General features: G+C 39.4%; 2 protein-coding genes across 2 annotated transcripts in view; one reads left to right on the forward strand and one right to left on the reverse strand.

The window, feature by feature from the left end:
- The window catches only part of LOC111544986 (glycine N-acyltransferase-like protein 1), a 24,078-nt gene extending 22,944 nt beyond the window's left edge, over positions 1 to 1,134 (reverse strand). Inside the window, exon 1 of the mRNA XM_023215863.2 lies at positions 1,124 to 1,134. The gene's annotated coding sequence lies outside the window, so the exon portion shown is untranslated. The remainder of the gene's footprint in view (positions 1 to 1,123) is intronic.
- Positions 1,135 to 19,502: 18,368 nt separating this feature from the next.
- Positions 19,503 to 43,188, forward strand: GLYAT (glycine-N-acyltransferase). Its single transcript, XM_023215855.3, has 6 exons — positions 19,503 to 19,637; positions 27,766 to 27,861; positions 37,424 to 37,531; positions 39,986 to 40,112; positions 42,097 to 42,268; positions 42,690 to 43,188. Exons 2-6 carry the CDS (start codon positions 27,781 to 27,783, stop codon positions 43,090 to 43,092), a joined length of 891 nt encoding a protein of 296 aa, XP_023071623.2. The 5' UTR covers positions 19,503 to 19,637; positions 27,766 to 27,780; the 3' UTR covers positions 43,093 to 43,188.
- The last annotated feature ends 28,901 nt before the right edge of the window (positions 43,189 to 72,089 follow it).

Consider the following 72,089-nt stretch of genomic DNA (forward strand, 5'->3'; position numbering starts at 1 on the left):
TACAATCTCATGATAAAACCTGAATGAAAGAAATTGCTTCTTATGGATGAGCAAAGAAAGTGTATTCTTAAAATAGAAACTACTCCTGGTGAAGATTCTGTGAACATTGCTGAAATGATAACAAAGGATTTCTAATGTTACGTAAACCTATTTGATAAAGCAGTAGCAAGGGTTAAAAGCACTGATTCCAATTTTGAATGAAGTTTTACTGTGGGTAAAATGCTACCAAACAGCATTACATACTACAGACAAATCTTTTCTGAAAGTGTAGCTGGACGAGCCACAGACAAAACTCCTCAGACACCGAGTTAAAGAAGGAAGGGGTTTATTCGACCGGGAACATTGGCAAGACTCCTGTCTCAAGAGCCGAGCTCCCCAAGTGAGCAATTCCTGTCCCTTTTAAGGGCTCACAACTCTAAGGGGGTCTGCATGAGAGGGTTGTGATCGATTGAGCAAGCAGGGGGTACGTGACTGGGGGCTGCATGCACCGGTAATCAGATCGGAACAGAACAGGACAGGGATTTTCACAGTGCTTTTCCATACAATGTCTGGAATCTATAGATAACATAACCAGTTAGGTTAGGGGTCAATCTTTAACTACCAGGCCCAGGGCACAGTGCCGGGCTGTCTGCCGGTGGATTTCATTTCTGCCTTTTAGTTTTTACTTCTTCTTTATTTGGAGGCAGAAATTGGGCACAAGACAATATGAGGGGTGGTCTCCTCCCTTAAAAGAAAGAGTTAATCAATATAGCAAACTTATTTGTTGTCTTATTTTAAGACATTGCCTTAGCTACCTTAACCTTTAGCAAGTCCCACCCTGGTCAGCAGTCATCAACATTGAAATAAAACCTTGCACCAGCAAAAAAAATGATTACAACTCTTTGAAAGCTCAGATTATCCTTAGCATTTTTTAGCAATAAAGTATTTTAAAATTAAGATAGATACTTTTTAAAGACATAATGCAGTTGGACACCTAAGAGACAACAGTATGGTGTGAACATAACTTTTATATGCACTGGGAAACCATAAGCTTCATATGACTTGCTTTACTGAAATATTCACTTTATTGCAGTGGTCTGGAACTAAACCTTCCAAATCTCTGAGGCAGGCCTGTATGTTAAACAGATATCTGCACTTTTGTGTATGTTATAGAATTATTCACAATAGCCAAGACATAGAGTCAACCTAAGTGTCTATCAACAGATTAATGAACATTAAAAATGTGGTATATATGCACAATAGATTACTATTCAGCTTTTAAAAAGAAGGAAATTCGGTCATTTGAAACCACATAGATGAACTTGGAGTACATTATGTTAAGTAAAATAAACTGGGCACAGAAAGATGAATACCACATTATGTAACTTACATGTGAAATCTGAAAAAGTTAAATTCATAGAAGCAGGGAGTATAATGGTGGTTACCAGACATTGGAGGAGGTGGTAGGGATTGGGGAGATGGTCACAGGATATAAAATTTCAGTTAGATAGTAGGAGCAGTCCAATAAATCTATTGTACAGCATGGTGACTATATTTTAAAATACTATTTTATGAGAATAGTTATAAGAATACATTTTAAGTGTTTTCACCAAAACCTTAAAAGTATATAAGATAGTGCATATATTAATTAGCTCTACTGTGCCATTTTACAATGTATACATACTTTAAAACATATTATACTCAATAAATATATACAATTTTCATTTGTAAATAAATCACTGGTGAACTGTTACAGATGGGGTTTTAGGATGGATGTCCTTTTTGTTGATGTTGATGCTATTCCTTTTTGTGTGTTTTCCTTCTAACAGTCAGGTCCCTCAGCTGCAGGTCTGTTGGAGTTTGCTGGAGGTCTACTCTGTACCCCGTTTGCCTGGGTATCACCAGCGGAGGCTGGAGAACAGCAAATATTACAGAACAACAAATATTGCTGCCTGATCCTTCCTCAGGAAGCTTTGTCCCAGAGGGACACTTGCCTGTATGAGGTGTCTGTCAGCCCCGACTGAGAGGTGTCTCACAGTTAGGCTACATGGGGGTCAGGGACCCACTTGAGGAGGCCATCTGTCCATTCTCAGAGCTCAAATGCCATGCTGGGAGAACCACTACTCTCTTCAGAGCTGTCAGACAGGGACATATAAGTCTGCAGAAGTTCCTGTTGCCTTCTGTTCAGCTATGCCCTGCCTACGGAGATGGTGTCGATAGAGGCCGTAGGCCTTGCTGAGCTGTGGTGAGCTCTGCCCAGTTTGAGCTTCTTGGCCACTTTATCCACTCAAGACTCAGCAATGGTGGATGCCCCTCTCCCCATGAGGCTTCAGCCCCGCTAGTTGATCTCAGACTGCTGTGTTAGCAGTGAACAAGGCTCCGTGGGTGTGGGACCTGCTAAGCCAGGCACAGGAGAGAATCTGACAGTTGCTAAGACTGTGGGAAAAGTGCAGTATTTGGGCAGGAGTGTCCCATTTTTCTGGGTAGACTCTATCATGGCTTCCCTTGGCTAGGAAAGAGAAATCCCCTGACCCCTTGTGCTTCCAGGGTGAGACGATGCCCTGCCCAGCTTCAGTTCACCTGCTGTGGGCTGCACCCACTGTCCAACCAGCCCCAGTGAGATAAACCAGGTACCTCAGTTGGAAATGCCAAAATCACCCATCTTGTGCATCAATCACACTGGGAGCTGCAGACTGGAGATGTTCCTATTTGGCCATCTTAAAACAGACCTTGATGGAGTTGTTATTAATAGCTCCACTTTATGACAGAAGAAATGGTGGCAGGGAGATACTAAATGACCTGTTCAAGATCACACAGCTAGTCAGATTATGAACCCAGGCAGTCTGGCTCCAGAGACAGACTTACCTGTGTTCCTATTTGCCTTTCAAGACAATTTAAAGGAATACAAATATCCATCACAGTACATGTGATATTTTGGGCTTTTCTTTTCCCCTTCTATCAACAGTGATCAAGAGATGTTTAAACGCTCATCTCTGAAAACCACCCATGCTTCCTTGGTGAATAAATTCTGGCATTTTGGTGGCAATGGGAGGAACCAGAGATTCATTGAGTGCTGTATTCATAACCTCCCATTCTGCTGTCTGCTGGGGCCTGAAAGGACACCTGTGTTCTGGTTCATAATGGACTATACTGCAGAGCTGTGGATAGCAGCCATCATGCCTGAGTCCTGGGGTCAGGGCCTCATGTCCTATCTCATCTGGTCCCAGTTCCAGATTCTGGACAAACTTGGCTTCCCTCTATATTACCATGCAGACAGAGCCAACAAATGTGTACAGGGTGTAAGTCATGCTCTGCATCATATTCTCATGCCCTGTGACTGGAACCAATGGAATTGTGTTTTTTTTTTTTTTTTTTTTTTCTTGAGACGGAGTCTCGCTCTGTCGCCCGGGCTAGAGTGCAGTGGCTGGATCTCAGCTCACTGCAAGCTCCGCCTCCTGGGTTCACGCCATTCTCCTGCCTCAGCCTCCCGAGTAGCTGGGACTACAGGCGCCCGCCACCTCGCCCGGCTAGTTTTTGTATTTTTTTTTAGTAGAGACGGGGTTTCACCGTGTTAGCCAGGATGGTCTCGATTTCCTGACCTCGTGATCCGCCCGTCTCGGCCTCCCAAAGTGCTGGGATTACAGGCTTGAGCTGGAATTGTGTTTCTATGTGAAGCTAGCCCTGAACATAAGACAGTGTGGGATGTGCATGTGGGTGGAGGACTGTATCGTGGACAGAGAGAAAGAATGGATTGTAATAAACAGGAAAGGAGTGGATGATATTTGGGCTCTGGGGAATCAGTGTGAATGATCAATAGGTCTGCCTTGGTGCCTGCACTTGAATTGCCCTTCTGATCTAGCAGACCTGGTATGGCCAGATCTTCCCGTAGTGGTCTCTGATTTTGTTCAATTTCCTATACCTCTAGATCTCAGTGACACTTTTTATTCAGCTGCACGCTGCCCTCTCTTGGAACTCGTGTCTTACATGTGGATTGTTGCCAATGGGTAGATTTTGCCAGTTTTGATGAGATATGGTATTATCTTTTGGGTAGTATAATTTTTCCCTGTTTTTCTATGACCTCTTTATTTAGTAGCCAAAGTGTGTCCTTTGTCTTTCAGAGGTATTTTGAAGTGATTATTTTATGGGTAGCCCTTTGATCTGCTTGATAATCACATTAACATGTATGACAAATACATGACATCAGGTGTATATGACACCTGAGGAGGTTATTAAGAGAAACACTAACTGTTGGTAGGATTTTTTCTCACCACCACCCCATGAAAGTGAGAGTGGTATTATCTTTCTAAAGTTGGGTGAATTTTCACCCCCATGATCACCTTACTATAAAGAAGTATTACGTTTGATTGTGGAAGTTAAGATAGAGTGTCCATCAGAGCGCATGGAGATGGGATAGTGGAAGATAGAGAAATACATACATATATATATATAGTGACAAATATTCAATTAGGTGAATATAGCATACTTATACAACCTTTTCTTAATGATTTTTCTTTTTTGCATTTTTCATCGATGTATCATTCTTGTATATATTTTGGGGGCACATGTGATATTTGATAAATGTATACAATGTGAAATCATCAAATGACAATAATTTGGATATCCCTCACTTCAAACATTCATCTTTGTGTTGGGAACATTACAATGCCTCTCTTCTAGCTATTTTGAATTATGCAATAAAATATTGTTAAATATAATAATGTTTCTTTTCTTTCTTTTTATTCATTCCTCTGTTATTTCTGTTTTAAAAATTTATTTTCTTGAGGAAAATTCTAGGGACTGGAAATAGTGACATTGAAATAAGCCATGATTATTCTGCTTATTGACATGAAATTTTTATGTCCTTTCTCCATGCTGGCAACATCAAACAGATGCACCAAATTCTCAACAATTTGCTTGTTTCAACAACAGGAATAAATATTACTGATTGCCAAGCACTGTTCTGGGCATTTTGGACACATACTGAACAAAATATAGATCATTTGCAGGGCTTACATTCTAGTGATCACCTATTAATATAAAAATAAAACATAACAGTAATATGATATAAATACTGAAAGGGTAGGGCAGCATATTATAGTGATTAGTATGGAGCTAAACTTCCTGGATGAAGATCCCAGATCTTCCTTTTATCAACTATAAAGTTGGGCAAATTATTTAACATCATTGTACTCATAGCTTCTTTATGTATAAAATGAAGTATTATTTATTGAGAGGATCAAATGAATGAGAAAATATAAGTAAAAACTTAGAACAATGCCTGGCATATGTTAAACATTCCAAAAATGTTACTTAAAATGTTTGTTATGAAACATCAGGACAGGTGCAATATGAAGTGAAGATTATTACATAGTGTAGCTGTGAGAGGAACAGTCAACAAATTCAAACTAAGCTATAAGATTTCCAGATTATAATTTACGAATCAGATTCAAAATAGTCTTGTACCAATTTAGCATCTACCAGCTGTATATGTTCTGTGATCCTGGAGTCAGAAAACCTAAATTTTAACAACATGTCCAGTGTTCTGTGTCCTCTCTTAGCATACATCTTTGTCTGTGGGGCAAATGGCCAACCATGAGCCTGTAAATGCGTAGACAGCTGGTGCAATAGGGAGTACTCATTTGCTTGGGCATTTAGTTGCTCATTTCTGTGTCCATAACTCTAGTGATGCCTGGCAATGAACCAGCTTTTTAAAACTTTTTGCTAGAACAAAAAGATTGATATGAAGTCCTTTCCAAGATAAATATTTATCAGGCAGCCTACCAGAAGGTGTAGGATATTTCATTGGGTGAATTACCTTGCCCTGTGGTGAATTATCTTGTGGGGACTTGCGATGCATGAACATATGATTAGGAACCTTTCTATCACCCTAAGAAGGTTTGCCAATGAGACTGCATTAGTCATAGTGGCTCAACAGAGAGTGATAGATTCTTTGGCTTGAGCAGTACTAGATAATTGAATTGCTCTAGATTATACACTGGCTGAACAAGGAAGTGTTTGTATTATGGCTAATACATCATGTTGTGTTTACATTAATACTTCTGCAGAAGTTGAGACCCATCTAGATAAAATTAGACAAGAAGCTGCTTGGTTCCAGGAAGTGTCCCAAAACAAACCTGGATAGAGAGTCTTAAACTAGGAATTATAATTATATGTCTGTTGGGATTTCTTTTCCTTCAGGTCTGTAGCTGCTGTCTATCTTGTACTTTTTAATCAATTTCCTCTGCTAGTGAAATTATTATATGATCTATTAGTTCATTCTCACACTGCTATGCAGATTGTACACAAGACTGGGTAATTTATAAACAAAGGAGGTTTAACTGACTCACAGTTCCACATGGCTGAGGAGGCTTCAGAAAACTTACAATCATAGCAGAAGGGGAAGCAGTAATGTCGTACACGGCAGCAGGCAAGACAGAGAGAGAAGTGAGAACGCAAGAAAAAAACTGTCACTTCTAAAATCATCAGATCTCATAAGAATTCACTATCATAAAAACAGTGTGGGGGAATATCATTAAAAACTGATAAAAAGTGTGTAAGACATTCTCAAAGAGGTGGCAAGCGGTTTTTTACAAAATCTAGAAGCTTTAAAGGTAGCTCAGAGAAGGAAAGATTAAAGAAAGGAAGCTGGAAATGGCTCATGGAGGGGAATAGAATCAGCAAATGGCAAAGGTCACACAGGTATTAACTAGTAAGTACTCATTCCCTAAGCTGGGATTGAACGTAGGCTGCCATTGCAAAATGGCAGAGGCTAAAACAAAGTACTATCATGTCATTACAGGTCATGCTCCCAAGAAAGTAAAACAAGATGGAGGCTTGCAGCAAAATTTGTTGTTGACCAGTTTGCCAGGCTAACTTGAACAGTGGGCTTATAGGGTCCTAGGCCCACACCTGATCCTAAGATACCCATCTTTCTGACAGAACTATACAGAAGGACATGCAAAGCACATCAGATTGGCTACAGCTTAAGACAAACCTCATAAATCCAGTTTTATTAATCAAAACTTTACAGAGAATATAAGCAGTGATTCTTACCGTTCCTTTCACTGGTTTGCACAGAAAGAGGCAGGCCAAAATTCCAACTGGTAAAAAAACTTTTACCCTTGCGCTGGCATGTCAGGCTTCCAGGTCCCTTCCTCTGAGTTTAATTCTAACCCAACCAGTTTAAGATTTGGGAAATTAACTTTTCCCAGTTTGGGAGATGCATTCAAGGGGACTGTCCTGTAGTACAGTAACATGATGACACATCTGGGAAGAGAGGACCAAGGGGGAAAAAGGAAAAAAAAAAGACATGTTTTTCAAAAGAGCCCTAGGATTCAGGATGCATTTGAAAGGGGTGCAGACAGAAGATAAATGGCTACTCATCTACAAAGAGGGGAGCCATGTGTCCCTAATTCCTTTCTGTTCCTAGCAAATACCTGGGGTGTGTGAGGGAGAGAAGGAAAATGCGTCCTCTTTCCTTCTTTGATCCTTATATACTAAGTCCCCATGAGCTTGACAGGATGCCACTCATGGGTGCCAATGTGACTTTCCCTTTTTTTTTTTTGAGACGGAGTCTCGCTGTGTCCCCCAGGCTGGAGTGCAGTGGTGCGATCTCGGCTCACTGCAAGCTCCGCCTCCTCCCGCCTCAGCCTCCGAGTAGCTGGGACTACAGGCGCCTGCCACCACGCCCGGCTAATTTTTTGTATTTTTAGTAGAGACGGGGTTTCACCGTGTTAGCCAGGATGGTTTCGATCTCCTGACCTCGTGATCTGCCTGCCTCGGCCTCCCAAAGTGCTGGGATTACAGGCTTGAGCCACCACGCCCGGCCTCAATGTGACTTTCATCCATGTTAACAGGGAACGTAGGAGGTGGGATTATCGGCTCTTACCCATGCACTGCATTTCCCCTTGCTGTCTATAGCCTTTGAGTCCTTAGACTTCATTTATGCCATGGATACTAGCATGACCTCTATCCATGAAACAGGAAACTTGGCTTAATTGGCAGAGATTAGTCATGCTTACCTGCAATGTGCCTCCTCAAACAAGGGAAAGAAAAGCGTGTCTTGTGAATTGGGGTCTCACCTAGTAAAAAACCTTCCAAGGAAAAAAAAAAACAAAACAAAACCACTGGCATAGAGAAGCCCCCTGTACTCTCAGGGCTCTGTTACTAGGTTGGTGCAAAAGCAATCATGGTCCCCACCATTTTAAGTAATGGCAAAAACTGCAACTACCTTCACACCACCACATTAACTCTTGCCCTAGGGAGAAAAAAAAACCTTTATTAAAAGGCTGTTAACTGTTAACTGCTGGCAGGGTAGAGAATGGAGGAAAAAATCTTAAATGCAGGGTTGTGTTAACTGCTGATAGGTTGGAGAAAAGATAAGATGCCTGGGGGAAGAAACCTATTATTCTTATGCAAATGGATTTCTCCACAGGGAGAGAAACTTTTAACTGCTTTCAATTAAAAGTTCAACTGAGCTGGACCCCTCAGCCAGGGAGGAGAAGACTCCTGTGGGTGTGTGGCAGGGAATAATGGCCAGCTGGTTGCTCAGGGCTTCTGGCCCCTGAGACCACTCTGGGGCCCTGGCAGCAGCTGTGGCTCAGTCCTGCCCTGCATAGCAGCTGGATGTCACATGCACATTCAGCAGACATGGCCATGTGCCCCAGCCAGAAGGGAAGTGGGGCAGGAAGCTGCTATTTACCAGTCCTTCCCATGTGCATCTGCAGCCATTGGGGTTGGGGTGGAACGCTCCCAATATTGTACAAGAAAATATAGGTGCCATTAAAGTCCTGAAAAAAAAGAGAAGGAAAATGCTTAGAAAAGACTAGGTTGCACTGAGGCTGACATTCCTGAACCCTGAGAGCCACAGGTTGGGGTGGGGGCAGTTTCTCCTGCCCTCAGAAAAAGTCTGATGACAAGAAAGCTCAGAAAACAAAGTGAAAGAGATTTTTGGGTCTGCATTTTTTTCACCCTTCTGATGTGTTCCTGTACTGGCCACAAAAATGTTGCAGGATTTTTGTTCATTAGTTCAGCTAAAATCAGGTTCCTGTCTCATGACTAGGAAAAAATAGGCATGTGGACACCTTGAAAGGTGAGGAGGGTGGAATTAATGAAGTGAAAGAAAAGCTCTCAGCAAAGTGAGGGGTCCTGCATGCAGGTTTCCACCTTGCAAATTGAATCCCAGGCTATCACACACCAGCTGAAGGAGCCAGGCTCCTCCTCTGCATAAGGTGTGAATTTCTGATGGCTTCACCCCATTCCCCCACTGCATATGGACCTCCTGTTCTTTGTGAGAATGTTCAGGCAAGACCCTGTGCGGGTTCCCTTATCTGCACAAAAACATCTCGTGTAAATACTTTTGGGGCAGGTTGGAGATTCTCTGTGCAACCCTGCTTATCTGCCTAGGCATTTGTCTGCCTCCTGCCTCTATCACTATGTTGGAGATCACGGAGTTTCTTTAAAACTGCTCTTTTGAATTCTTGGTCAAAGAGTTCACAAATCACTGTTTTTCTTATAGTCAGTCACTGGATTTTTGCTCTGCCCTTTTGGGAAAGTCATGATTCCTTGTTTGCTGTTGTTTATTGTAGCTGTAAGTCTATGTCTTCGCATTGAATGATTAGTAATTTATTAGTTTTTCTCTGTCTAGTTTGGTTTGGTTTTTCTTGAATATATTTGTTTAGAGAATCTCCGCTACTAGGTCTCTGCCTCCTTTTCAACTCTACATAGTGCCTTAAGTCCAGGTTTACCTCAGCCTTAGAATTAATAACTGGCCCAAGCACTGCCTGTCCCAAATAGAAGACCTTCCAAAGGGATTATCTGGCAGTATGGGAAGGCTGGCTACGCTTTTGCTCTCAGGAGACTTGTGGAACAAAGCTCCTACAGCCACTCTGATTTGGCATCTTCTTTGGCTGAGTTACAGATCAGAGTTTCCAGGGCCAGACAACCCCTGTTCATCTCTGCCTGTCCTCATGGATATTTCTCCCTTCAGGAAGTTATGGTGCCACTTGTCGGTTAAAGCCAAGGACATGTCTACTGCCAGGGAATCCAAGAAGGTAAGGAAGCTGGTTTACTATCTCTGTTTTAATCTTTCCAGTGTTGAAACCATGAGTTGGTAGGAGATTTTCTGCATGCCTGGCAGAATGGTGGGGAGGGGCATTGTAGATGTGCAAGTCTGATTCTCCTAACATCTTCTCAAAGTTTTTCTACTTCTCTGTTGCCCCAGGAACGGTCTCATCCTCATACTTGAGCTCTGGGTTGTTGCTAGTGTAGTTCCTGGTGCTGTATATTTGTGTGTGTGTGTGTGTGTAGGGTAGAGAAGTCAGCTTACCTCTACATTGCAATTTTGGAACTAGGAGTTCTCAGAAGTTCTCCATTTTCTTATTAATCTTCTGTCTGGATGTTCTATTTATTATTGATAGTGGGATACTGAAATCCCCCATTGTTATTGTTTTGCTATTTATTTCTCCCTTTAGTTCTGTCAGTGTTTACTTCACATATTTGGGTGCTATGACATTGGGTACCCACGGGGTTGGGGACACAGGCATCTTATTCTGCTATCTTGCTAACTCTGACTGTTATTAAGATTTTCTTTTTATCTTTGGTTTTTAGAAATAATTAAACATGCTAATTAAAGCATATTTCTAGGTTTGTGTTTATTCTGATTAAGATTTGTTGATATCTTGGGATCTGTATGTTGATGATATTAATTAAATAATTTCATGTGTTGCTAGGGGTCTATTATTATTTTATCTAGAATTCTTGAATATTAGAGCAGGAATTAAACTATCAGACATTTGTAAATTTCCTTGACCTAAACTACTACCTTTAGCTCTACGGCGCTTCATTACTCTCTTTCACAAAGTCACATAGTATCAACCTATTAGTTAGTCACCAGAAACCAATTTATCTAGAAATATCTTTAACCATACTTAATTCCCATGACATAAACTGATGTAAGATAACTAGTCCAATAAACTCAGCCCCAACATCAACAGGTATGAGATGGATTTTCTTGTTAACCATTTATTTAGCCCTGACATCACCTGAAACCAGGTGGAAAATGCATTAGAAAAAGACTGCCCTTGAGCTTTGATGGAAGTGGCCTTATCAGGGTAATTTTTTCTGTAAGCATGGCTGTTAAACTGCAATTAAATAATCCCTAAATACGTGTTTCTCAACTAAAACGACATTATCCTCAATGAAAAATAACTGGAAAGTTACATCAACTAGAAATCTTAATATAAGGTTCTCCACAGAATCTCTGAAAGAGGATAGTTCATAGAAATTTACTGTAGACCCAAGATTTCCAACAACACAAAGACACCTTCATTGAAACTGACAGATTTTACCCAGAACCAGATTATCCCAGTTGTGCAGAACCACTGATTGTCACACTGTCCTTTGCATACTTTGTTGTTTTTTTTTTAATTTTTTGAGTCTTTTAAACTTTTTACTGATTTGAAGTCATACAATTTTCATTTTTTGTAAAATGTTACACATACTAATATTAATAACCTCAATACGACCAGACTATAATTTAGATATTCCAAACTATTGCAAATACAGCCAATTTAGAAAATTATTCAATAGGACAACAATGGGGAAAAAAAAATAATGGCCATACTTGCCACTGATGTTTCTAAAATAAATTTTGATTAAGAATATTCTAATCAAAAATTGCCCTAATATAACCATAGATAAGCATCTAGGGTATTTTGCTACAACTCTATTTATGCAAATTACATGACTCGACCTCATTATATGAATCACTTCAACCTCAAGAGAAATTTTTCTTTTTATCAGTTTTTAATGATATTTTCTTTTAGATATACTGTAAGTCAAATAATGAAGAAACTCACACATATGAACCATTAATAATTTTTAACAAAATAAACAGAAGTGCAACATATTAAGCATAGAAAACCCTGAGAATGAAATAATGGCTGTTATGGACTGAATATTTGTTTTTCTTAAAATTTATATGTTGTAATTCTAAACCCCAATAAGTTGGTATAAGGAGGTGGGACTTTTAGGAGGTAATTAGGTAATGAAGGTGGAGTCCTTGTGAATGGAATTAGTGGACTTATTAAAGAGACCCCAGAGCTCGCTCTCTCTCATTCTTTCTGCCAAGGGAGAACACATCAAGAGGATGGCAGTCTATGAACCAGGAAGCACGCCCTTCCCAGACACTCAATATTCTGGCCTTTTGATTTTCAGCTTTTCAGTTTCCAGAACTGTGAGAAACAGATGTTTGCTGTCTAAGCCACCCAGTTTATAGTATTTTTGTCATAGCAGCCTGAACAGACTATGACAATAGTATATTACACTAACCTTACCAACAATGCACCTTTTGTAACCAATATAAGTACATGAAACGTCCTTGTGCTAGAAAATGAGATACAAATATTCCTGGGATATAACAGAGTGTTTGTCATATCAAAACCCAGAGAAAATGATCTTGCAGCTCCACCAAAGTTGATTACTCTCTTGTGAAGCATCTGAGATCTTCTTTACGATCATGGGACTCTGGCTCTTCTGTGCCAATCATGGATAATGACTACTTGTCCTCTGAGCATCTCAGACCATTCTGAGTATTTGGCTGTTCAATATCCTTAGTAGATTTTTTTCTCCTTACAAAGAACCAGAAGTGAAAAACCTTTAGGTATGCAGTATACCTGGCAGAATGGATTCATGATAAAGAATGATCCTACACATAGAAAGCATCCATGTAGGATGGTCATGCTATTTTATCCTTTAATTTAGTTGACAAAATAAATAACTGAGACCAAAACCCATCTTACCCATCAGAATAATCAGTGTAAATTATATAGTCCAACCAGTTACGAGTAATTGAACCAATATTTTCCAATCGTTGCTAATCCTTCATGTCATACCTGGATTAATGGCACAAGTAAGATGGAAGAATGCATATCTCAATTAAGAAAATACAGCCTTAATACTGTTTCCTCCTAGGATTTAAAAGCTGGAAAAAAGCATTGTTTTCACCCTAATGATAAGACAAGGCTGGACAAACTACAAAAACCACACATATTCTGAAACTCTTTAGGGATATGTAGGTACAGGGTAACCAAGTTTCTAAATTTAAAAAAAAAAAAAAAGGCAGGATTTTCTGAGGTAAGAAAAGATACATGTACTTTCTCAACTGTGGTAGAGTACAAGAATAAGGTGGCTTCCATGCAATTTAACTTAAAAAATTAGTTAAAATTTTATTCAATTGCTGAAGGCCAAATCTTAGCTACCATGACAATACAGAACTTCTGGGAGCCTCAGACACAAGAGCAATTCCACCTACTCATGTGTTTTTGCATGGACCGTGCCCAGGTGCCAACGTTAAATATTAGAGACAAGCAGAAAACCAGAAAGTGTCTCCCTTGGTTCTGGAGGGAATGTCATGAGGAAAAGACATAAAGTCCAACTCCTGCCTGGATTCTCTTCACCTATAAGGTAAAACCCTTAATCTGCTGGTGAATGGGCCACAAACCCTGCCACCTTCAAGGCACAAGTAAACACCCAGTATTGCTAGAGATGGGTAAAATAAATAAAGGTTTTCTGCCTCTATAGGGGCAGGAAATTGTCCTCAGCTCAGGATCCTATTCTAACTTTAGTAAGTGTATGCTACCACTGGGGGTATGGTAGTGTCTTAGACCATTTGCATTGCTATTAAGGAGTGCTGGAGGCTGGATAATTTAGGAATAAAAGATATTTATTTGTCTCATGGTTATGCAGTCTGTACAAGAAGTATGGTGCCAGCACCTTTTTTCTGGTGAGGGCATCAGTCTACTTCCACATATGGCATAAGGTGAAAGGGAACTGGTGTGTGCAGAGATCACATGGGAGTGAGGAAGCAAGAGAGAGATGGGGGAAGTGCCAGGCTCTTTTCAACAATCAGTTCTGTGAGAACTAATAGAGTGAGAACTCACCTGTTACCACAAAAATGGCACCAAGCCATTCATGAAGGATCAGCTCCACGATCAAACACCTCCCACCAGGCCCCACCTCCAACACTGGGGATCAGATTTCAATGTCAGATTTGGAAGGAACAAACAAAGCATATCTAATCCATAGTATTCCTCCTTTGGCCTCCCAAGTCAAATGTCCTTTTCGCATTGCAAAATATAATCATTCCATCCCAATAGTTTCCAAAAGTCCTAACTTGTTCCAGAACCAACTCTAAAGTCTAAAGATCTAAAAGTCTTATCTGAGATTCAAGGCAAGCTATTTCCATTTGTGAACTTTTGAAACAAAAAACAAATTATTTAGTTCAAGAGGCAATGGTTATACAAGCATTGTGTAAATGGGTAAATAGCACACTATTATGTGATATCTGCCATAGAGACAAGGCTGAGATTGGTTTTCATGGGGATGAGAAATAGGGATGCTTAGAAAGACCCACCTCAAGTGTATAGGGCCTGTTTAACCAGGACAAGAGAGAATTTTCCCTTCTTTCACACCACCAGCCTGAAAAGCACTAAGTAATGTGCTTCTCTTTTAGGTACTAAGTTGTAGTCACTACCTTTAACAAGTCTTCAAGAAATAATGTATTTTGGGATTGTTGTTATTTTCACAGTTTAGAACTCTTTCTCTCCAGTGTAACAGGGGTACAACTTTTGAACATTTTGAAGTAAGTCTGGTGGGGTTTTCTCATCTCTTGAAAGTTCCATGTTGATTACCGGCCCATACAACAGAAGTTCTTCTTTTACACCCCAAAATCAGCTCCTGAGAAGGTGGAGGTGATTTACTTCAATTCCTTTGATCAGTTATCAAGTTATGCATTAGTATTTGGCTATGTGGCTATATGTTTATTTTTTGTTGTTGTTTTATTTTTTTGGAGACACAGTCTCACTCTGTCGTCCAGGCTGGAGTGCAGTGGCATGATCTCAGCTCACTGCAAGCTCCACCTCCCAGGTTCACGCCATTCTCCTGCCTCAGCCTCCCGAGTAGCTGGGACTATAGGCGCCTGCCACCACGCCCGGCAAATTTTTTTTTTTTTTTGTATTTTTAGTAGAGATGGGGTTTCACGTGTTAGCCAGGATGGTCTCGATCTCCTGACCTCGTGATCCGCCCACCTTGGCCTCCCAAAGTGCCGGGATTACAGGCGTGAGCCACCGCGCCTGGCCTATTTTTTATTTTTACAGACAGGGTCTTGCTATGTTGCCCAGCCTGGTCTCAAACTCCCAGGCTCAAGCAATCCTTCTGCCTACTATACTGAGTAGCTGGGACTAACAGGCATGCCCCACTGTACTGTGCCTGGTTCATTTGACTATATTTTAATATAGTATTATCAGGTATAATTTCTGAGTGACAGATGTTCCAGATGGAGGCAAACTTTATCCAACACTGTGACGCAAGAATGTGTGCACTAATATATAGAATAAACTAGTCTAAAAAGTCCAAAATTGATTTTTGACATGTAATGAATTAAGGAAGTTATTAAGAGTCTTTTTGCAAGGGGCAGTGGGGCAGTGTACATATATTTCTGCAATAGAAATTTTTCTCTCCATTGTGTCGTGAGTCTTATGAAAACTGACTTGACCTAGAACCTTAGGGAAAAAATATTTACTAAATATTTCATGCATGCATGTGTATATGCATAATGCACTGCATTAGATAATTCTTTATTAAGTAAAGCATTTCTATGTGCTTACCATGTATTGGGAAGTTGTCTAAGCAATTATAATTATACATATCTAAATTAAGAAAAGACAATCTTAGTTTTGATTCTACTTAGGATTTACAAAGCTGGAAAAAGCATTGCTCCCACACTAGTGATGAGAAAAATCTGAATAAACTACAAAATCATTCATGTTCTGAAATTCATTAGGGATCTGAGGGCATGGATAATCAAGTATCCTGAACTCCAATTAAGTATAGGCCCTGCTTAGATAAGAAAGGACACAGGAGGAACACTTAATTTTTCTTCAAGACCCTACGAAGATTCCTAAGGGGAATTATTTAATTCCCTTTATTGATATAGAAACGGAGGCAAGAAAAGGTGAAATCATTTGATCAAGGTCACACAATAGGTAAGTCGTACAGTCAAGATGTCAGCCTGTTAGTTTGGAGCAGTCATCCTTGCTGCAAGCCACTCTGCTATGCTACTTCTGTCATCATTGCTAGCACTTCAATTCAGATCCCAGAGGAAAACCACTTAGAATACTAAGACTGGAGGGGGCGGAGCAAGATGGCCGAATAGGAACGGCTCCAGTCTCCAGCTCCCGGTGCCAGCGACGCAGAAGGCAGGTGATTTCTGCATTTTCAACTGAGGTACTGGATTCATCTCACTAGGGAGTGCCGGACAATCGGTGCTGGTCAGCTGCTGGAGCCCGACCAGCGAGAGCTGAAGCAGGGTGAGGCATCGCCTCACCTGGGAAGCACAAGGGGGAAGGGAATCCCTTTTCCTAGCCAGGGGAACTGACACACAACACCTGGAAAATCGGGTAAGTCCCACCCCAATACTGCACTTTACCAAGGGTCTTAGCAAACGGGCACACCAGGAGATTATACACCACACCTGGCCGGGAGGGTCCCATGCCCACGGAGCCTCCCTCATTGCTAACACAGCAGTCTGCGATCTAACAAGGCAGCAGCGAGGCTGAGGAAGGGGCGCCCATCATTGCTGAGGCTTAACTAGGTAAACAAAGCTGCTGGGAAGCTCAAATTGGGTGGAGCTCACAGCAGCTCAAGGAGGCCTGCATGTCTCTGTAGACTCCACCACTGGGGACAGGGCACAGCTAAACAACAACAAAAAAGCAGCAGAAACCTCTGCAGACACAAACGATTCTGTCTGACAGCTTTGAAGAGAGCAGTGGATCTCCCAGCAGGGAGGTTGAGATCTGAGAACGGACAGACTGCCTGCTCAAGTGGGTCCCTGACCCCTGAGTAGCCTAAATGGGAGACATCCCCCACTAGGGGCAGACCAACACCCCACACCTCAGGGGTATAGTACACCCCTGAGAGGAAGCTTCCAAAGCAAGAATCAGACAGGTACACTCGCTGTTCAGCAATATTCTATCTTCTGCAGCCTCTGCTGCTGATACCCAGGCAAACAGGGTCTGGAATGGACCTCAAGCAATCTCCAACAGACCTACAGCTGAGGGTCCTGACTGTTAGAAGGAAAACTAACAAACAGGAAGGACACCCACACCAAAACCCCATCAGTACATCACCATCATCAAAGACCAGAGGCAGATAAACCACAAAGATGGGGAAAAAGCAGGGCAGAAAAGCAGGAAATTCAAAAAATAAGAGCACATCTCCCCCTGCAAAGGAACGCAGCTCATTGCCAGCAAATGATCATAGCTGGATGGAGAATGACTTTGACGAGATGAGAGAAGAAGGCTTCAGTCCATCAAACTTCTCAGAGCTAAAGGAGGAATTACGTACCCAGCGCAAGGAAACTAAAAATCTTGAAAAAAGAGTGGAAGAATTGATAACTAGAATAATTAATGCAGAGAAGGCCATAAACGAACTGACAGAGATGAAAACCATGACACGAGAAATACATGACAAATGTACAAGCTTCAGTAACCAACTCGATCAACTGGAAGAAAGAGTATCAGCAACTGAGGATCAAATGAATGAAATGAAGCAAGAAGAGAAATGTAAAGAAAAAAGAAGAAAAAGAAATGAACAAAGCCTGCAAGAAGTATGGGATTATGTAAAAAGACCAAATCTACGTCTGATTGGGGTGCCTGAAAGTGAGGGGGAAAATGGAACCAAGTTGGAAAACACTCTTCAGGGTATCATCCAGGAGAACTTCCCCAACCTAGTAGGGCAGGCCAACATTCAAATTCAGGAAATACAGAGAACGCCACAAAGATACTCTTCAAGAAGAGCAACTCCAAGACACATAATTGCCAGATTCACCAAAGTTGAAATGAAGGAAAAAATCTTAAGGGCAGCCAGAGAGAAAGGTCAGGTTACCCACAAAGGGAAGCCCATCAGACTAACAGCAGATCTCTCGGCAGAAACTCTACAAGCCAGAAGAGAGTGGGGGCCAATATTCAACATTCTTAAAGAATTTTAAACCCAGAATTTCATATCCAGCTAAACAAAGTTTCATAAGTGAAGGAGAAATAAAATCCTTTACAGATAAGCAAATGATTAGAGATTTTGTCACCATCAGACCTGCCTTACAAGAGACCCTGAAGGAAGTACTAAACATGGAAAGGAACAACTGGTACCAGCCATTGCAAAAACATGCCAAAATGTAAAGACCATCGATGCTAGGAAGAAACTGCATCAACTAATGAGCAAAATAACCAGTTAATATCATAATGGCAGGATCAAGTTCACACATAACAATATTAACCTTAAATGTAAATGGACTAAATGAGAGACACCACTGAATCCTGGTCTGTTGCCTGACTGCACGAGTGTAGGAGCTAAAGGAGACAGAATAGGAGGGGTCTGGTTTCTGGGCTTGGGATAAAGGAGTGTTTTGTTGCAGTTAGATATATCCTTTGTGAGACATGAACCCTACTGGAGTCAAGAGATCCACTGGGTTAATAAATGATAGAACAATCTCAGTGGCCTTGAAGAAAGAGCAATGGAAGACTATAATGACTTCAACCCCAGGAGAAAAGATGGAGAATTAATGTTCTAAGAGTGGCAGGGCTCCTTGACAGTACAGAGAAAAATATGTGCAAACTTGCTCTGTGCTGATCCATTGAGTGAAGGAACACACACGATTTTCGTCCCTCTATCTCAACCTAGCCTCTTGTGTCCCTGCTCCTCTGATTAGCGTGTATGTTCCTCCCTCTACAATAAAGATATTGACTAACCTGGGAATGAGGTGATGAGAACAAGGACCTAGAGAGTGTCAAACTCCCCATGTTGGCTGTTTTACACAGTGGAGTCGAGACTCAAATTATCTTTGCTATGAATCCTCCCTTCTTTTCTGAGCAAGTGGAAAGTAGAGTAGTGAGGACTTCAGAGTGAAAAAGCTCTGGGCTTAACATCTAACCAGTTCAACCATGCTGAGCTCAATGGTCCTTCTCTGTAAGACTAAGAAGTGCCCACATTGAATCATTGTCAGAATGTTTTCTGCAGCTTCAAAACGGGCATGGGAGGGGACACAGCTTGTCTTTCAAAAGGAAGATTCTAACAGCTTTTGTCACTTCATGCAAGTAATTTGCTGTTTTATTGCATTCTGCAAATCAGACCTCATTCATATCTTTCCCACTGCCTTGCTTCTATTACAGATACTTGAATGGGAAAGAGGTGAGGGTAGTGCCTACATAATCTGACCCTCCTTCCAGTATCTGGCCTGTTGGTTTCACACAGCTTTGGTTTTCATAGTAATTCCATGACCTGTGAGGACAAAAAGCATTGTATGTTTTAAAAAAAGCTCAGGGGCATACAGCCAGCTTCTCAACCATGCAGAGCCAATTCCTTCAACACGGGCCTTTGAGGTGCAGGGCTGAATTCCACTAGAATTGACACCAGATCATTTTTGCCAGCCTAGTACAAGGTTCACATTACAAACCAAAGCTCAGAAATTTCTGGAGGAGGTGTATCAAAACTTACTCTGCGAGACTCTGCTGAACCGACTGCATCAGGGAAAATTTCATCTCCCAGAAGGGTGCGTGCGGCTCATCATTTCTTCCTGGAAACATCTGCAGAGACTTGCTTTTCAGGTAAGGACTCATTACTAAGTATCAGATACATAGGATGAACAAGTCTAGAGAGCTAATGTACAGCATGAGAACTATAGTTAATAGAATTGCATTGTATATGGGATTCAGGCTACATGAGTGGGGTTATAGCTGCTCTTGCCACAAAAACAACAACAAAAATAAGTAACTATGTGAGGTAATAGATATATCAATTTGCTTCACAATGGTAATGTTTTCACTACCTATATGTTCTCATAACATCATATTATATACTTTAAATATCCACCATAAATTTTTAATGTAATTATTGCTTTGTGACACCTCTTTCACTTAAGTGAGTCAAATTAAAGTGCGCATATTGTGTTATGTTCAGAATACGCAGACAACTATGCTCAAGGAAAAGGAGTAACCTCCATTTAAGAAACACATATCTGACACGTATTTTGTAAACGGCAGTTTGCTAGCTACCATGAAAATCCTTAGAAGTTTGTGCTCTGAACTAATAAACGAATAGAGAAAGATTTGAGAGCTTCTTGGAAGCAGGTGAATGAATAGAATACTGAGTGTGTGGAGACACTGGAAACATGACTATATTTAATCCTGGTCACATTATAAGGGAGGCAGTTTTTTCCTTACACTACTGATGAGAAGGTTGCTGCCCTGAAAGTGAGAGAGGAAATAAGTAGATCAATAAGACAATAACACAGACAAGATTTACTGTTTATTTAAATTATACAGAAAACAAATTTTACTTTAAAGATTTAATCTACAATCGTACTACCATTTACTTATTTATTCCTATTTGCCTTTGTTCTCTCTTAAATTTGAACTTTATGTGTTGCATGTGAACTGTTTTGTGTCCTATATTTTCTCATTTTATTTGAACACTCTCCCATGTGTCTGTAAGTATTACATATTATGTCTGTATGCATTATGTTAATGCCTTAGGGTTGCATCGCTCTGTTGGATCATTTTATGCTATCTTCCCCTATTGAGGCAGATAGAGATTTTGTTCAGGACTTGCTTATGTTCGTGTGACTTTATAAAATTCTGTTTAGAGTTTTTGTTTTGTTTTGTATTTAGAGACCCTCTGTTACCCAGACTGGAGTGCAGTAGTATGAACATAACTCATTGTAACATTGAAATTGCTGTGGGCTCAACTGAGTCCAGGGTTGGATTCCACTGGAACTGACATCAGAATTTTTTGCCAACTTAGTACAAGGTCTGCATTACAAGCTACAACTCAGAAATTTCTGGAAGAGTTGTACCAAAACTCACCCTGTGAGACTGCGGTCAGATTATGTAGGCAATACTCTCTTACTCTCCTTCCCATTCAAGTACCTGCAGTAAAAGCAAGGTAGTGGGAAAGATCTGAATGAGGTCTGATTTGCAGAACACATTTTTTTTCCTACTTACACAAAACAGCAAATTACTTGCATGGAGTGGTGAAAGCTGTTAGAATCTTCCCACCTTAGCCTCCTGAGTAGCTAAGGGCTACAGGTGTGTGCCACCATACCCAACTAATTTTTATTTTTGTAGAGGTTGTGGTCTTGCTGTGTTGACCAGGCTGGTCTCAAACTTTTGCCCTCAATTAATCCTCCCTCCTTGGCCTCTGAAAGTGCTGGAATTACAGGTAGAAGCCACCATGCTCAGCCTAGAGTTGTTTTCTTCTTTTAAATTGTTTTCTTTGGATGAATTTCCACTTCTGTAATAACTGGACCAGGATCAAAGATTCTGGAGTTTACGCCCAGTGCTGCCAGCTGCCGTGGTTGTGTCAGATTTCCTGGAAGAACCTCAGCCTCAGTAGCTTTCAGTTTGCCCCAACCAAGCATGAGAGCCACACTTGGTTGTTAGTTTGTAAGTACATCCTTAGAGGGTGGTTCCAAACTTTACTCTTCAGAAAATACTGTAATATCACACCCACAGACGTGACATTAAACTCTATTTTAACTCTACTTTATAACTTCCTTATGAGTTGCCTCTAGAGAAAAGACAAGATTAGCCTTTAGGAATGTTATGCTTTTACCATCCTAAGACCCTTAGATAAGAGATATGGTCTGGAGTTTTCTTCAAGATATAATGTAGTACAAAATAGCTGGAAATTTTTCTCATGTCCAGGATATATTATGCATTTAACATATATATGTTTACTGAATGAATACATTAATGTCTCTATACTTTTGGAAAGTGTAGTGATTAGACAGACAAATTAATACAAGCATTTCATGTATTCAATCATTTGTTACTTATATATTGAGGGCCTACTATGTGCCAAATACTGTGATAAGAATTACTCATAAAAGAATAAGTAATATGAGCTTCTTGCCTCAGAAGAATTCAACATCTAGAAAACAAAATGAAATTTGACTTTAAAACATCATATTGAACAGCATAAATATATATGGTATTTGTCAATTGAAAGAAGAAAACTTTAACCCAAATAACAAGTTATAGAATTGAAATATGCATAAACACTTATGAGAGTACAGAAAAGGGAGTGACTTATTCAGCCAGACATAGGAGACAGTGAAAAGAGCACTAGGGATAATAGGCTGTACAGGTAAACCTGAAGGGGTAAGTGGAAGCTTAATTCAGAAGGCAGAGCTGAAGTAGGAAATTTCAAACTGAGAATAAACGTAGAAAGACCAGAGGAGCTAAGCAGACACTGTGTTGAAGAAATGCACTGTGGTCCTACGTGGTGGACAGTAGCAACAGAAGAGGCTAGAAGGGTAGACTAGAGTCAGACGGTAAAGGGAGAATCTATGGGCTAAGGTATTAAGGTAGTTTCTTTTTATATATGTTCAGATGGGTAATTAGCCAGACCCTAGGGACTTTTCTTTTCTTTCTTTTTCTTTTCTTCTCTCCTTCCTTCCTTCCTTTCTTTTTTCTTTTTCTTTCCTTCTTTTTTTCTTTTTCTTTCTTGCTCTCTTTTTGTCTCTCTCATCTCTCTGTTACTCTCTCAGTGAAGCTCCACATTGGCCTCCTTAAGCTCCAAAACCTCAGTACGCTCAATCAGTGAGAGTCCTTGTGCTCTGGTTAGATTCGATCTCCCTGAACTTCAACCTGAAAACTGCCATCAGATAATAAGCTGGTGCAATTCTAGGACTCACCTTTTCTGTTTTCCTTTTCTCAGAGGTCATAGTTCTTTCTGCATGTCCTGATGTTCAACATATGAAAATTGTTATTGTTTTAGGTGGACAGGTAAATTCAAGTTCTGTTGTCTTCTCTTGGTTGGAAGCACTGTTACTGTTAGTGAATTCTTATGGGTGTGCAGCAACCTCAATTCTCTCCTTAGAAGAAAGAATTCAACTGAGGGCATAAGGTGGAAGAAGAGACTAAGGCAAGTTTTAGAGCCAGAGTGAACATTTTTTAAAAAGCTTTAGCCGGGCGCAGTGGCTCACGCCTGTAATCCCAGCACTTTGTGAGGCTGAGGTGGCTGGATCATGAGGTCAGGGGTTCGAGACCAGCCTGACAAACATGGTGAAACCCCATCTCTGCTAAAAATACAAGAATTAGCCAGGTGTGGTGTTGCGTGCCTGTAATCCCAGCTACTTTGAGGCAGGAAAATTGCTTGAACCTGGGAGGTGGAGGTTGCAGTGAGCCGAGATTGCACCCCTGCACACTGCACTCCAGTGTGGGTGACAGAGCGAGACTCCATCTCAAAAAAAAAAAAAAAAAAAAAAGGCTTTAGAGCAAGAAGGAAAAGAACTAAAGTGAACTTGGAAGAGGGCAAAGTGGGTGACCTGAGAGATCAGGTGAGTAGTTTGAACTTTTGCCTTGGAGTTTTATATGTTGGCATATTTCTGGGCTCTTATGTCCATTCTCCCCTGATTCTTCCCTTGTGGTGGGTTGTCCACATGTGCAGTGGCCTGCTAGCACTTGCGAGGTGAGCATGTGCTGTGTGTTTACTGGAATTGTATGCGTGCTCATTTAAGGTGTTCTTCCTTTACCAATCAAATGTCCCTAGAAGGTCACATACCAATTAAACTTCACCATTTTATCCCTGAATGCATATGCTTGAGTCCACTTGCCCAACTCCTGAGATCTTATTAGGAAGCTGCTGATCACCGGTTTTAGGTTCTCTATCTATTGAGAGACTGCCTTTGGCTGGCACTGGCTGTAACCAATTATTATTTTAGAAAGTCAATTAACAACCACCTGATCATCATCTGATGGTTGCCTGACATTTCTTGGGGTGAGTGGAGCCCTCATGACTTGGATACATTATGCTGCTAACATACTTTGGTGCTGCATGACTTGGATATGTTCACCAGTGGTAAGACACCTCTACACCTCGCCTTCTTCAGATGGAGACATTCAACCCCTGTACGAAATTTTCTTCTCCCTTTTCACTCTCCTGCTTACTAACCAATCCCAGGAACAATTCCTGTCAGCCGCAAGTGGCTCTGCTCCCCGTGATTGATCTCTCGGTTCACCCTGATAGGTGGCTCGTGGGAGTGGGAAGGACCTTCGAGCCTGCACTGAGTAGAAGTGAGGAACTAATGGCCCTCATGAACAGGAGGTTTGTGAGAGTGATAGGGCTAAAGCCTAGAAGTGCAATGCCTGGGATTTCCTCTGCTTTTTCAACTAAAAATGACTCTTTCACAAGAAGCTGCACCCTCTATCTCCTGCTTTCTCTGTGTGATCTGAAATTGTCTTGCACACCTACCAAACTGTCTGGCTTGAAGACAAGTCTGACTCTTCTTTCACTTCACCTGCCACGTGACTTCTTAAACACACACTTCCTGTTATTCACGCACTCATGGCTCTTACTGCATTCGTGCAGCAGCACAGGTATGAGCTCCCTTGCAGATCTCCCCTGAAATTTATACATGTTTTTATCCTACAAGCTTGGATGACCTCCAACCTGCTCTCCATCTGTTGGCACATTGCCAAAAAAAAAAAGACACTAATTGAAACCTGAGCTCTGCCAGTGCCTTATGACTTAACATATGCTTTTTGTTCCTGTTACAACCCAGAGCTAAGTTTTTCTGGTGTTTTTGAAACAGTTTGCCTTCCTGCATAGGGCTGACACTTTAAGGATCTCACTTACTTCCTTTTCTTTTCTTTTTTTTTTTTTTTTTTAAGTCAGCGCCTCTTTAGGGGAGGGGAAATTCTTCCTTTATCATTTGCAAGTTCTTGCCCTAAGTCCCAAGTCCTCCAGAGGTTTCCTCCTTTGTGTTGAGGGCAACAAAACATTGCCCTCTCAAATCCAAGGGTTGCTGTTTCTGTAAGCATACGAAGGCTTTTCATGAGTGTTCTTCTCACTTCCTCCTACTTCCTCCTGTAGTCTCCATTTCTCTAATCACTCCTACTCCCTTCTCAATATGCATCAAGACCTTCAAGGTCATATTTAAAGGGAGGGAAGTCCAGCCCTCTTATGGCAGTTAACTGAAAAGCAGGCTTCTCTTCTACTTAAGGAACATACAAAATGATAATCTGAGAAAAGAGATAATCATTTTTATTTTTTGCTTGAATGCTTTGAGCAAGAATCACTATAAAGTCATGGAGACAAGGATATAGGCCAGCCCGGCAAGTGCAAGAGACCCATATGACAGAGATGAAGGTTGGTCCCAGGCTAACAGATTACTATTAGAACAGAGATAAAGATAAGGTTAGAGGTACAGGGTAACACCAGTTCATTCATTCCAGAACCCCAAGGATGAACAGGAGGCCTACTGTTCACTCCAGTGTTCTCAAGTGGGCAATCGTAACGAGATAGGACCAAGGGTAAGGGTACATGGTAAGACCAGTTAATCCAGAACCTTAAGGATGATGGGGATGCCCCTTTTAGGATAACAGGAAAGTAAGAAGGGACACATTCTTTCCCTTTTTCTTTTCTTTTTCTCCTCTGTTTTCTCTTCATAGATGGGTAATCATCTCCATAAAACAGGTTATGACACGCAGATATATACCCCCAAACTAGGAAAAGTCTGAGTCCCCAAAACCTTAAAACAAAACAAAAAAACTAGTTTCTCTTTGTAATACTTGGCCTAAAAATGAAATGAGAGAAAATTACAAAAGTCAATCTTGGAACCCAGTGCCCTTATGCAGGAAATTCTCAAATTAGCCTTCTCAGTCTTTTATAACCAAGAACAGAAAAAGGAGAACAGGGCTAAGAAAAAGGAGAAATGCAGGAACCAGAGGCAAGGATATTGTCCTCTCAATATTCAAGAGTCACCCTTCTACAGGGGACCCCTAGGTTGCCCATCAGTGAGACATGACAGAATCAAAATCCTGCCCCTATCCCCCTTGAACCTGGCTGGATACTACTGCCCTAATGGCTAGCAAGAGGCCAAATCCACAGAACCACTGCTACCGCTCTGTCAGCAGGAAGCCGTTATAGAAGACTGACTTTTGTCTATTTTCCCCAAAGAATTGGGGTCTTGAACTCATGGTGGGGGAAATGTTACACTAGGTAGCTAGTCAGGCATACATAGGGCAGGAGAAGGCTCCACATCCCACACCCCACACCCAGATATATCAGGCAACCATCAGGTGATGGTCCAGTGGTTAACTGTCTCTCTAAAATAAAAATTGGTGACAGCAAGTGCCAGCCAAAGTTAGTCTCCAGATACATAGAAAAAACCTGAAAACGGTGATCAGCAGCTTCCTGACAAGACCTCAGGAGATGGGCAAGTGGGCTTAAGCATGTGCATTCAGAGGCAAAATGGCAGAGTTTTACTATCATATGACCTTCTAGGGACATTCAACTGCTAAGGGAGAATGTCTCCAGTTAGGATGCATACAACTCCATGCTCACACTACACATGCTCACCTCTCACATGCTAGCAGGCCTCTGCACATGTGCACAGCCCACCCCCATGGGAAGAATCAGGGGAGAACGGACACAAGACCCCAGAAGTATGCCTACATATAAAACCCAGTCAAAAGGTCCAACTGCACACTTGATCTCTCAGGTCGTCCACTTGGCCCCTTTCCAAATGCACTTTACTTCTTTTCCTTCCTGCTCTCATGCGTTTTAATAAACATTTACTCCTGCTCCAAAACCTCCCTTGGTCTCTCTTTCTGCCTTCTGCCCCTCGGTCAAATTCTTTCTGTTGAGGAGACAAGAATTGAGGTTGCTACAGACCTGTACAGATGCACCACCAGTAACAGCAACAGTCTTTTCACTGATGTTCTAAAATCACGAGGTTACCTAATTATAGAATCATGCACCAGACCAGTTTTAATGCAACACCCTCTCATAGCCCTACCTTCACTTAGAATTTACTTTGCTCTCTTCCAAATATCGCAGTTCTAAAACAGAACACAGTGACACAGCATCTTTCTTTATTTTTCAGGTAGTTGTGATGTTCTGGAATGTTTAGGTAATCCCAATTTGACGCAGCTAGTCAAATACGTAAAAATGCTATTTTTATATTACCTAGTAATTTCTACAAAATGTACCACAGATCCTAGTTTAAGGCTTAGAGATGGAATTAGCTTCAAAGTGTGAGGCTTGGTGAGAGTACAAGTTTTGAATATGACCCAGTAATAATTTTTGAAAGGTTAATTGTTTATATTTAGACCATGTCAGAATGCCCTTTATTAAAATGCCTGTATAAAAACATCATGTAATATATAGGACTTTGGTTCAAGTGGAGAGAAAGAAGAAAAGGAAGAGGAGGAAAAGAGGAGTGGTGGTAGTAATCGAATAAATAACAAATGTTCAGTGCTTACTATAAGACCAACACTCTACTAAGCACATTGCAGGTATTCATTCCTTTAATCCTCACAAAAATTCTGAGTGATATAGTGCTATTATCCCATCTACCTTTGAGGAAACCAAAGTACAGAGAGACTAAATAACTTTCCCAAGTTTACACAACTCATTCTCAGAAGAGTCAGGAGAAATCACTGATAGCAACTAAAATTCAAAAGATATTATGTGTATTTAAAAATGGGCTTTTTAACCTAAAGTGAAACTAATGGCTGGAATTCATCAAAGGGTAAGAAAAAAGACCTGAAAAACTCAGAGAAAGATCCTTGAGTTTTCCACCAGTCTCATCTTCTCTTGGATTTGCTGAGGACCGCAGTTGAAAGGCACTAAAGAAAAACCTGGTCATTAATACAGAACTTGCTACTCTTGTTTCAGAATCTCCTCTAGCTCTTCTCACTCCTGTATGTTCCTTGGTTGTCTTCCTAGGCTAAGGTATCCTCCATGATGTTACCATTACAAGGTGCCCAGATGCTGCAGATGCTGGAGAAATCCTTGAGGAAGAGCCTCCCAGCATCCTTAAAGGTGATAATGGAAAATTCTGAGAGGAGTAAAGAAGACAAACTTGCCGTGAAAGACGAGGGAAAGGGATTGACATTTATGATGTACCTATTTTGAGCCAGGCACTATTTCATGTTTTCTCTCATTTAGTTTGCCTTACCTCTCTACAAGATGTTTACTACCATGTCCATGTTGCTGATAAGAAAATGAAGACTCAGTTAACTAATTTTCTCAGTATACCGCAAATACTGAGTTGCAATGCAATGATATGAACATAGTTATGCCTTAGTCTAAACACTACCTTTTGCTCTGTGCTGACTCAAAAGATTACTTCCTTGCTCCTTTCCAAGAAGCATTTAATAATAACACTTGAAATTTGCCCAGAGTTCTACAAAGTTGGCTGAGGCTGCACATTAATGTTTAACTTGTTTATTACAAAAGGACACTTGCCAGTGAGAGGTTAACCAGAATGAGTCTTCTTTGAAATAACAGATCAATTTATATTTTAATGTAAATTTCCCAATTGCTCTGAATTTAAGGCATGTCGAGTTACTCTAGGGCTAGCTCCCAGTATCTCTCTTAACCTGGTATTAATAATTAGAGGTCTCAGAATTAAATAAAACATATTTATATGTTTTATATATATATGTTTTACATATATATATTTTATATATATGTAAATGCCTACATCCAGAATTATGCAAGAGCAGTTCCAATGACAGAGTCAGATTCTTGTCTGTGTATATATATATTTAGCAATCAAATGGATATGGCTCACTCCAATGGAACTCAAGTACAATTGTTCATGTGTATGTGTGTGTGTATCTCTTTAGTGGACAATTATTTTTACATTTGTATTGTTTTGGAAGACATTCCTATATAGTGCATACATTTCAGATAAACACATTCAAATTACCCATTCCCTAAATGATTTGCTATTCCCTTCTTTCAGTATAAAGGAGAAAATATTAGCATTCTTTTATTTGTGATTATATAGTTTGATTTTCATTCATTAGAGATGAATTAATGAGACAACAAGCCTTCTTTATTTATTAACAACACAATATGGCTTCAAGTAAACTAATCCAAATCTAAAGTTACCCACCTTTCAGCTCCTACTAACATTAATCAAAATTACCTAATATTTAAGTGCCTTCACACGACAATCTTTACGATCCAAACAACCTCCCAGAGAGACAGAATATTTTTCTTGGAAGGCATATTAGTTAGACACTGTATGTATACTTACTTGAGGTATTTTTATGATTAGTGGCTACTTTTAAAAATTCTCTAGGCTAAACATTTTTTTCAATACACTGTGATGTAGAATTTTCTGCCTTAAATTTCTCCTTATTCCTTGTGTTAAGTGGATCCTAAACATTTTGAGAAAACTCTAGATGTTTCTCAGTGATTCCTTCTTGGGGCCCCTCTGTGGTGAGATAAGGAAGCCCTCATGACTCCTCCCTTTCATGAGGAAATAGCATTCCTCCTCTTTGGTTGCATACTAAAAGACATACATTTTCCCCTAATGGAACTCTAAAACTTTTTATGCCACTTGCTTTTGATGGAGGTGTATAACCTAGAATTCACTATTACTCAATAATTAATAGAGGCCTAGTTAAGAAAATGTCTATCCATTCTTCTGAGTGTTAGATATAAAATGCATAAAGATGTCCACTACAACTGATTCAACTGATAACAGCTGCCTCACCATGTTCTGTTCACTAGTGTGAAAGGAAAATATCTTGGGCCACCAAAATCACTAAAGAAAACTCAAGCTGGAAACTGCTTAGGGCAAACTTGCCTCCCATTCTATTTATTCAAAGTTGCTAAGATAGATGCATATCTGATTGCCTCTCTGGAAAGGCTAATCAGAAACTCAAAAGAACGAACTGTTTGTGTCTCACATATCTGTGACCTGAAAGCTTTCTCCCTGCTTCAAGTCTTCCTGCCATTGCTTCAAAATGTCCCTTGTTTCAGTATGTCCCACCTTTCCAAACCGAACCAATGTACTTCTTATGTGTATTGATTGAGGTCTCATATCTCCCTAAAATATATAAAACCAAGTTGTGCCCTGACCTCCTTGTGCACATGTCATCAGGACTTCCTGAGGCTGTGTCAGGGGCACATCCTCAACCTTGGCAAAATAAACTTTCCAAATTAAATGAGACCTGTCACTGATTTTCAGGGTTCAGGGTTCAGATTTTGGTAACTATGGGGGGATTCTGAGTGGAGCTGCCCTGACCTTTGACAAATCTCCTATCGGTCCTTGGTACCAGTATGGCTACCTTTATGGCTCAAACTAATAGGACAATTTGCTGAGATCTGCAAGCACCCTCTCCAGAGAATCCCTGATCTCCCCTGATCTGGTCAAATTATAAAGTTTATTTATTCCTAATTAGATGGGGAGAAAGGTCTCTTTGAAGAGGAACCTCTACTTTACTTTTTACATGACTAAAGTTAGCATTTAACAACTACCTAGTGTTAATTTCTGCTTACACTTACAGTGCTCAGAAATCATATAATTTGTGTGATCATTGTTAGTTCTGCTTAACATTTTTGTTCTTTGTATTTTTCTTGGTCAAATCGAAAGGAGAACCCTAAATTATGAGGAACAAGACCTCTGATGTCGGAGGAAAATGGCTAGCAAAAGAAAAAAAAAAGATTTTGAATTTTAACTATTAAAGCGGCTTTATTTACATTATAAGGCCACCTTTTTGCCAGCCAGACCAAACTGAAAGAGCAATGGCTGTACTTCTGAAAAAGCAGCATTTTGTCTTAACTGAAATATTGTAATAAGATTTTTTTAAAAAATGTAAGGAGCTCAATTGTTAAAAGTCAGCTTAATTAAAAAGCTAACATCCAAGATGTATGTGTGTATGTGTTCATGTGTGCATGTTTGTATTTGGAAGGCCTTCATGTTTTTATTTTTTGTTTATTTTTCTCTCCTAAGACCTTGTCTATTTTTGTGCAAAAGATTTTTTTTTTTTGCTTCTCAGTTGACTGAATTCTGTTTTCACCTGATTTTTTTAAACTAAAATAGTTATTGCAACAAAGGCTACTTGGGTATTTAAGAAAAAAATGAAGTTTAATTTTATTTTTAATTTAGCGAAAAGAAAAATAAAAACAACTTCTTCTAGCATCACCAGACTTTTTCTCTCTGAACCTTATGATGTAAATTTTACTATTTGGTTTTCACCTGAGTTGTTTCCTTTAATGTGCAAATTTAAGGCTATTTATCTGACAGCTTCCTAGGGTTTTGAAACAGGTTGCCAAGAATCTGAAATTCCAAGATAGAAAAAAAAAGGGGCAGGGGTTGAAAGAGATCAGGCACATTCCTCAGCCCTAGGCTCAACACAAACACTATATATCTCTCAATTTCCTGGGCCCAGTACAAACATCATATCTCTCTCAATTTCCTGGGCCCAGTACAAACATCATATATCTCTCAATTTTAGAAAAAACCCCACCTGGAAAAATCCCTGATAAGGACGCAGCCGTTTGTGGTTTTACTGAAAGCGCGGGAACAAATAGAAAACTGCTAATTGCATAACTTAATATGTTAACCAATTGTAATTGTAACGCTGTAACCTAAAGAATTCCCTTGTTCCTCTGTAACCTTACAAGTCCTGTTTTACATCGGGCTATAAAAAGCGAGCGCATGCATTGTTCGAGGCCCTCTTATCTGCTGTGGAATGGAGGGACCAAGTTCGAACTTGCAGTAAAAGATCCTTGCCGCTTGGCTTTGACTCTGGACTCTGGTGGTCTTCTTTGGGGAATAAACGGTCTGGGCATAACAGGGTCTTTATAAATCTATAAAATGTACTTCCATCGGCATGTCTAATTCATCTTTATATGTATTTATGTGTTGTGTACAAAATATTTCACTACTGAAAATATATAAAAGAGCTATAATTAATCAACTTAAAGAAAAAATAAAAGTGCTTAGATACTAAAAAAGACTAGTCAAATGCTTTTTCAAGTTTATGTAACTTAAATAAAAATCTTTAATAAATAAGCTAGCTTTAAAATTTTTGGTAAAGTAATAGTAGAAATGTCTTAAGAATTCCCAGCATACATTTTGTTTGCATTTATTAATCAAGCAAATTTCATACTTATCCCTGCCAAATACTATAAGGTGTCAATGTTTGGCATAGGGGTTACATAACTATAAACCCAGTCCCAAACAGGATGATCATTGCTTGTGTAATTTTTAATAAGACATTGATATGGGTTTAATGAAAATAACTGCATCTTTAATTTAGTAAGATTACCATAACTTCTAATCCTGTGGGTTTAGGCAGTCTGGTCCACAGTCAATAAGGAGGTTTCTTTGGGGAAAAGACTGTTATTCTCTTTGTTTCAAAGCTAAACTATAAACCAAGTTCCTCCCAAAGTTAATTAGGCCTACGTCCAGGAATGAATGAGGACAGCTTGGAGGTTAAAAGCAAGATGGAGTCAGTTAGGTCAAATCTGTTTTCACTGTCTCAGTTATGATTTTGCAATGGTAGTTTTATAAATTTAAATCATGAATATCACAGTTTTTATAAATAATCCAGGTAAACAATTAAAATAATTGGGGTAATGTAATGGGATAAATATTTGTAAGCAAACTGGTCATAATTTAGCATATGAAATTATATTAAATTAAATAATACACATTTCCTTAGTTGGGTATCTTCCCATAAAAGTATATTGTAGGAAAATATTCTTGCTAAAAAGCAAACAAAAAAAAGTGCCTTTTTTTTTTTTAAAGAGGTGAACAAGTTTTTTTCCAATTCAAAGGTTATTTAAAGTTTATATATAAAACAAGGTAAAAGGGACTAGGACTAAAAAAAGATATAAAAAAGCTATTTTTAAAAGAAGGGTTTTTTAGGTAAAAAAAAAAAAAAGCTTAAAGAGAGATAATTTTATGTAAGACAGAATCTTGTGTGGTAAATTTAATCCTAAAATAAAATAAGTAGTTGTTTAAAGGGATGTTCAGGACAAACCAAAAAGTCCAAGCATGTCATGAACAATTGGTGTAAGTCACAATAAGAGGATTTATGTATTTAAAAAGTTTATATAATCAAGTTGTCATATTATTAAGTTTTCATTTGCTTAGAAAAAAAGTGAGATAAAATCTTTTTAATTAAGATTACATCCACGTATCTTCCTGTATATGCTTTTAAAGTCCTTGTAACATTGAATCACAGAATTTTAACTCCTGCGTCTATAAAGAATAGCAAGTCCTGCTAAATTTTAAACACTGACAGCAATTAAAGCCTCATCTTCAGGCCCTGTAGAAAATGCCAATCAAAATAAACTGCATTCCTGAGACACTGGGCAATAAATTAAAGCTATTCAACTCCGCAAGGCCCAGGGACTATCGTGAAGGAGCTGGGCATGTAAGAGTATAATAGCTGATTTTGAAAGACAAAATAAGTTTAGCTTCTGTATAAATTAATCATTAATGTCAAAGGAACATTGATGAAAAACCAGAATATAGACCCCTGTGTCAGATTAACAAGGTTTTCTTGAAGCATTAACTGACTCCTTAATAAAGGTTATGAGGTTCAAGGAAGTTACATTTTATAATCCAGATTAAATTTTAGACTGTTTAAAAATTTTGAAAAACAAATGTAACTGGCTTCATGCTGTTTTTATTAGGATGTCTTATTAAGAAAATTAAATTTCCTCTCTCAAAACATGAAGGTTTTCACTGCTTTTTGAAGTCTTTGACTTTCACTTTGGTTAAATAAATGACTTCACAATGACCTGTAATGCTATTTTGTAATTTCAAGTGTTTTAAACTTATATTTGACAAACTTTCCAAAATTGAATTATAAATTATGTCTTTTTCTGACCTAATTCTTTAAGATAGTAGGTTCCCCTAAGTCCAAAAATGACACAATTTGGCTTATTTGGTACAAAAATTATACAGAAGGCATTGCCAAATATGAAATGGTGTTTGGTTTTCTTTGGGCTGTATTTGTACAAATATGTTATTGGTATGTGTTCCAAAATTATGGGAAACTCCTGTAATTATAATATAATTTAGTATACATTATCAGTAACAATCATATTGTGTGCCACAGGGGTAAGAAATTTTCTTGTCAGTTGTGTCTTTTGACTATGGCTGCCTTAAACCTTTTTTTAATCCATGGAAAATTGTTATCTTGTTTTGGTGCTCTTTAGAAGGTGGTTTTATAATCAGCTATAAAACTCCAACAGGTGCTCTTAAATGCAAGTTTCTGATAACTTTGGAGATTGCAACATCACAATAGAGAAAAAACTTTCAGGACTCAGAGAGAGATAAAATGTTAATGATATCAAACAAAACAAAATAGGAATTAACTACATGGACTGAACCAATCTTTTTAACATTTTATTTAAAATGTTTGCTGATCCTTTGTTTTTCAGAGTCTTAAAACTTTTCTTTTGAGCTACTGACAGCTTTTAACAATTTAGTATACTCCTATGAACAAACTTTGGAGCATATTTGTTTCTCTCTACCAGATTTCTCCAGAATTTGGAAATTGTGAGTATTCCTAAGTTATGGCAATACATTTATTTGCATAAGTGCAATAAGAATCTGTTTTCATTTCTGGCCGGGTGCGGTGGCTCAAGCCTGTAATCCCAGCACTTTGGGAGGCCGAGACGGGCGGATCACGAGGTCAGGAGATCGAGACCATCCTGGCTAACACGGTGAAACTCCGTCTCTACTAAAAAAATACAAAAATCTAGCCGGGCGAGGTGGCGGGCGCCTGTAGTCCCAGCTACTCGGGAGGCTGAGGCAGGAGAATGGTGTAAAACCCGGGAGGCGGAGCTTGCAGTGAGCTGAGATCTGGCCACTGCACTCCAGCCTGGGTGACAGAGCGAGACTCCGTCCCAAAAAAAAAAAAACAAAAAAAGAATCTGTTTTCATTTCTAACAGGAAACAATTGGAGAAATTGGTTATTTTATTATTTTATGAAGACTTTAACTGCTTTTAAGAAATCAAACTTGACTTATGGAGTTAATAAAGCCCTTGAGAAACAAATGGCCTTATATTTTGTGTACGCAGTCCCTGTACAGGGTTTCTGAGTGTGGTAAGTAAAGAATGTCACTTTCTGACAGGCACAGAAGCCCCAGGTTTAATGTAGAACCTCAAGAGGAGAGGAAATTCATTCAACTCATAGGTATTTGATGGCACAAATTCATGACTAGGTTTTGCTTTAAAAAGTCTGATCTGAGATTCCTCCTATGGAACAAAGTTTCATCAATGCCAATTTAAAAACCTATATAAAAATAATTATTCTTGCTGCACTGTATACAAATAATTAGGCCAAGTATAATAAAGCAAACTAGTCCTACCATAATTTGTTTTTAGTAAAATCGGGAAACTGGAGAGAGAAAAAAATCTATATTTGAAAACTATACTACAACTGTTGTTAGATTCTAGTTTTGCCTGATGTTATTTTTCAATTTTTATTATTTTCTACAATTTGAAATGAATTCTATTTTTCTTGGCTACAAGTCTTCAAAATAATGTTTTAAATTTATTTTTCTTCTTTTTTTTCACTTGTCCAAATTTGAAGTCACTGAAAACTAAGCTGTGCTTTCTTAAAACCCTACAAACTGAAGCCAAACAACTTAAACTTCAGAAAAAAATAACAGCAACCTATTTACATACATAAGCCACTTTTAAAGCTGCCTATTAATATATGAATTTTAGAGTAATGCGGCCTATATCTATTTTTCCAGGATTGTTCTTTTGTTTGTTGTTGTTTTTTCTCCCTTTCATTGCTGTTTTTTCTTCACAGGACGTGAGACTTCCCAATCTGCTAAAAATGAGCCTTTGGGACCTACCCATCTAGAAATAAACTGTCCTAGCCATAAGACATTAAATGAAACCTGAGACCAGAGGCTCATTTTATTGTAAAATGCTTTCTCCGAAAGACTATACAAAAAAAAAAAAGGGGTGGGGGACATGAAAGGAAAATATCTTGGGCCCCCCAACCCCTAAAGAAAACCCAATGTGGAAACTGCTTAGGGCAAACTTGTCTCCCATTCTATTCAAAGTTACTAAGATAGATGCATATCTGATTGCCTCCTTTGGAAAGGCTAATCAGGAACTCAAAAGCATGCAACATTTGTGTCTCACCTATCTGTGACCTGAAAGCTTCTTCCCCGTTTCAAGTATTCGTGCCCTTGCTTCAAGATGTCCCACTTTTCCAAACTGAACCAGTGTATTTCTTATATATAATGATTGAGGTATCATATCTCCCTAAAATGTGTACAACCAAGCTGTACCCCAGTCACCTTGGGAATGTGTCATCAGGACTTCCCAAGGCTGTTTCACGGGTGTACACTCAATCTTGGCAAAATAAACTTTCTAAATTAACTGAGACTTGTCTTAGATTATCTGGGTTCACACTAGGTTTGGGGTTCAGTAGGACTAAAAAGGAGTTTTAATAAATTAGGCCACAATAAGAAAAACATAACAGTTTCACATATTTTCATATTTTGCAATGGATATTGTAGTGTAAATACATTTTAACAGGGCCCAGGTACAAATGTATAAAAATGTAACCATTATATTTTGCCAAAACTGTACTAAATTTCTATCTTAAGCCTCCACTCATAGCTGAAAACAGAATTAATTCAGATAAACTCAGACTTAGTCAGTTTAGAAATTTTTTCACCTTCATTCTCTAGTCTGATATCAGTAGTTCATGCGGGATAGGGGGCAGCCGGAGGGAAATATACTGGTATAGTTCTATCATCTATCCTTGATGGAAAGCATTCAAGTGCACAGCACCTTTTTGGTGTATTTCCATGCTGGTATCAGCTGAAGCTTCATGTTCACAATGGTCATGAGATCTATGCTGACATCTACTACTGCATACCACAACCCCAAAATCATAAGGACACTTACTGTCTGTGGGGTTTACTCTCACTCATTCTCACATCCTACCCTCTCTTGCACCCCTCTCTCTCATTAGTTTGTCCAACAGGGCAGGGGTGGGGATCTAAGACTGGATCCAGGCTAGGGTTCCCCAAGGTTATTCTCTTGAGCAATAGGCTATAGTCTCTGCTGACTGATGAGAATTCAGTTAAGCTCTCCAGGGAGTTATATGGAAACAATGCTAAAGAGTTTTAAACATGTATATAGCCTTTAAACCAGCAATTACACTTCTGGATATTTTAAGAAAATGTTAGGTAAGTATGCAAAGATTCCTGTGAAAGAACATTCTATAAAGAATTATTTATTTAAGTGAAAAGTTGAAAACAGTATGTTTGTGAATAGAGAAATAGGTACACAATATGTTCAGTGATGAAAAATAGCAAATATCAGTAATTTTATTATTGAACAAAAATATGTTTAATCTAAAGGCTCTGGTGGACAAGTGACCTGATTTTAATACAGTGGTTGTCTGCCTTCTGTGTGTACAGATAAAAAAAAAATAGCACACAGAGATTGTTTGACCTAGATTCTCCATTTGGCTACTTTGTATCATAAAATGTCATGATTTTATAGAAATAATTATTGTCCTAATCAAGCAAGAAACGTTGCTGTCTTTTTCTAATAAACCAACCCTCTCAATTTCTTGGGATCCTGCAGGTTTATGGAACCGTCTTTCACATAAACCATGGAAATCCGTTCAATCTGAAGGCTGTGGTGGACAAGTGGCCTCATTTTAATACAGTGGTTGTCTGCCCTCAGGAGCAGGTAAGGTTTTATGTATGAATAGTCTTCTACATTTATATTAGCTGTGTGCCTATTACATTCTTAGCGATATGGTAGAGCCAGGGCATACAGAAGTAAATCATAGTGATAGTCAACAAGTCCCCATCCTCAAGAAGCTCAAGAGTCTGGAAGACAAGATAGATCAACAGATAAATTAAAATTCCGTGTGACCTATACGAGAACAGAAGATAAACAGGATACAGAAATAGGCCAAGTAAAACCTGATTACATTATGGAAGTCAAAGGTGGGGCTACCAGATAAGGTCTCCACATACTTCTTGGTGGAGATGTCATCTGAACTGGATTTTGTAGGAAAAATATGTTTTTTTGTCAGGATTACAAGGAAAAGTGGACATTCTAACCAGGGAAAACAGCAAGGGCACAGATATGGAATTGTAAAAAAGGGCAATGAGTTAGAGTGACTACTGTATTAGTGCGTTCTCATGCTACTAATAAAGGCATATCAGAGACAGGGTAATTTATAAAGGAAAGAGATGTAATTGACTCACAGTACAGCATGTCTGGGAAGGCCTCAGGAAACTTACAGTCCTGACAGAAGGGGAAGCAAACATGACCTTCTTCACATGGTGGCAGGAGAAAGAATGACAGCTGAGAAAATGGTGAAGCCCCTTATAAAACCATCAGATCTCATGAAAACTTACTATCACAAAGACAGGGTTGGGGAACCACCCCCATGATTCAATTATCTCCATCTGGTCCTTCCAATTACACGTGGGGATTATAAGAACAATAATTAAAGTTGAGATTTGGGTGGGGACACAGCCAAACCCTATCAACTACGAAAAGCAAAACTATAATGCTAGAACTTCTATACACATTTGAGGAAACACTTAAAAATTATTGAAACTAAACAATCAACACATTTCAAGATAAAAATGCATAAGCTTATTTCAAAACATCAGAAAACACAAATATACTTTTAATACTAATAAAGTTATTTAAAAATCACTTTGTTGTGGGAACACTTAAAGTCTACTCTCTTAGCAATTTTAAAGAATAGAATACATTGTTATTAACTATAGTTACCAAGTTGTACAATATATCTCTTGAACTTATTCCTATTATAACTATTATAACTGAAGTTTCATATCTTTTGACTAACAATTTCCCAATTCCTCTACTTTCCCCCACCTTACCTGCTGATAACTACCATTCTACTCTCTACTTCTGAGTTCAACTTTTCTACATTCTACATACAAAGGAGATCATGAGGTACCTGCCTTTCTGTGTTTGGCTTATTTCACTTAGTATAATGTCCTCCAGGTTCAACATACGTGAAGCAATAAATATGCTAATTACCCTGATTTAGCCATTTCAAAATGTATACATATTTCAACACAACATATTGTTCATAAATATATACATTTATTTGCCAATCAAAATTTAAAAATAAACAGTATATGAAATGAATAAATTTATGGTATGAAAACTAAACCAAAATAAAATTATTTGATGTTTTAAATGTAGTCTTAAGCAACAAAATGTGTCAGTGGTATCATTGCTGACTTGTATGTTTTTTGTGCAACATTTTCCAACTTTTTAAAAAGTTTTTAAATTCTTTTATAATTATAGTTGTGGTAATATTTTCATCCACCTTCTTCCTATAAATAATTGTATCTGTCATTTACTAATTTGAGGAGTTGTTTCTGAGTAAGTGGATTGTTTGTTTCTCTGGAACTGCAATTGGTTTAACCGTTATATTTTTCAAAGAAGGCATTTCGAACTGGTTTTTAATCTTCTTTGGCATCAATATCAGGTTTCATACTGCCATGGTCATAGTTTGTGTGTTCTGCAAGTATTTGAACTGTAGTAAAATTTATTCTTCCAACATAAGCTTTCCCTTGTCAACTGACTCTCTCTTCCTCCTGTTGAGGATGATGGTAGTAAGAAGAATGCTTTCTAAATGGTTATGTCTTTTATTTGAAATTTTAACGTGTTATATGGATAATGAATAGTATTGTTCTGGAATTTTCCAATATAAATTGAATAGTTGAATCTTTGATCTTTATCTCATTATTTAAATAATTCAGAAATAATTATATGCATATAAACCCACAGTCAGATAAAGGAAATAAGTTCTAATGTTTGACATAGGGTGACTATAGTTAACAGCAATGTATTGTATATTTCAAAGTAGATTGAAGGAGGACTTGAAATGTTCTCAACACATGGAAATAATAAATATTCTGGGGGATGAAAACTGTGACTTGATCATTAAACATTCTATTCACATAACAGAATATTACACATACCCCATAAATTTTTACAAATATTATGTATCAATAAAAAAGAAATAATTGTGATGTACCAATAAAACTACCAATATTTTATTACTTAGAAATATCACAGTATAAAATTATATGTAATCATAAAATATAAGGATGTGTTTTATTTCCTTTTTCCTAATGATAACAGGATATGACAGATGACCTTGATCACTATACCAATACTTACCAAATCTACTCCAAAGACCCCCAAAACTGTCAGGAATTCCTTGGATCACCAGAACTCATCAATTGGAAACAGCATTTACAGATTCAAAGTAAGAGGAATGTATGCTGACTCACTTATGTGTCCTAAGCAAGTTTTCATGTGACTTATACCTCCTTCCTCCAAGCTCCAGACTCCCAGCCTGCTGTCAGTTTTGTTACTGTGTGGTAACTATACCTGTCAATGGTGGTGGACAGTGTGGGAAACCCTAAAATTTGCAAAGAATGGGCTTCATAAAGGGAACCATAGTATAATTCCTTGGTACCAAGGATTTATGACACATTTTGCAGCTGTATCCAGACCTTTTAAGGTGATTGGATGCTGAAGAAGAGCCTTCCCTCTGGCCTTCTATTCTGGTAATAAAAATGACAGCTTATTTGGCCATAGAATACTTCCCAGATCACCCAGAAGAACTGTGGTTCCAACTATGCTCTCTGGAGATTCCCTAGGATGGTATTTGACTGTTACTTGCAGTGTAATCTTAGTTAAGTGATTTAACCTCTCTGAGATTATGTTCATCATATATAAAAATGAGGAAAATAATGTTACCTAACACACAAGGCACTGAAAAGATTCAATGAAGGTGACTAGGAAATGCTTAGCATAATACTTGGACATGTTAGTTAACGTTTGCTGCATAGCAAACCTAATAATTCTGTGAATCAACCATTTGGGCTGAACTTTGCAAGGCAGTTCTTCCACTGGTGTCATCTGGGTTTACTCGTGTAGCTGTAGTCGATGGGTGGACCATGGCTGATTGCTCTTACATGGCCTCACTCACATGCCTGAATGAGAGTTCTGTTGTCAGTTCATGACAGCTGGTGACTGTGGTGATAGCATGATGGCAACATGTATCTTTAGCAGACTGGCCCAGGCCTATCTTAATGGTATTGGTCTTAATGTAATTGGTCTTAACCAGGAGCAAAAACAAAGGGAAAGCCCCAATGGGGCAGGCACTTTTAAGCCTCTCCTTGCATTAAATTTGCTCTTTCTATTGATGAAAGTCGGTCAATGTGGCCAAGGTAAGTTGCAGTGGAGGAGGGGACTATCCTGGGGAATGGATACCAGGAGATATGGGCAAATCGTGGGTCATTGCCTCATATTACTACACTAGGAATGTAGCTTAGTAGATGTTAGCTACCAGTTTTTAAATTTATCTAGTAGGATTATCAAAACTACACAATTACACAGCCCAGAAAATGTGGTTCCAGTGCAGATACTGCTGTTAATAACACAATCGTAATTGAATCCATCCCTAAGCATGTTTTCACTTAGGTAAAACAGAAAAAATTACACAAATCCTTACTGTTTGAAATGCTTGTTCCCTGGTGCTGTAAAGAAATAGCACTTGAACATAAATTTAATTTCCTCAGCAAGGTCATTTTTACTTTCTGCAGAAAGGGTACACTCACCAGCAATTTTGCCATGAGAGTACACTGAACAAAGGAGACAGGGTTATTTATAATCTGACATGTCCACCCTACTGCTGTGTCTGGTTTCCATTGGCTGGAATGGGACCTCACATTCTGTAGTTGTCCCAGTTGACTAACAAATTAAAACCTTTTAAAAGAGGTAAAGGCAGAGGAGAACGAAGGAAGCAGGAAGTAACCTGTGGAATGCTGAGAAAGGTAAAAACATCTCCAAATAAGGAAGAGGAACAGGCTATGACCTAATGCTTACCTGGACCAGTATAAGCATGCCAGGGTAAATATTTAGGCTAAACTGTGGGAGCTAAGAACACAAAGTACATTGATTTCTTTATTATCTTCTGGCAGATATCTAAGAATGCTAGCACAGGTCTTTAAATAAAGTTTGCTTCTAAGAGAAGTTACTATGTATTCTTAGATGGGGAGGGAAGTCTTTTTGAAGAGGAATCTTCACTTTTTACATTACTATGTGACATGGGTCATAGTTGTAGCACCAAGCCCAGAACCAAGATTTTATGATACTAAATCCTAGACACTTCTTACTCCACTGCAGAACTTCACTCTAGAATATACCTAAACCATTACATCTCTGTTTATCCTACCATCTAGGTTCACAGCCCAGCCTGAATGAGGCTATACAAAATCTTGCAGCCATTAAGTCCTTCAAAGTCAAACACAAACAAAACATTCTCTATATGGCATCCGAAACAGCCAAGGAACTGGCTCCTTTCCTACTGGAATCAAAGACTTTATCTCCCAGTGGTGGCAAACCCAAGGCCATGTGAGTTTGATAAAATCCACTGTATACCACTCACAGCTCTCAAGCAACCTCCCAACTTCTCTCTCTGCATTCACTCTGGCCTTCCTACAATCAATGTTGTACAAAGAAATCAGAATTATATTTTTAAAAAATTTAACTCAGAACATGTTTCTCCCCTGCTTAAAAGACTCCACCATCTCCCTTCTCATCTAGAATAAATCAGGTCTCTGGCTACCACTTGGACCTTTATTGCCCTTCCTGCTTGCTTTCTCCAACGACTCTGACCTTCACTCTGTTCCTCTTTCATCACAAGCTCATCTATATTCCAGGACTTCACATTTGTTATTTTTTCTGTCTACTCTGTCTCTCAAGACAATAGAGGTCATAGCAAATACAAACCTTTATACTAATGGATTTTGTTTTCTTCTTGGACCCTCCATAGCAACCAAGAGATGTTTAAACTCTCATCCATGGATGTTACCCATGCTCACTTGGTGAATAAATTCTGGTCTTTTGGTGGTAATGAGAGGAGCCAGAGATTCATTGAGCGCTGCATTCAGACCTTTCCCACCAGGTGTCTCCTGGGGCCTGAGGGAACCCCTGTGTGCTGGAATCTAATGGACCAGACTGGAGAGATGAGAATGGCAGGCACCTTGCCTGAATACCGGTCCCAGGGCCTTGTGACTTATGTCATCTATGACCACGCCCAGAATTTGGCCAAACTTGGCTTTCCTGTCTATTCTCATGTAGACTACAGCAATGAAGCGATGCAAAAAATGAGTTACACACTGCAACATGTTTCCATTCCCAGAAGCTGGAACCAGTGGAGCTGTGTGCCTCTGTGATGTCAATCCTGAACATAAGACAGCGTTGGGCAGGTCTGGGCATGTAATTGGAGGAGTGGATGGTGGATGAAAAGAAAGAATAAATTGTAATCAGCAGTAAAAGAGTGGGCACTGTTTGGGCTCTGGGGAAGCAGTGTGACGTTCAACAGGATCGCCATGGTCCCTGCAGTCACAGGTTTCTCAGTGGGAAGCAGGCCCAGGTCCTCTTACATTTAACCTATGCAGTTTAGCTCCCCTCATTTCCAGGACCTCTATGACACTTCATCAGATGCACATTGCTCCAAATTATTTCTCCTGGAATCCCTGGTTCCTCGGTTGCAAGACCCTTGCAAGTTTTTCTGGGAGCTAGGAAAAGGTGAATAGTATTTTCTGAGCACTGTGATTTCTTTCTTTCCCTTTCTAAAGTCTTTCCCTTGTGATCAACAAGTGGACTCTCCTTAATAGGTCTTTAGAGATTATCCTCTCCTGTTATTGCTACTTTATAGGTACACTGAATATACTAGACACAAATATATATGGGATATTAGGCTAAATACAGTATACATGATATAGCAGGGAATGTTACTAGAAGAAATACCAACTGATGATATCCTATCCTCTCCCAGCTCCTATTACAGGAAAAAAGATCCAATGTTATTTCTAAGGATGAGCTTCCAAAACCCACCACAACTCTTAAATAATAAAGTTTTGTGTTTGATTGTATACAATTTTTATTGTGTTTGTTCAAGCTAAGTGGTTCATCATGGTGGGAGCACGAAAGGAATGAGTGTATGAAAAGGGGAAGGTGGGAGCACCTTGACCCGGGGATGTGATTGTTTATTGAGGAGAGATAGGAGTTAAAGGGAGAGAAGACAGCATGAATACATGCTTGTCCAATTAACCTCAGCACATTACTAATCTTAGTTTGTTCCTGCTGTAACAAAATACCTGAGACTGGGTAATTTATAAATAATAGTGTCTGAAATTATTTGTTTATTTAAAATAATTATAAAATAATTAAAAATTTATTTATCACAGTTCTGGAGGCAGGAAGTCTAAAAGCATGGTGCCAGCAGATTTGGTGTCTGGTGAGAATCCAGTCCCTGCTTCCAAAGTGGCACATTATTGCTGTGTTCTTTGCAGGGGATGAACACTGTGTCCTCACATGGCAGAAAGACAGAAGAGCAAAAAGGAGCCCAGCTAATTTCCTCCAGTCCTTTTTCCTTCAGGCACAAATCCCATCCATAAGGGTGGAAGTCCTTGTGGCCTAATTACTTCTTAAAGACTCTATCTCTTAATACTGTTGCACTGAAGATTAAGTTTCAACATGAATTTTGGAGGAAACACAAACATTCCATTATAGCATTACTTCAGAATGCCTGAACTCTATACAGTTTAGATAATTGTCTCACACAAGCGTCAGTTGAGGGGAAACAGGAGAGATAATCTTTCAGGTTGCAACAGGTTAGGACAGTTTTTTTTTTCTTTTTCTTTTTTTTTTGAGACAGAGTTTCATGCTGTCACCCAGGCTGGAGTGCAGTGGCATGACCTCGGCTCACTGCAGCTTCCACCTCTCAGGTTCCAGCGATTCTCCTGTTTCAGCCTCCCAGGTAGCTGGGATTACAGGCATGTGCTACTGCACCCAGCTATTTTTTGTATTTTTAGTAGAGATGGGATTTAACCATGTTGGCCAGTCTGATCTAGAACTCCTGTGAAAGGTAAACAATAAAAGTTAATCTCCTACAGATTGTGTTTGCTCCAGGCTTTCAGCATTGTGCTTGCACGGAATATAAGCAAGCAGCTCCAGCTTCTTGGGGCTGCACTCTGGCCACCTGAGCCAGGCAGTCACCTACCTGCTCTTACACTGCATACCTGTGTCTGAGTACTCATTTCATCCATCGGTTGGCCAGGGTATGCGGGACAGACCTGGTAAGTGGTGCCTCGTGTGAGGAACACTGCAACGGATCACAACAGAACCCTAAAAAAATGTAAGTAAAGTGACTGTGCAGTAAGTAATTGGTGCCCACTGGGGATTTCCAAGTTCAAGGGAATTTTCAAGCTAGGGTTCTATCATGGGACAACAGTTATCAGCTCAATAGCAACAGCATATAAAAATATTGAAACAGCTGCTTAAAGCTACTGAAGCCTCAGTCTTGGAGGCTCAATTAAGGGACCTAATTCAAACTGTTGTTTTCCATAACCCATGGTTCCCAGAAGAAGGCACACTAGACATAGAGCTCTGAGAACAAGTGGGAAGAAATCTTAAATGACATCATGCACAAGGGCAATGGGTCCCAGTAACATCTTTAACCACTTTACATAGAAAAGCCTAAAAAGGGAAGGGAGGAAGAACCATCATCTACCTTACCACCTCCTCCTCCTCCCTCAGCCCTGCCATTACCAGGTAAAGGTGCCACAGAGGAGACAAAGATTTTCCCTGAGCCCGCTCCCCCAATGAATTGGAAAAAAGACAAGGGATACACTACAATTATGGGACCCTGTCTTAGGCAAGTGGCATTAGAAGGGGAGCTCTTGGCCTGCCCAGTAATACAAGATCAACAAGGCAATCACGTACATGAACCCATTACTTTCAACACTTACAACGAAATAAGAAAAATCATTAGAGAAAACAGAGCTGCTAGCCCATTTCCAAAAAGATGAATTGAGGCCATAGCAGATAACTTCCATATGATCCCATGGCACTGGTCAGTGCTAGCTAAAACAACTTTAGAGGCAAGTTAATACCTTCTCTGGAGGGCAGAATATGATGAGTTGTATGAAAAACAAGCCAACCAGAATCAATTGGCTAGGCAAAACATAGCAGCTGCTATGTTCCAGGGGAGGGGTCCCTATGTCAGTGTACAACAATAATTATATTTTGTCCCCCAAGCCTATGCACAAGTGTCCTTATGCACCTGCAGGGCTTGTGACTGAATTCCTGAAGGTGAAGTTCAACAGGGATCTTTTGTAAATGTTCAACAAGGGCCTCAGGTGTCACTTGTTGAATTTGTCAATTGGTTAACACAGGCAATTAAGAGACAAATTAGTCATTTCCAGGTTGCTGGTATCTTATTGTTGCAACTGGCTTATAAAAATACTAATGTAGACTGCCAGCAGGCAATCAGAGGAAAGGCAGCCTATACGAGCATGTCAGTTGGTGGGGACTGAAATACACAAAGCCAGAATACTGGCTATGGCATTAAAGCCTCCTAAAGTGAAAAGGGAGAAAAACCGAAATTGTTTTCTACGTGGAGAGCCAGGTCATATGAAGTGGGAATGCCCCAGTAGTAAACACCAAAGTAACTCTGGAAAAGAACTCCCTTTATATGCCCCTGATGTAAAAAGGGGGAAAAATTGGACAAATCAATACAAGTCCAATTTGGATAAAAATGTCAATCCCCTAAGTAATCAGGCAGGAAAATTCATGAGGGGCCAGCCCCAGGCCCCATTCTAAACTGGAGCAATGCCAGTGGCTTTCCTTGGTCAGATGGAAAGCCCACAGTGGAAAGCCCACAGTCCTCCCTCTCAGAGCAGCTTCCTCTGGAGGCACAGGACTGGACTTACTGTGTCCCAACAAATTAGTGCTAAAAGAAGGAGAAGACCCTAGAAAGGTTGCAACAGGGATCTGGGGCCCACTGCCTTCCGGAACAGTGGGATTGGTCCTAGGGCAATCAAGCCTATCCAGTAAGGGAATCAATGTGTTCACTGGGATAATTGATAGTGATTATCAAGCTGAGATATTAGTTATGATGGAATGTAAGTTTCTGCATATTCTTCCCCCTGGATCAAAGAGAGCTCAGTTACTGCTTTTACCATACTGGATCCCCAATGCCCAGGAAAAGAAAAGGGGACAAGGAGGTTTTGGAAGCACAGGAGCCTCAGGAGTATGTTGGAACCAATTAATCACTGATCAGAGACCCATGATTACCTCAAAAATTGAAAATAAAAATTTTAATGGCCTGTTGGACACAGGGGCAGACATTTCAATCATTAGTGATCCAAACTGGCCAGAAACTTGACATCGGGTCACTCTGAAACAAAAAATTATCAGCATCGGGGAAGCACACAGGCAGTCAAGCCAAGCATGCACACCTAACATTTCATGATTCAGAGGAAAGAAAAACAGTTACACAACATGTAATTATGCCCATTCCTGTTAATCTTTGGGGTGGGACCTATTAGCCCAAGGGGGTTATCACCCTGCATACCCCTTTCTAATAATAGCCACTGCTGTAATTCCTCCCCTACCCCTGACATGGCACTCTCAAGATCTAATTTGGGTAGAATAGTGGCCTTTAAAGGGAGATAAATTACAAAGATCCCATAAATTAGTTGAAGAACAGTTAAAAGCTGGCCACATAGAACCATCAAACAGCCCCTGGAATTCTCCAATTTTCGTCATTCCCCAAAAGTCTGGTAACTGGAGACTTTTGCATGACTTACGTGCTATGAATGCTAATTTGCAACCTATGGGGCCCCCTCAACAGGGGTTCCCTTCTCCTGCAGTGATTCCTTGAGGTTGGCCTATAGTCATTATTAACTTAAAAGGCTGCTTTTATACAATTCCCATTGCAGAACAGGACAGATAAAAATTTGTGTTCACAATACCAGTTATCAATAATGAAAGGCCAACTCGCCAATTTCATTGGAAAGTCCTTCCTCAAGGAATGCTGAACAGTACTACCATGTGTCAGTATCATGTAAATCAGTCTTTGCTCTCCAGTAGAAAATAATTTTCTAATTGCAAGATCATCCATTATGTGAATAACATCTTACTGGCAGCCCCAACAGAGCCAATACTTTTGAGTTCATATTCCTCTGTCAAAAGGAATACATAGTTAAAAGGTTTAATCATAGCACCTGAAAAGGTACAGAAGTCCTCCACTTGGAAATATCTTAGATACGTACTAACTTCCTGGTCAGTAAGATCTCAAAAGGTTTAATTGAATACTAACAACTTACACATCTTAAATGGCTATCAAAAATTACTGTGCGATATTAACTGGCTTTGCCCCACCTTGGGCATAACTACTGATAAATTACAGAACGTGTTTTCTATTCTAAAGGGCAATGTAGCCCTGGACTCCCCCGGGTATTTAACCTCCACTGCAAAGAGGGAAATTGAGGAAATAGAGCAAGCTATTTCTCAGAGGCAACTAGATCGCATAGACTCACTATATTCAGTCCAATTATTTGTATTTCCTACTAAACATTCCCCAACAGGATTAATAGGACAGATAGCCCCAGGGCTGCACTTCCTAGAATGGGTTTTTTGCTCACATATTGGGAATAAAACACTATCCCCCTATGTCGAGCTAATTGGTAGTCATCTATACAGGCTGAAAACAATGCAATCAATTGCAAAGTTATGATCCTGTTATCATGAGAATTCCTTTGAGTAAAAAACAGTTTGAAAAAGTCCTGCCCTTATCTCTAGACCTAAAGATAGCATTCTCTGATTATGCAGGCCATATATGCCCTTCCTGCTGACAAACTACTTTAGTTCTTATCTCATACTCCTGCAGTTATGCCTACAAAGATAGTTCACTCCACCATATCTAACACTTTAACGCTTTTCACTGATGGCTTTGGTAAAAAATGGAAAAGCAGCTATCTGGTGGGAACTGCATAACTCCCTCACTTGATCTGAATTTACTAGTATTCAGAGAGCTGAGGTTGGAGCCCTAATATTGGTCCTGAAAACCTTTTCTGTTCAGCCCATCAATATTGTTAGTGACTCTGCTTACTCTGTTTATTTATTGTGAAACCTTGAAACAGCCCTCATTAAGTCCACTCTTGAGCCCACCCTGTGTGCCCTTTTTCTTCAACTTCTGCAATTGATCATTGAACACATCCTGCTTTTATCACACACATTCAGGCCCACAACTCACTGCCAGAACCACTGGCTCATGAAGAAAATGACCCTGCAGGACCCACAACCCTCAAAGACGTGGCTTTCTCAGGTGACACAGGCCCCAGACATCACCTAAGGGATGCTGAAGAAGACAACTCAGGAGGCCAAGTGAATCCTGCTCCAGACACAGAAGCCATTCACTCGAGATAATATGTTCCTTGCTATGCTTTCTGTTGTACGTTGCAACTCTCGTAGGTATTAACGTTTTTCATTCTCTCACTTTGCCTGCTACCCGTACCTGCTACACTCTATTTGGCCCATCTTCTAGATCTGCCCTTTTTTCCACTCTGTTACTTGGGTAGACATCCCCTTCCAAGCCTCTAATAATGTGACTGATTGGCTGGCAGGGATTGACATACCCCAGGTGGGGTCCCTCAGTAATGGCATGCATTGGACTGAGGTGCCAAGTAACACTACATATCACTCCTTGATTGGAAAAAGAATAATACTGATTATATTCATGTTTGTCTTATGTTATTTACTGGTTCTAGGATGCAAAGCTGGAACACGAGCTATAACTGCTCTATCAGTCAAACCTGTCACTGCACACATCTGTACTCTTCAATCAACATAACCTGATACAAAAAACAGAAAAGGGGCTGGGCATGGTGGCTCATGCCTGTAATCCCAGCACTCTGGGAGGCTGAGGCAGGCAAATCACGAGGTCAGAAGTTCAAGACCAGCTCAACCAACATGATGAAACCCCATCTCTACTAAAAAAAATACAAAAAATTAGCTGGGCATAGTGGTGGGTGCCTGTAGTCCCAGCTACTCGGGAGGCTGAGGCAGGAGAATGGCGTGAACCCGGGAGGCGGAGCTTGCAGTGAGCCGAGATCGCGCCACTGCACTCCAGCCTGGAGGACAGAGTGAGACTCCATCTCAAAAAAATAAAAAAAAAAGGCAATAGAAGAAAGATAATTCTTTATTATAAATCTATACACACCTACATCTATGTCTTTATTTATATCATCATAAAGACATAGATGTAGGTATGTATAGATTCATAATAAAGAATTGGCTCATGTAACTATGGAAGCTGAAAAGTCCCAAGATCTGCAGTTTGCAAGCTGGCAACAGGAAAGCCAAACAAGGAAAGCCAATGGTGTAAGTTCCAATCCAAGGTCCTGGGAAGACTGATGCCCCAGCTCAAGCTGTGAAGCAGGAGAAGTTTCCCTCCTATTTAGCCTTTTTGCTCTACTCAGGTGTTCAGTTGACTGAATGAGGTCCACCCACATTCGGGAGAGCAATCCACTTTACTCAGTCTGCTGATTAAAATGTCAACCTCATCCAGAAGCACCTTCACAGACACATCCAGAATGTTTCACTGAACATCTAGGCAGCCTGTGATCCAGTCAAGTTGACATATAAAATTAACTATCTCCGCTACTGATGGGCATTTTGGTTGTTTCCAGGTGTTCAACTCCACTTTATATGCCCTTTACGTTTGCTCATTCCTCGTGCCTTTATTCATGCTAGTCCCCTGCTCCAAATAGTTTTGTTTACTCTGCAGTATCTTGCCCTTTCCCACTGTTCAAGGTTTATCTAAGAGCTGTCCCTTTAAAACAACAACAACAACAACAAAAAACCTTCCTAGATTTAGATGTCCCCAGCTGGACACTGAAAGCACCAGTTCCTGAATAGAAACATCCACTTCCCTTGATCTCCTCCAGTGAAGAGCATTCCACTGATGCATGTCTTTTATGATCTTGGCCTGTTTAGGTAAGACTTAGATAAGGACAATAGCTATACAATAGTCAGAAGAATTTGAGGTATAGATTACCAGTAGGTTAAATATTTATTTACTTATTTATATTTGAGACGGAGTCTTGCTCTGTCATCCAGGTTGGAGTGCAGTCGTGCGATCTCAGCTCACTGCAACCTCTGCCTCCTGCGTTTAAGCAAGTCTCCCACTTCAGTCTCCTGAGTAGCTAGGACTACAAGCGAGCACCAACACGGCCAATTTTTGTATTTTTAGTAGAGATGGCATTCACCATGTTGGCCAGGCTGGTCTCGAACTCCTGACTTCAAGTGATCCAACCACCTTGGCCTCCAAGAGTGTTGGGATTACAGGCATGAGCCACTGCTCCCAGCCGCCAGTAGATTAAATATTCTGCCTACGGAGGTGAAAACTGTTGTTCTTGAAGGGAACTTTAACTTTTAGTTTCTAAAATTACCCAGCTTGACGTTTTCTGGGAGTTTATATTAAAGAGACTGGCATCACGAGGGTATATGAAGATGTAACTACAAAGGAAAATGTATGAATAAAAGAGTTTTTCAACATCCTTGGTTTATGTTGTGACTTTTGACAAAGTTGTCACTCCTATGAAAATGCTTTCTGTGTGGTTCTCTAGAAGGGAAAATAAAATAAAAAGGTCTCCTGGTTAGGAGAGAGTCATTTTTTTAAGAAATGAGCAAAGCTCCTTTTTGCGTTTCTTTACCCTCTAAGTGGTAAGAGATCCCCATCTGTTGCGCTCTCTATTCTGGAATGTCTGAGTGACATGCACAGAGAAACATTCCTAGAGTGGCTGTTGGTAAGAATGAATGACTATGTTTGGCTTTTACATAATACATAAAGTATACAGGTTTGTTTTTATTTGCTTAGATTGTCTCCTGGTACTTTACGTCCACCATTTTTGCAGCTAAGGCTGCTGTCTCTCTTCAATTCCTGCTTATACCAGTCACATATATGCATCTTCCTTAGAGTTGTCTGCTCAATAAATGGAGTTAATTTAATTCTGAGGAAGTGGCAGGAAAGTGACAAACTCAATCATTGAGCAGAATAATCCCTGTAAAGGGCACTTAGGCCATAAGGACTGAGAGCCATAGTGATGTTCATACTCCCCTGGCAACCCAGAAAGCCTAGGTCTCGGAACCCAGTACGAGAAATTATTTAAAGAGAAAAAAGTCTCCACTTAGAAAAAATTTAGGGCAGCACTAATTTGTAACAGGAAAGAGCTATAAAATAACATCTAAGATTAGAGAATGGCTAAGAACCCTATAGTGTCTTCTGTAAATGAACCTTGCACGTTGTTTTATGTATCTTCAGATGCATTGTCAAGTAATTGTGGCATGGGTTTGAGAAAGAAGAAGAACACAGAATCTGTGCATATCTCTTAATTTCAGTAACATGAAATAAGCAGTTAAAAAGGGTTTGTTTCCCTGGGTAGTAGCCCAGTTCTAAGCCAGGGACTTTGGGATCCTCATAGAATGATGGTCCCGGGACTTGCCTGCTTACCCAGTGGCAGATGGATTCTGCCTGGATCCAGAAAACCCATATTAAGTGACTTCAAATCTCAGAGACGTACAGCCACAATTTATTTTTCTTGCTCACCGGTCTGAGGGTTCACTCTGTTTCAGGCTGTGAGCTGAGTCTATATCTATTCCACAGTCTCCTCATTCCGACACGTATCCACATTCATTACATAGTGGATGGTGGAAGCACAGGAGTAGCAGGTAGCTTCTGCTTAGAGCTGGCATACTGTCACTTCTGCCCATATTTCCATTGGCCAAAACAAATACCCAATATGAATGAGGTTAGGAAGTGGAGTCTTCCTGCTCAAGTGGAAGGCACAGAGAAGTCACATGGCAGAGAGCATGAATGTTTAATTTCCTTACAGGGAAGAAATGAGAAAATGGGTAATAAAATCCCAATCTACCAAGCAACTTGAGATCTTGAAAGCAAGAATAAACAAACCTATGAACGTATCACTTAAAGTTTTTATCCAAGAAAATTAAGGTGTTTAGCACTCTCCAGACGGAGCTCATCTGCCCCAATTTCCTCCTGTCCTTACAAGTAGCTACAACCTCAAAGACATACTTACCATCTCAGAGGAAGCATCTGTTGGCTCACAGTTCCGTTGGTTCCAGGTGCGGGATATACGCACATAGTTCATGCACAACACTGTCTTTATCATGATTTGATTAATTTTTTCCACATGGAGGTATAGGGGCAGGTTGAAATTTTTTATATTATGAGTGTATGTATAAAAGACATAGGTCATTAGTCCCTTCCCCCAGTACTTGGCTACAGTGCCTGCCATTCTTGATTCTCCTGTTTGATCCATCAAGACCCGGGACACAGGCCTCCCCACTAGGCCCAGCAGACAAGTGTTAGAAAAGGTCTGGATACAGCAGTGGATGAATTTCAGGCTTCCTCCATCCCACCAGATTTCCAACTCTGACTCACCAATTCAGCATGGCTTATGTCCAGGGAAGATTCTTTAAACATTTCTTGGTTGCTACAGGGAACAAGGAAAAGGCAAAGTGAATCAAATGGCACTGAGTTGTTTTCAATGAGAGTTAACTCTATGTTATTTGATCTTTAAAAACAAAACAAACAACAACAACAACAACAAAAACCCTGAAAAGATCTTGTGATTCACAATGATGCTGGCAGTCATTATGCTAAGTGAAATAAGCCAGGCACAGAAAGAAAAATAAATACTGCATCATCTCTCTTATATGTGGAATCTGAAAAAGTCAAACTCACAGAAGTAGAGAGTAGAATGGTGGTTACTGTTGGTTGGGGAGCAGCTTTGGGAGGGACTGGGGAGATGCTGGCTAAAGGATACAATGTTTAATTAGGCAGGAGGAATAAACAGGAGATTTATTGTATAACATGGTCAACTATAGTTAATAACAATGTATTGTGTACTTGAAATTTGCTAAGAGAGTAGATTTTAAGTGCTCTCAACACTTAAAATGTTGGATTTTAAAATAAGATTAAAAGTAAATTGTAAGTGTTCTCGACACAAAAAAAAATAAGTATGGGAGGCAGTGCATATGTTAATTAGCTGGATGTAGCCATTACATAGTGTACACATATTTCAAAACATCTTATATACAATAAATGTATATAGTTCTTGTTGATTAAACAAATTTAAAAATAAAAATCAATCTTAAAATTAAAAAAAAAACCCTGAGGTAGGACAGAAATTTTATACCAATTATTATAAATAAGGAAGTCAAGAATATAGCTTTCATCTATTAAAGAGCATAGTTGGAACTTTGGAGTCCATCTTTTAGAGCTCAAAATGGGCCTTGAGATCACCCAAGCCAATGGATTCATTTTTCATGGGGAAGCTGAAGTCCACAATAGTCAAATGACTTGGAAATCCTTTCACAAGGTAGCTTGAAGCACAGGCGAAACTAGCGCACCCTTCTCCAAACCCCATACTAGTTCTCTGCCCTTTGTCCTCTGATTTTCATAAATACACTGAGATTTTCCAGTTAAACCAAATACGGTCAAGGGGGTCTCATAAATAGAGCTGTCATTATATATCTTAAACACAAGATCCAAAATATATTTTGTAATGAATGAGAATGTGATCCCAAGTTTTAGAAGAAAAGGTTCAGTGCATACAAAGGACCTTGCTGAAATGCTTGCTGTATGTAATTTTTAAAGCCTGGAGCTGACCTGATGTATGAAAAGGGGTTTGAGTAATGAGACAGTACAGAAGAATCTCAGCATGTCCGATTAGAAGCATGAGCTTACAGGCCGGCTGACTTGAATTTACATCCAAAGCTCTATCCTTTACCCCCTGAGTAACTTTTGCCAGATTAATTACTAGATCTGAGCTTCTATTTTTGACTCAATAAAGTGAATGGGTATGAAATGCTTTGGAATAAAGTTAATAGGTATGAAATAGCCCAGAGACCCTATAAAGCAACCATAGAATCAAAACTGCAAAGCAACCAGCTAACAACTTCACAATGTGAACAAAACTTCATGTATCAAAATTAATATTAAATATCAATGGTCTAAACTCTCCACTTTAAAAAGCACACTATTGCCAGTTGAATAAAAACAAAAACCAAGATTCATCCATCTTCTGCCTTGAAGAGACACATCTCACACATAATGACACCCACAGGCTCAAAGTAAAGGATTGGAGAAAGATCTGTCACACACATGGAAAACAAAAAAGAGCAGGGTTCACTATTTTTATACCAGATAAAACAGACTTTAAACCAGCAACAGTAAAAAAAAAACAAAAAACAAAAAACAAAAAAAAAAGGACAAAGAAGATCATTACATTGTGATCAAGAGTTTAGTTCTACAAGAAAACTTAACTTTTCTAAATACATATGCACCTGACAGCAGAGCACCCAGCTCCATAAAACTACTACTTCTTGACCCACAGAAACACTTACACAGACACACAATAATAATGGAAGACTTCAACATCCCATTGACAGCAGTAGACAGATCATTGAGGCAGAAAACTAACACAAAAATCTGGACTTAAATTCAGGACTTGACCAATTGGAACTAATAGACATCTACAGAACAGTCCATTCATCAACTGTAAAATATACATTCCTATATACATTCCTCTCATCTGAACACAGAATATATTCCAAGATCAACCACATGCTCAGCCATCATGCATGGCTTAATACATTTAAAAAAAAAGCTCAAAGCATACCAACTATACTCTCAGACTACAGTGGGATAAAAACAGAAACTGATACCAAGGAGATCTCCCAAAACCACACAATTACAGGGAAATTAAACAGCTTGCTCCAGAATGACTTTTGGGTAAACAATAAAATTAAGGCAGAAATTATAGCAGAAATTGGGTATCCACCCAAACAAAAAGAAACTGTCATATCAAAAAGCCATTTGCAGTATGTTTATAGCAGCAGTATTCACAATAGCAAAGTCATGGAATCAACCTAGGTGCCGATCAGTGGTGGATTGGATAAATAAAATGTGGCACATATTCACCATGGAATACTCTGCAGCCACAAAAAGAACAAAAGCATGCCCTTTGCAGCAAAATGGATAGAGCTTCAGGCCACTTTCCTGAGTGAATTAATGCAAACACAGAAAATCAAATAGCACATTTCCACTTATAAATGGGAGCTAAACAATGGGTATCCACGGACATAAAGATGGAAACAATAGGCACTGGGGACTCCAAAATAGGGGAGGGAGGGGATTAAGGGTTGAAAAACCACCTGTTGGGTCTGATGTTCACTATTTGGGTGATGGGTTCAATGGAAGCCCAAACTTCAGCAATATACAGTATATCTATGTAACAAAGCTGTACATGTACCCCCGATTATATAAAAAAAAAAAAGTCAGGAGTGGTGGCATTTGCCTGTAGTCCTAGCTACTTGGGAGGCAGGCAGAAGGATCACTTGAGCCCAGAAGCTGCAGTGAGCTGTCACCATTCCACTGCACTCCAGCTGGGTGACAGAGCAAGATCCTGTGTCTAAAAACACAGAAAATAATAGATGGATGGATAGACAGACAGACAGATGATAGACAGATGGATAGACAGATAATGATAGGTACAAATGATAGATGATAGATAATAGATAGATGATAGATAATGATAGGTAAATGATAGATGATAGATAGATAATACATAGATAATGATAGGTAAATGATAGATGATAGATATAGACAGATAGATGATAGACGATAGATGATTATGATAGGCAAATGATAGATAATAGATAGATAGATAGATAGATAGATAGATAGATAGATAGATAGATAGATAGATTCATTGGTTGAATTTGATTCCCCTCTTTACTGGTAAAATCTTTGGTGATTCCTGATTTCCTTTTTATCTTTGAGTTTGGAAATTCCTATTCATACTTAACAAAATGACTGTTGCATGCCCCTGGTATTCTGGGTGATGGAATAGAATATGTTCCAAATTGTGGCAATTATTTGCCATTGATGTGTGAGTCCCTCCCCTCATCCAAGGGTCAGTAGTCCTTGTTACTTCTTCAATTGCCTAATAGTTCAACTGGCAGTCATCCCACTTGCAAAATGCTCAGCAAAAATCAAAATGCAGTCAAGGGTCAACCCGCCAAGTTATGCATAAACTAGCTCTGATAAATAACAGCCCTGAGTGAAATTTGTTCCAACTTGTACATCTGTTGATTCTAAGCTGGTCCTGTTCTTCTTGCTTTCAAACACACCTTTCACTCGTCTATTACAAGTAGTGATGGGTTTAATGGAAGCCCAAACCTCAGCAATACACAATATATCTATGTAACAAAGCTGCACATGTATCCCTGATTATATATATATTTTTTAAAAAAGTCAGGAGTGGTGGCATTTGCCTGTAGTCCTAGCTACTTGGGAGGCAGGCAGGAGGACACTTGAGCCCAGAAGCTGCAGTGAGCTGCGATTGTTCCACTGCACTCCAGCTGGGTGACAGAGCGAGATCCTGTGCCTAAAAACACAGAAAAAAAAATAGATTGATAGCAGAAAGGGAGAGAGGGGGGAGGAGAGAGAGAGAGAAAGAGAGAAAAAGAAAGAGAGAGAGAGAAAGAGATATTCATTAGTTGAATTTGATTCCCCTCTTTCCTGGTAAAATCATCTTTGGTGATTCCTGATTTCCTTTTCATCTTTGAGTTTGGAAATTCCTATTCATACTTAAGAAAACAACTGTTGCATGGCCCTGGTATTCTGAGGGATGGAATAGAATACATTCCAAATTGTGGCAATTATTTGCCATTGATGTGTGAGTCCCTCCCCTCATCCAAGGAAGGGTCAGTAGTCCTTGTTACTTCGTCAACTGCCTGATAGTTCAAGTGGCAGTCATCCCACTTGCAAAATGCTTAGCAAAAATCAAAATGGAATCAAGGGTCAACCAGCCAAGTTATGCATAAACTAGCTCTGATAAATAACAGCCCTGAGTGAAGTTTGTTCCAACTTGTACATCTGTTGATTGTAAGTTGGTCCTGCTCTTCTTGCCTTTCAAACACACCTCTCACTCGTGTATTACAAGTGGTGACTTTTTGCAGTTTTATTTATTCACAGACCTGATTCTTTTCACCTCCCAGTTTATGAAAATTTCTCAATATATCTCGACCACTAATAAAATTTTTTTTTTTTTCATTTCCCTGGATCTTATTGGTGTTAATTTAGTCATGTAATGAGGCAATAGGCAAGTGATAGCACACGGGCTATGCTCTATCTGCCATCTTGAGCCAGTTCTCTAACTTGCATTTTTGCATTTGTATACCTATTTTTAGGAATGCATGTATTTCTATCTGCATTTTAAAACTTGGACCTAAAATCTGTGACTTGTTAACTATAATCCACTGAGTACTGGAGGCACACTCAGAAACACTCTTGAACCCAAGTCTTATGTTTTTACCACATCACCCAGGGTACCAGACTTAGACATATTAACTATATTCTTTAATTATACAACCCATAGGAGTTTTAAGGCACTTTCACATGCATTGTGTTATTGTTTTCTCACTAAAGCCCTTGATCTAGCATTATTATGTGCTATAGACTGGAAACCTGGAAATTAAAACAAGATTAAAATAGATCATAAAACTGATCTATTTTAGGTAAACTCAGAAAACAGGGATTTCAAGTCTTTGGACGGCATGAGCATCAATGTCAGGGCATCCTAGGAATTTTTCTTCCACTTACCACAAAGAGTAAGGTAATTGGCATGCTGAAAGGATCCCTAAATTAACTCACCAAAGACTGCAAAATCTTGTTTTTCATAGAATATCTTATCTTCATCTTTAAGGGCACTGGATTGCTCCTTATAAAGAACTTCCTCTTATCTTTATCATCTATGAGTTTCACAAGATGAGCAACTTGGCTGAGAGGCAAATTCAAAGAAGAATAAAAGATAACAAAGATGTGAGAAGAGTTGAGAGGGAAGTAAAGAACGAATGCTTTGGATGAATGCCCTGAACCTTCTCTAAAGCCACTTAATTAACCATAGATCAACAAATTCCTCACCAATTATAGAAGAAAGATTAGGATAATCAGAAAATCCATTACATATTTTTCCATTTTAGTAGCAATAATCATGATAACTAACAATGATCATTTACTGTAACTAGACACTATGTACTACAACAGATACAAATTATCTCAGTCATTTTGACTATTCAGTGTAGTAGGTTGTGCTATTTTTCTCACTCCATTTAGGAAAAGCTTAAGTCACAGACATCCTAGTCTCTAATACAATTTCTTTTTCAAGAAAAGTAACCAAAACATTTCGAAGAAGTGATTGATTTTGTGTTTCCTGCAAGGAGATGTAAGGTAAATTTGAGTCATTTTATGTGTCAGAAAGCCAGAAAGCTTTCAAAAATCAATAAGGTCGGGTCCAAAGAACTTAGTGCCCAACTAAATAGAGGGTTCTATCGGACGAAGTTGCAGCATTTCAACTATGATTGTAGTTGAAATACATTCAATCCATGAGGAGCCCTGAGTCTGTAGTGACACACAGATAGATCTTCAGAGGAACAAAATAATCTCAAAAAAGACAATGTGGCATTATTGACTCATTTATTGGGTAACTGAAAAAACCTAAAAATTACTTCTAAGCATAACAGCTTGAAGTTTCCTTCGTTATTGAAAACTTTATTTAAAAAAAAAAACTACAAACAGAAAAATTACAATACATTAAACACGTTTATACTTTTCACCTAGCATCACCAATTATAGTCTGCCACATTTCCTTTGTGCATACCTATATAGCATTTAAATTCTTTCGTAGGTTGCAGAAACTATGATTATTTCCCACAAATATTTCAGCATGTATCATCAAAGTGCAAGGACACTGTCTGACATAACCACAATACAACAGATTCAGAAATTTTTAACATTGCTAAACCTCCAGTAACTAATAGAGATCATGTTCAAATTTTCTAATAGCAATAATATCTCTCAGTATTTATTGTCTAATTTAGCATCCAATCAAGAACCTCAAATTCCTTTTAGCTGTCATTTTTGAGGTTCATTTTTCCTAGAAAGTTCTTCAAACTTTCTTATTTTTATATTTACAATTTTTATGTGTACATATCAGTTGGATTATAGAATGCCCTTCAATTTGGTAATCGTCATTTAATTGGGTGAAATGATATCTCATTGTGGCTTTAATTTGCATTTTTATTATGATTGGCAATGTTAAGCATTTTTTTTTACATGTCCATTGGCCATTTGTTTTCTTTTAAGAAATGACTAGCCAGATCTTCAGGGTTTTTTTTTCTGAGTGTATGTGTGTGTGGGTGTGTGCGCGTGCGCGCACGTGTGTGTGTTTGCTATTGTCAAAGGAATAGTTTGGAAATATTTTCTCCCACTCTGTAGGTTGTTTCTTCATGTTGTTCATTGTTTCCTTTGCTGTATAGTAGCTTTTACCTTGATATAATTACAATTCTATTTATTTACTTTTGCTTTTGTCGCCTATGCTTTTGAGGTCCTACTCAAGAAATCTTTGCCCACACCAGTGTCCTAAAGTATCCCCAATGTTTTCTTCTAGTAGTTCCGTAGTTTCAGATCTTACATTTAAGTATTTAATCCATTTTCACTTTAATTTTGTAAATAGTGAGGGATAGGAGTCTTGTTTCACTCTTCCGCTATGGTTATTCAGTTGTCCCAGCACCACTTATTGAAGAGGCTGTCATCTTCTCAATGTATCTTCTTGGTGCCTTTGTTAAAAATAAGTTGACTGTAAATGCATGGATATATTTCTGGGATTTTTATTCTGCTTCATTGGCCTCTGTGTCTGTTTTTATGCCAATATCATGCTGTTTTGGTTACTGTAGACTTGTATATTTTGAAGTCAGAGGGTGTGATGTCTCCAGCTTTGATCTTTTTGCTTTGGATTGCTTTGGTCACTTAGAACCTTTTGCAGTTCCATACAAATTTTAAGTTTTTTTTTTTTTTTCCTGTGAAAAATGTCATTGGTATTTTGATGGGAATTGCATTGAATATGTAGATCACTTTGGGTAGTATGGACATTTTAACAATATTAATTTTTTTGATGAGATATCTTTCCATTTTTTCATGTCATCTTCAATTTTTTAATCAGTGTTTTATAGTTTATCTTGTAGAGATCTTTCACTTCTGTGGTTAAATTTATTCGTAGGTGGGTTTTTATTTTTGGAGCTATTGTAAATGGAATTACTTTCCTGATGTTGTTTTCATATTGTTTTCTGTCAGTGTATGGAAATGCAACTGATTTTTAATGTTGATTTTGTATATTGCAACTCTACTGAATTTGTTTATCAGTTCTAACAGTTTTTTTGTGGAGCCTTTAGGTTTTTCTAAATATAAGATCATGTAGTCTGCAAACAAAGACAATTTGATTTCTCCCTTTTCAATCAGGATACTCATTATTCCTTCTCTAATTGCTCTAAGATTTCCAGTACTATGTTGAATAAAAGTGGTGAAAGTGGGTATCTGTGTCTCATTCCTGATATTAGATAAGTCTTTAACTTTTCTCCATTCAGTAGGATGCTAGCTGTGGGTTTGTCATTTATAAACTTTGTTGCTTTAAGATATGTTCCTTTTATATCCAGTTGTTGAGTTTTAAATCATGAAATATTAAATTTCATTAAATTTTTTCACCATCTATGAAAGTGATACGGTTTTTCATTTTAATTCTGTTGATAGGCTGTATTGATTGATTTGCATATGTTAAACCATCCTTGCATCCTTGGGATGAATCCCATTTAGTCATGGTGAGAGATCTTTTCAATGTGTTGTTGAATTTGCTTTGCTAGCATTTTATTGAGGATCTCTGCATCTATGTTCATCAGGGATATTGGCCTGCAGCTTTCTTTTCTATTGTATCTTATCTGCTTTCAGTATCATGGAAATACTGTCCCCATAAAATGAATTTGTTGTTGACCTTTGAGAATCAATACATGCCTTGGGGTTATTTGGGTGAAGTAGGCTTGGTGATCTTTGATCTTCTTGTACCCGAATATGCATATTTTCTCTAGTCTTGGAAAGTTCTCTGTTACTGTTTCTTTGAATAAACTTTCTACCTCAATCTCTTTCTCTATTCCCTCCTTAAGTACAATGACTGTTATATTTTCCCTTTTGAGACTGGATGTCACCTTGCTACTTTTTAGCATTTGATGGAAATAAGAGAAGCCTAAGATTTATCAAGCTCTATATTATATCTTCTCGAGCTTCTGTGCTGAGACATGATGGAAATCACATGATCTGGATCCCCATGGACCAGACTAGAGAGTTGTGGCCAGTATCGTACCTGAGTGTCACGGACAGCATCTTATCTTCTATATCTTCTACTCCCAGATCCAGGCTCTCAACAAACAGAACTTTCCCATGTATACTCACATAGACCAAGATAATCCAGTTATGCACAAAGTGTTCCCAAGCCCAAAACAGGTTGTCATGTCTTATAGGTACCAGTGGAATTCTTTGCTCCTTAGAAGTTGCTCCAAGGAACGATGATGTCAGACAAGGGCCTGCAAGTACAGCTTAATGGGTGGGTGTGTAGTCCTGTTCAGTCACTGAGATTCGAGGAATTATTTGATACCGCAGCATAGACTAGATCATTGTGAGTGATACACTCATATTGTTAGCAGGAAAGCAGATTTATTTTAGGGTTCAGGCAGAATATCTGTAGGTTTACTATAATCATTTTTTTTAAAAATTGGTACTTTTATGTGAGTGCATTTCTTAACTCTGCCTTTGTGTTGAGTAAGGCGGAGTAATAGCTACATCCAATCAGTTACCTAACCCAAGGCATTAAAAAATAATTAGTTGGATCTATTATTCATTCACATATTCTATGACAATTTATTGAGCACCAACTCAATATATGCCAGGCACTGGGGAATCAAAAGTGAAAAAGAAGACAAAAACTCTTATGCTCTTCGAGCTTATATTCTAGTGAGGGAATGAGACATTAAAAAGTAAGTAAGTCATAAAGTATATCTGCTTCTCATAAGTGCTGAGAAGAAAAATAAGGAGAGCAAAAAGGTATAATGAGGAGAGGCTTTACCATTTAAAATAAGATTATTGGAAGTCCTCACTGAAAAGATGACATTAGAGGCAAATCCTTAAGGAGACCATCATGTGGCCATTTGGGAAACAGTGTGCCAAGCAGAGGGAGTAACTGCAAAGACCCTAAGGTGGGAGCCTGTCTGGGGTGTTAAAAGCAGAACAAGCAGCAGGGAGGCCAGTGTGGGAAAGGGAAGAGTTGAGGGAGATAAGGGCAGAGAGATACAAGGGATAATCATGTGTAGGGTCTTGTGGGCCATGGTGAAGACTGTGGCTATTTTTCTGAACAGGGCTTTGAGCAAGAGACAGACATCCATGACTGAGGGGCTGTATTGAGATGAGATTGTGGAAAGGCAAAGGTGGAAGCAAGGAGACAATGAATGGTTGGACCAGAGTGGGAATGGTGGAAATGTTGAGAAGTGATAGGACCCTTTAGAGGTAGAGCCAAAAGGATTTGCTGACTGATTGAATGTGCGGTGTGGGGGCCACGAAAATTCACGCCTCAGATCTCCTTCTGTCAGTAATATAATTGACCAGTGACCCTAGTAGCTGGCTCTGGAATCCACCCTTCTTAGTTCTGATTTCATGCTTTTCACGGACTTCTCCTGCCTGTAACAGCACAGCAGGAAGACAGGGCACTCTTCTGGTGGGGCAATTTTCACCCAGGAACCCCCGTGGGCCTAAGACCTCCTCTTTCTCTCTCTCCATGAGGGAGACTGAAAGTAGACGTAGATCGCAGACTGACAGTTCTCCCAGTCTCCCCCAACTCCCTTTCTTTTTGCTTCACAGTCTCCTAATAAATCTCTTACACATCTAATCCAGTCCAGGAGTTTCAGAAGACCTGGACTACGAGAGAAAGTAGCTCAAGAATGACAATACGGTCTAGGAAATTGGAGTGATGGAGATGCCATTTCCTGAATGTATGCATGGGTGAATAACACTTCCATATGCCCATAGGTATCCTGGCACTGTTTGGCTGGATGATTTTAATTTGTATTACCTAGATGGCTTTGGAGAAAGCTCTTGACAACGTTCAGGACAAAGTGTGCCTGGAGATCCCAGGGCCGTCCGTTGCTCTGGACTTTGCGGACCCCACTCTGCCAGCAGAGGGCAGCAGAGGCAGCCAACGCTGCAGAGCCAGGCTCCCTCCCTGAGAACGCTGAAAGATGATGGGTGCCTCTGAGTTTAAGTTGAAGATTTCAGGTGACTTCAGCCTCATGCATAGTAACTAGTCGCCAAGATTGTGAGATTCACGGATGAAGGAAAAGAGGAGACTTTATTTTCAGAAGGAAAAACAATCCACGAATCCAGGAAACGCTGCCCTGGGGAGAGGGAAAGGGCACGTTGCGCACAACAGAGGGGAGCTGCTATTTGATATCTGGGTCGCACTGAGTCAGCCTTACATACATATTAGCAGGGTGGGGAAAAATGCAAATATGCATGAGGGAAGTCAGGCATTGCACAGTAGAAAACATATGGAACATACATCCCATAATCACATTTTGGTAGGATTTAACATTAAAATGAAGTGGAATTTGACCCTTTACATCAAAAGGTAAACTATAGGACATAAAGACAATGTTTGAACAGTGTCCACAAGCTGACTGAAACTGGCTTAAAAACCTTAAGCCATTTGTTTTTTTTAAGCAGCTATTGATCGCTAAGGAATGTTTATAAGACCCGTCCTCTGTCCAGTCTGACTTATGGCAGGACAGCAAGGTAGAGGACGAGGCTAGGGAAGGCAGGGAAGAGTGTTTTAGCGTTCGTAGGACTTTCTCCTTAGTTCAGCTAAAAGCCGGATTCTTCTCACACAACCATGAAAAGTTAGGCTTGCAGACACTCTGAAGGGGTGAGAAAGACACAGTTCATTGGGTAAAAAGGAAAAAAAAGGGGAAACAGGGACTCTCAGCAAAGCGAGAGTCCTGCCAGTGGGCTCCCACCTCACAGATGAAATCACCAGATTACCACCCCGAACAGGAGGGGCCAGGGCCCTCCTCGCTGCAAACCAGAAGGAACTTCCCCAAGGCTCCACCCCAGTGCACACTCCTCCCAGTGCGCAGGCCCGTCGGAGGTCTTGTAGGGGATCCCTTTTTACCTGGCTGTCTCAGTAGGCTGGCAACCGGCAGTCTGTCAGGGTCAGCTGGGAAATTTCTAGCTGTAGTTGTTTTTGTTTTTGTTTTAGTTTTAGCAATGCATTTCAAGAGCCAGTTTCTGCTTTATTACAGGAAAAAAAAAAAAAAAAAAAAAATAACTATGGCAATTAAAAAAACTATGCAATCCCCCCTTTGCAAGGATTGCAAACACACAGAGAATAATAATGAGGTTTTTGATACTGAATTACTCAAGAGGGAGTGGAAAGTGCCTGAAAATTATAGTTTGGGGTCACCATTCCCATCTTGTGCCTACTAAGGTTTCTGGTACATAATAAGCACTCAATATTTATTAAGTGAAGAAATGAATGAGTCAACATGCAGTGAAAAGTAAAATTATTTTAGCTTCATGAATTTTTAAAATTTTTCTATACAATTTATATATTTTGCAGATATAACACCTAACAGTTACCTAGGGAATGTGGGAACTTTCTATAACATGCATGTTACGATAAAGATTTTCTGGCCAGGCACAGTGGCTCACACCTGTAATCCCAGCACTTTGGGAGGCTAAGGTGGGTGGATCACCTGAGGTCAGGAGTTTGAGAACCGCTGGCCAATATGGTGAAACCCTGTCTCTACTAAAAATACAAAAATTAGCTGGGCATGGCGGCGCACGCCTGTAATCCCAGGTACTCAGGAGGCTAAGGCAGGAGAATCACTTGAACCCGGAAGGTAGAGGTTGTAGTGAGCCAAGATTATGCCACTGCACTCCAGCCTGGGCGATAGAGCTAGACTCCATCTGAAAACATAAAAAATTTAAATTAAAAAAAAATCTGTAATTAAAAAAATAATTAGAAACCAAAGCTGAACGAAAATCATGAAATTATGAAAAAGCAAAATAAAACTACGTTGCAATTACCTTTTTCTCCCTCTCTTTTTAGATTGGTAAAGTGTGAATACATTTGACGGCATCTGCTATTAAGGAGAGTATGGAGAAATGGGCACTCCTCTAAGTTATTGGCAGGAGTGCACGTTTGTACAGCCTTTGAGGGAAGGCAGTTTTAGAAATCCTGTTTTCATGGGCAGAACTTTTGCTGAAGGGAAATTGAAGCTTTTTAGATCAGGGACATTTCATCTGTGTCCACAAACTGCCTGGGCCTTCATTTCAATTCAAGGATTCTCTAAAGTTGAAGAGAAGAAAAATTATATCTTTATTTTTATTAACTTCCAAGTATAATTTAGGATTCTCTTCAATCATAAATGTATGTACCAAACTATCAGAGATTTCCATTATCTCTGACTTTATCAAGGATGGTAATGAGATAATTTCATATCTGATTATCGCTGAAAATAACAGAAATATCATTTACTCTTATAATATTGAAAGTATTTAATGTATGATTATATAATGAACTCATTGAATATGAGACTTTGCAGCTAGATATAATAATTTAAAATATTCAGATAACTATATGTCAATATAATTTAGTTTCCTTCATAATCCTTGTGTTTTATTAATTTCATAATTTGTGGCTCGTGATCCTGAGAATGGGAATAATAGGCTTCCTCAGACTGTCAATGCAATCTTCCACTAGATTTTTTTGTTTTTTAAGTAATTTGGAAGTCACAAATTTTGTTTTGAATTTAATTAGCACTGTTAGCTTAAAAATCACAAGTTTAAAAACTTAGAAAGGAGAGCTTTAGTTCTTAAGGGATTTACAACCTGCAGGCAGGGAGCACAGCCTCTGGCTGAAATACCAAAATCAAGCACTTCCAGGGCGAGAGGGGTAAGACAGGAATCAATGCTGACCGGGTTGGCTGAGTACACATATTCAAAGGGATACAAGGGGAGCTGTAAATATTAATGAAAGTGGGGTTGCATGCATACAAGGTAAGCAAATGTACATGATACATGCATCCCATGTTCACCTTGGGGTGGAGACTTAACATTTAAATCTATTAGAATTAAGTGCTATTAGTCAGAAGGTGAAGCAGGGACAGGAAAGTGCTAAAATGCACAGCCTCTGCAAAACCAGCCAGAACCAGCCTACGGTGTCAGTGGTGTCTTATCAGGAAAAAGTTATAGAAATCAGTCTCTTGTTCAATCAAAGCTGTAGTTATGCAGGGTCAGTTTGTCAGCTTCTGCCACGGAGGAGCTACAATTGTTTCAATATTGCTTATCTTAAGGCCAGTGCTTGTTCAGCTGCCAGAGAAAAAGAAAAATCTTGTGACAGTTAGAACATAGATTTTTGTTTGGTTGGGGTTTGTGTTTTGTTTTGTTTTTAAGAAAGAGTCTTACTCTGTTGCCCAGGTTGGCGTGCAATGGCACGATCTCGCTCACTGCAACCTCCACCTCCCCAGTTCAAGTGATTCTTCTGCCTCAGCTTCCCAGTAGCTGGGATTACAGGTGCCTGCCACCACACCCAGCTAATTTTTGTATTTTTAGTAGAAATGGGGTTTCACTATGTTGGCCAGGCTGGTGTTGAACTCCTGACCTCAGGTGATCTGCCTACCTCGGCCTCCCAGAGTGCTGGGATTACAGGCATGAGCCACTAAGCCTGGCCTACAGTTTATTCTTTAAGTGTAGGAGTGCTTGACTTCACCTTTGCCTGGTATGACCTCAGGTCCTGTTTATAATTTTGTGTCTCATTGCCACAAAGAGTTTGTTTAGTCAGTCTTACAATCTCCATTTTAACATAAGTATTGACGGTTATTGTGTCTAAACCAGAAAAAGGAGTGGGTAGAATGAAGTGTGTATGATATCTTGTCCCTGCCATGGCCAAGAACTCAGTGTAAGGTTTCTCTGGGGTCCCCTTGCCAAGAAGGGGTCCATTCAGTTGGGTGGGATGCTTAGCATTTTATTTTTAATTCTTAGCCAATTTTTCAACAATATGCTTATGGCTGTATTTCTCTAATTATCAAAATAAAAAATACGAGTATCTATGCACACTCCCACATGTAAAATAACCCAGCAAAGTTTTGACCAATTTAGCTTCTAATACTCTAGGGGGAGGGAATATTACTTTCAGTACCGCAGAGGGTGTACACACTTCCTGTGATATTGTTTCTAATATCCATGGAGGAGAGGATATTACTCCCAATATCTCTGGCGGAGTACACCCCCTCTGTGATATTGATTCTAATATCCAAAGGCCAAGAGGCTGATATGACTCCCAATGTCGCAGAAAGTGTACACCTACCCTGTGATATTGTTTCTAATATCCAGGGGAAGAGTTGAAGACATTACTCCCAATATCGCAGCAGGTGTACAAACCCCTGTGATTTTGTTCCTAATATTAAGGGAGGGGAAGGATAATATTACTCCCAATATCGCAGCAGGTGTACACCACTTTTGTGATATTGTTCCTAATATCCAGAGGGCAATATTACTCTCAATATCATAGAAATGTACACCCCCCCACTGTGATATTGTTCGTAACATCCGGGGGCGGGGGAGAGAATGATTTAACTCCCAATATCACAGGGGGTGAACATTCACCCTGTGGTATTGTTCCTAATATACAGGGTAGGAAAGAATGATATTACTCCCAATATTCCATGGAATGTACAAGTCCCCTGTGATATAGTTTCTCATATCCATGGGGCGAGAGGATGATATTACTCCAAATATCACAGGGGTTGTACACATCCCCTGTGATATTGTTGCTAATATCAAGGAGAAAAGAGAATAATATTACTTCCAGTATCACTGGTGGTGTATACCCCACCTGTGATATTGATCCTAATATCCAAAGGGGGAGAGGAAAATATGACCTTCAATACTGCATGTGTTGTACACCCTCCCTGTGATATTGTTCCTAATATCCAGGGGAAAAGAGGATGATATTACTCCCAATATCAAAGGAGGTGTACACCCCACCCATGATGTTGTTCTTAATATCCAAGTAGGGAGAGGATGATATTACTCCAAATATTGCAGGGATCGTACACACCCCCCGTGATATTGTTGCTAACATCCAGGTGGGGAGAAAATAATATTACTTCCACTATTGCAGGTGGTGTATACCCAACCTGTGATATTGTACCTAATATCCAAAGAGGGAGAGGATAATGTTACTCCCAATATCAAAGGGTGTGTACACCACCCCCTGTGATATTGTTGCTAACATTCAGGGGGCAAGAGGATGATATTAGTCCTGAAATTGCAGAGAGTGTACACTACCCTTGTGATATTGTTCCTAATATCTGGGGGGAGAGGATGATATTACTCCCAATATCGCAGAAGTTGTACAACTCCTGTGATACTTTTTGTAATATCTAGGGAGGGAGAGGATGACATTACATTCAATATCGTGAGGGGTGTACACTCCCCCTGTGATATTGTTACTAATATCCAAGAAGGGAGAGGATGATATTACTTCCAATATCGCAGTGGGTATACATTACCCCCATGGTATTGTTTCTAATATCCGGGGGGGAGACAATAATGCTACCCTCAATATCGCAGGAAATGTACATTCGCCTGTGATATAGTTGCTAATATCCAGGGGTAGAAAGAATGATATTACTCTCTACCAATATTGTAAAAGTGTACACCTCCCCTGTGATATTGTTCTTAATATCGGGGAAATGAGTATGATATTACTTCCAATATCAAAGGGGGAATACACGCCCCTGTGATATTGTTCCCAATGTCCAGTGGGGGAGAGGATATTACTCCCAATACGGCAGGAGGTGTACACTCTTCTGTCATATTGATCATAATATTCAACAGGAAAGATAATATTACTCGAAATATTAATACCCAGTGTGTCCATCCTCCTGTGATATGGTTCATGATATCCAGAGGGGAGAGGGGGCTGATATTACTCCCCATATCGCGGAGGGTGTCCACCCCACTGTGATATAGTTCGTGATATCCGGGGGGGAGAGGGGGCTGAACTTACTACTCCCCATATCGCAGGGAGTGTCCACCGTCCTGTGATATGGTTCGGAATATCCATTGGTAATATTGCAACGCTTTCTGTAACCAATCAGATGTTTGCATAGGAGTGTGAGATTTGTAACTTTACTTCAGTGTCTGATTGGGTGCCTTCCACAACCAATCAGCCTGATTCCATGCCACCACTTCATTTACATGAGGTGAGCACCAAGTGGCCAATGGGGAACCTCTAGGGAGTATTTGAACCCAAGAAGATTTTATATCCCGGGCACTTGAGCTGCTCCCTGGGCCCATTCCCACACTGTGGACAGTACTTTCATTTTCAATAAATTCCTGCTTTTGTTCTTTCATTGCTTTATTCTTTCCTTACTTTGCTGTGTGCTTTGTCCAATTCTTTGCTCAAAACACCAAGAACCTGGACAACTTGCAATCAAGACCCTTTATCAGTAACAGTATCCCCTCAAAATTTTGCAGATAGCTTCCTTCACTTCTCATGGTACCGTGGAAGAGACATCCAAAGAATCCTGATGCTTTTGCCCTTTTGCAGCTAATCTGCCTGGATACTTTGAACATAGTTTTATCCTTAAAACTCAAAATGTCCAGTAGGAAATAACTAGATGTCAGTCACTTTTGTTAATTTTGCCAGTTACATAGAAGGAATTCTCTGTTTGCACACCTGTATCCTTCTGTCAATCTTCTTTCAAAGCATCAATTATTCTTAAGTTAAATATCTGCTCTCGGTCTACTAAACCTATCTTTGTATGCTTCACACACATTCTTCAGGCATAAGTGTCAGTTTGTTTATAAAATATTCAATCTGAAATTAAACAAAGGTGATCAGGAGAGACTCCCCTACTCCTTGCTGCCTCCTTATGTGATAACAAGATGTCATTTAGATGGATCTGAATGTCAGATGAATGACCCGATTAAATGTCAGGCCAAAGGTGGAATGAGGATTCAGGTAGCATTCCTCGCCTGTTTAGAATCTGACCCCCTTGCATTCTTCTCATCAACTGTCATCTATACTTTATCTAAGGGCTGGACTCTGTGTTCAGTCTTTGCCCAGTTGAGGACAAAGATCCCAATCTACTTCTTAGTCTAGTTCCCTCTAATTGCTCAGCTACTCTTTATATATGGCTGATTCTCCAGTTGAGCCATCCCCTCTGCAGACTTGGTTCAGAAATGCTGCAAATTCTCATGCTGTAAGTGCTCCAGCAGCCTCACCATACAGTCGGGGGGGACCTACACTATAGATGCTGCTGGCGAAGCTATAGCTGATTCTGCCCCATAGAACCCCCTGCAGGAAGATACATATAATCAGAGCATGAGATGAAGAGCCTGGCAAACCAGAGGGTATTTCACAGCTCTCTGCCAAGCCCTGCTTCAGGAAGAAAGAGAGCCTGTTGCCTCAGCAGGAAACCCTTCTCTAAGGAATTTCTCAGCAAACGCTTTACAGACTTCAAGTCTGATTAATAAACAGCTGCAATATCTTTTTTTCTTTTAATCATTTTTGGATGATTTTAACTTTAGTGGCCTTACACTTTTGTCTTTTCATTTTATATCTTTTACTTTTATCTTAAACACACCTGGGCAGCAAGCATAACTCAGCCAGCCTGGGCTCCTCAAATCCTGCACTTTTCCAAGAAAAGACAGGCCTGTGATAAACAGCTCTTGTAAATAACCTGTGAACCTTTGGAATACACCTGTTTTCATTCCATTCACCTGGGGCCTTGGGCCTCACTGTATTCAATTTGACCTCTGGGGTGAAGTATGGAGCTGGTGACTAAGTAGCTAAGGTCAGTAGATGACTCCATGCCTTGATGAGTGACCCCCAATAAAAACTAGACACCAAGTCTCAGGTAAGATTTCCTTATGAGGAATAATAACTATTACTATTAATAAATATTCTTTTTATTTTCCTGATGTTATATTTTTTCAAACAATCTCTTAGTGAATTATTTTTAAACTTTGCTCTCATGAAAATTTTTGTTCTCCTCTTGTTCAGATGCTTCTGCTTTGAATATCATCTATTTAATCTATTCTCTTTTTTGCACCAGTTCCTAGTTTTAAGCCTGTCCTACCTTGCATAACTAGTCTCTTGTGTTCTCCTGTTTGTTGACCCTTTTATTCCTTTTTGTTGCTAATCTCTACGAAGGTTGGCAGAATATAAATGTAAAGAAGTGTGAAGAGTAGAGAATTTACAGAAATGTTTGAGAGACACAGAGAAGGAAGGGTGCTTACTTATACCCCACTATCTCTGAGTGTATATGTCTACACCAAATTTCACAACCTGTTTAAACACAGGTTATCAAAGAACTCCCATTCCAGGAGACAGAAGATGACAGAGCA

This window comes from Piliocolobus tephrosceles, chromosome 13, assembly GCF_002776525.5.
Source record: "Piliocolobus tephrosceles isolate RC106 chromosome 13, ASM277652v3, whole genome shotgun sequence".
Lineage (NCBI taxonomy): Eukaryota > Metazoa > Chordata > Mammalia > Primates > Cercopithecidae > Piliocolobus > Piliocolobus tephrosceles.

What these genes read in the sequence shown, in the direction of transcription:
- GLYAT (XM_023215855.3), top strand. Translation starts at nt 27,781, where the DNA reads ATGATGTTACCATTACAAGGTGCCCAGATGCTGCAGATGCTGGAGAAA. An exon ending in TTGTCTGCCCTCAGGAGCAG is followed by an intron (nt 37,532 to 39,985) that starts GTAAGGTTTTAT and finishes TAATGATAACAG; the next exon opens with GATATGACAGATGACCTTGA. An exon ending in GGTGGCAAACCCAAGGCCAT is followed by an intron (nt 42,269 to 42,689) that starts GTGAGTTTGATA and finishes GACCCTCCATAG; the next exon opens with CAACCAAGAGATGTTTAAAC.